A 72,089-nucleotide genomic window follows, 5' to 3' on the forward strand; every position below is an offset into this window, starting at 1 on the left:
GTATACCAACATTCAGTTGGTATTGGCCCTGATTAAATTTACAGGAATTTAATCAGGTACATTTGTGTAATCTGGTATAGAGACAAAGACTTGCATACAAATCTGCAATATAAAACAAAGTCTGTTCGCTGACCTGTAAGGAGTGGTCCCGTAGTCGGAACAAACTGGTGGGAGAGAGAGAGAGAGAGAGAGAGAGAGAGAGAGAGAGAGAGAGACCTTTAAAGAAGAAAGTCAGCTATTGTTTATTGCCACGACCCACTTATGAGCCTCATTCCTTGGCAGCTGCAGGTTCTCCCTGTGACACTACTATACATATTCTCCGTGTGCATTTGTGTGTGTGCTTATACTGCATGTTTGTGTGTTCTCATATTAACATTTTAATGATAGAAAGTGTTTTCCTCTTCTGACCTAAATCCATATGATTATTCTTCATGCATCAAAGTCCTTTTGGGGTCCCTTTCATATCACCCATCTTATGTGCTGGAGCTGCAAATTGTTGCTATGCACCCACTCAGGTACTATAGTATTATTATCTCATTTTAGATAATGGCCTTCACCCACCTCCCACTCCCATATGAAAGGTGTTAATGTTTGTGATTTCACTGAGCAGTCAAGTGTTTCCTCGTTCTGATGCTTGCTCTAGATTCTACATCAAGGGATCCTTTTGCCACTGAAGAGTATGCGTGAACGTGTGTGTGCGTCTGTGTTTGTGTGAATTTGAGGGAGGGTAGGCGGGAGGTGGGGTGGGGGATGCACCCTGGATGACTGAACAGCTATGGTTGCAGCAGCCTGAGCCAATCAGCCGGCGAGCACCATGCCTCCTGATTCTTAATTGGCTGGCTTTCCCGGTAAGCGCAGCTGATCCTCAGAGCCAGCTGGTTTTATCAGAGAATGAGTCGGGGCCACAGTGGGAGAGGAGAGGCAGAGATACAGAGGCAAGATTCAGAGTGTGTGTGTAGCAGCCAGTAATTATCCTCCAGTGTCTGAGCCAATCAAGAGCCACAGACCATTTAGATTCTCAGTCTATTCCCAGGATAAGAGGTAGACAGTGTGTTTATTGAATCAGAGTAAGAGAGAGAAGGAAGGGAAGTGTTTTCTTTGGAACGGCACGGCTCCTCTTTTCTCATATTCACCGAAACGTGCTGGGTGAAAACAGATGGACAAGATGAACCACAGCTCAGCTGAGGCAGAGGCTGAAAACATAGAACCACTGCGTTACCTCAGGTAGGCACCTGCCACTTTCTGTAGCATCTCTCACTCATGGTCTCACCTCTATTCTGCTCTATTGATTTTCTGATTCTTCATCTCTGTTTTGAACTGTTCTTTTTTTTCTGTTCTGTGCTTCGATTCTGTTTATTTTACAGTCACACAGATTCACGGGACTGTTGTTAAACCGATGCACAGTGGGAGAAAGAGATAAATAGTGGTGGGTAGAATTAGAGAGGAGAGACAACATCCAGATCTTCTCGTAAGACTCAGGAGAAGTCGTCGCATGAGCAGTGTTTGAAACAAGAGCAAGCTTTTAAAGGATAATGACATGGGAGGGAATAATGAGAGATCAACTATTTAAGTCACCAATACTGGTGATGATGACGATGAGGAAGGTAATGATAATGATGCCTGCAGAAATATCTTGGTCCATCTCAAGAAACTCTTACTCTACGTTGCCAGTCTTGAGTTTTTTTCATTGCTCTCATTCCACTCCAGTGAAGCCTCAAATTGAATTACATTTATGAGCGACTATTCAATTAGGAGGCCCATATTTAATTTGGCATCATCAGGCTACATATTACCAACCAAGCCAAGCTCCTGATGATTCAGTCTCATTGTGGATCAGATGAATAAGCAGTTAGTTTTTGATGTGTGTCCCCTGTAGCACCACAAGTTTTTACTTTCAGAGAAAGAAAAAGAAAGAGATTTTTGAATTTGACAAACACATATGTATACATATGTATATGTATACTGACACACAGGTAAATAGTTTTTCTGACCTTTGATACAGATACATAAACGAACAAACTATGCATGCACATATTGATTACTCTGTTGGGTTCCTCTTTAGATTCTAAACAGCCTTTAGTCACCACCTTGATAAAAGTTAGACACTCAAATGCAGCTCAGATAAAGACATGTTGGCCAGACGTAGACTGCACAGATTAAAAAAGACAAAACCTAATAATAGAAAACAATCCGTGGATAGGTAGCCAACTTAAGGCAGGGTCGAGTCTCATCTGTGGATGTGGTGTAGCCCAATGACCAACACTGTGATGACAAAAATTGTTTTATGTATGGTAATACATGAGTAAGTATGGTATATTAGAAACAAATAACACTTTGCATAAATTGCTAAAATCCAAATGTAAATTTGGGCACCACGGTTAACGGGCAACTCCACCGATTTTACTCATCAAAGACTGTTTACAAGTTTGATAAACTGCCTCAAGTGATGTCAGTTAAGTCAGCGCCAGGTCTGAAGACTAAAAGTTTGAAAATGAAAAAAGTTTGTGGGTATATTGTGAGATAGAAAACAGTTTACCAGACCTCTGCAGCCTGCTCTTCATCTCGAGGCCAATTAGCCACCACTAGCATAACACACCTGAATGTCCGACCAAACTGTTAGCAGTAGAGTTTCATTGTTGCTAATGTAGGCACTAGGCATCAGGCACCAGAGACGAAGAAGAGGAACAGAACATATGATATGTCTGGTTCTGCTGCATTGGTTTTTATCCATTAAAAAAAAACTGTCCATCATGAGTCCAATAATGTTACAGGCATGTAATGATAAATCGCTGGAGCACTCTTTTAACTACAGTAACACTTTGTGTATCTCCCATATAGATAGAATATTAATGGTATGATAAGCTATGAAAAGTCACACATGCACACGCACAGACGGTCGTACATACCAAACCCCTTTAAATACAAGGAATGGTGTTAATTCTGTAGTGTGATGACAAGATTAGAGTGTGAATGTGGTTTCTGGCTGTTTTTGTCTGCGTAAACTACTGTAAAATGGGGTGTGCTGTCACTCAGTGGGAAACATCACTGTTCTCATTCCTCCTTCAGCACATTCCAAATAGGATGATGCACTTAATATAGCCAAGACAGATGGCTTTCCTTTTCTGCGGATCATTTATAAATGCAAATTACTCTGTGAGCTGATTGATTTTACAGAATGTGTGGACATGCAGCACCTAAAGACATCTAATGTAACCCTGCTTTAAAATTCCTCTCCAGACATGTTTTCAACTATTTTAAAATACTCTGCTATGATTGATATTTTGTTTAACATAGTTTTTCCACAAAAAAGTGAAAAAATATATTAAAAAAACTGGGGCTGGAAGGACATTTATGCTTACATTCTAGGTTGACAGGTGAAACAGCAGAAAACATCGTAGAGAGTTTGAGCCTCAGTCAGACCCAGACTCAGGAGTTTGTTGAGGAGCGAGGAGTTTGTTGTGCGACAGTCAGCAGCTAGAGGATGTATCCTAACAGTAAGCGTAGCTTGTGATTGTAATTGGCTGACACAGTGGTTCCGCTAATGCAAACTCTCACTCTCTGTACTGACAAGGTTTCGGGTTTATTTTGCCCTCCCCCCGTCACTGCAAGTTGGTTCCTCAGGTTATCTGACGTATGAATTCCTGATTGTTTGAGTCTTTTTTAATGAGACTAATGAGTCATTGCTTCACTGTAGTTCCAAGGTGGAAATAAATAGTCATAGTGTTGACGGCTTATTTAGCTCATGATATGTCATGTATTATATAAAAAAAACATAATATGGATATGTTAACAAGGTTAAAAACTTGATTTTCATCGGAGGGGGTTTTTAAACTCCTGACGCCAGTCTGTCTCACATTCTCTATGTTATTGCCATGTCAGTCAGTGCACGTGCCTATATTAAATCGATTCATTAATGTATGTAATAACACTCTGCGCTGCCTGCATTTAAATTCTTCTCTATGTGTGTCGCAATCAGAGCCACTGAGGCTGGCAGATTAACCATCACCCGAGAGGCTTCATCCCAGTCCGAACACTCTCAGATCTTTGCAGCTTCATTGGGGCAGGCTGGCTGACAGTCAGTTAAGGCAGTCAATTAAAGCCCCGCTATAATACTGCAGGGGTAACTAATTATAGAGCTACTATCATCACCAGGGTCTATTTTGTATGTATGAGCTTGTCCTGTGATCCTGCGATAATTCATTCTAAAATGATATATAGATATATATCCATGGTTGTTGCCAATCAAATGAATAGCTGACAAGCAGCTGTCATGGCAACCTGTTTAAGTGCAGGCTTAGTGACGTTTTTGTGAACAAAGAAGAAATTAGGATCTAATTACTGTCTGGCACTATAAGCTTTACAATTTATGTAAAAAACAGGTGATAATATTAGCCCCGAGAAACCCTTGTGACAAAGCTGTTCAAGGATCTGATATAATTATATAGAAATTGTAAGTAATGTATTTGCCAGAGGCGAGAAGAAACCTATTAAGTTATGCATGAAAATCTAAATATGAGACGATCCTGCTGTTTTAGTGTGATAATGGTTGTGACTGCAGAAAGATCAAAATTAATTCAAAGCACAACGCATTTTGTGCAGCACTGTTTTTCCAGATTTCCAGATTCGACACACTACATACACACGATGAAACATGAAAAAGTGTCAGTAATTTAATCAAACTTAATTCAGACATTGAATAAAAATGAATTTCCCCACAATGCATGCGCTTTGGCAGCAAGTAGGAGCCTTAAAATAACGTGCAGTTGTTGCAGAGGCACTTGGTGAGATGCCTGAGGAGGTAGATAACCTGTAATGTTGGCAGTGGTTCTGAGCTGGTGATGACTTGGTCTTGGATTAGACACAGTCGCTGGTTGCTGTTTGTGCAGTTTTGGAAAGTGTGTGTGATTTATTCAGACAAATAAAGTGGCTCTACCTCTGTTTCCAAAAGGTCGATGCTCCCTGTTGTCTATGTCTCACCACCACAAGCTGTTTGATTGTTTCTGTTCTTTACTGTCAAATAACAGCAAATAATGTCCTCGCAGCAGGGAAGACCTGAAAATATCTGACTACAAAAGCCTGAATATTTTCCGAGCCAATCTGAATTTAGAAACTGTTCTGAGTAGCATTTTTTTTCTTTCAGGAGTGACTCAACAAACATCTGCCAACACAATATGCCACGGTTCTTTAATTCAAAGCATTACACTGTGTATATCTATGAAGCTCTTTTGAATGTAATTAGACACTTTTCTCCCTGTGGATCTTTCTGATGTTCTTTTTCACTTACTCCTCCTCGCCTCATTCTGACAGTGATGAATGTTCTAGCTCTTTGGTCCACCTTTCCCCTTTTGCCCACCTCACCTGGGATCTGGGGCCAATCACGCAGAGATTTTCATCTGCCTTTCCATTTGCTGGCCTGGCTGTCTGTCAACTCGCTGCCCGTGTGTCAAACTGTCTGACTTTACCTGCTTCGCCTTCATGTCTCTTTTACCTTGGCAACAATGCATATTGGGCTTATTGTAATTCCTTTGGCTTACCTCCCTCCTTTCAGATCCCTGCCACCAATTCCCATGTTGGCAACTCCGTTTGCCTGTGTGGCAGCACAGGCATTTATTTATAGGCCAAATATAATGATTGGGGCAGAGGGGTGGAGATGTAGAGAGCAAGAGTGAAGGGGAGAGATGATTTGCTTCTAGCGCAGTGTTTGGCCATAATTTCCCTCCTCCATTAAAATCAGATTAGCTGCAAGAGTTCTCCATTGCTGTGTTTGAGAGAGGAGCATGTGGAGGAGAGTGGGGTGGAAGGGAAGCAGGATGAGGACTGATGCAAGGTTTCAAGACAGTTATGGGATCTACAATAACGCTGCTATTTCTAATCTTTGCCTTGTAAGTAGCATTGAACGGCAGTAAAGTGTGAGCTAACATAATCAAAGATGTAGCCAGACAGCTCTAAGTGCATTCACACAAAAATGATTCAGTTACTTTGAGTACCTAGCTTGAGGTCGGAGTGAGATAAGGGTATTTTTATGGTTTACAACCACCGCGATTCAGCCACACTATCAGCTCCGTGAGGCTAAACGCTAATATCAACATGTTGACACGCTCCCAGTGGCAATGCTAACATGCTGGTGTTAAGTAGGTACAGTATAAACTTTGACATGTTCACCACCTTATTTTAGCACGTTAACATGCTGATATTTGCTAATTAACACTAAAGCCTAGCCACTTGAGCCAGATCGCTACTGTGGCCATTCAGTTGTAGCTGACATATTTTAGTCTGCACCAAATGCCGTCCCTAGAGCCACAAACCTAGTGTGGCTAAAAAACCAAGTAAGAGTTTTTTTTTTTAATTTCTGTGAGTCAAAGAAAAGACAGCTAAATTTTCCTCTTCTGTGATGAGATCGGGATGCACAGCAACCTACAGGCTTATGGGAAATGATCATTTGAAAGCAAATGTCGGAACTTTTTCATCCTGATGAATTCACAAATTCTGTTTTACCTGAGGACTGACAGCTCTTGTTTTCATGCCTCACCACCCCAAAGCACAAAACTCTGCTGATTCAGGTTTAAATTAGTCTCTAGGCAGCAGCCTTTGTGAAAGAAGAACACAAGAGAGCCATCCGAGGAAGGCTGAGCCAAGCCGCTGTCCTCCTCATTATGTCCATTGTGAATCATTTAAGTGATTTCAGTGTAGGGGGCACATAAGAGAAAACAACATTCTCCCCAGGGGGCCCCGGTTTGTTTTATAGAACACATACAATGACAGACAAAAAAAAAAAAAACACTTCTTAATCTTGCTTTAGCACAAGTTGTTTTGAGGAGAGATGAGAGGAGGGTGAAAAGGCCAAATACTTACTGAAGATTGAAATGACAGAGTACGTTTGGCTTGTTTATCTTCACTTAGGGTTTACTCTGACAAGCCATATACAATAATTTGTCCTTCAAACGGCAGTGTTTGTACATGGATTGTGTTGGTATGTGTGAGAGAGAGCGAGAGAGTGAGAGACATAGCAAAAAAAGAGAGGGAGGGGCCGCCTGTGATTCCTTCTTTGCAGAGGCAATTACAAATCATTTGTGCTTTAAATTGGCAAGATGTAATAGGGTCAGTTATCTAAGTGCTTTCATGTTACCTGCACAGACCTTCACAATATGTGTGTGTGCGTGTGTGTGTGCTGTCATAATGGGGGATGCGCATAAAGGGACATGGCAGAGCACTTTGGTGTGTGTGTTTCTTGCCTCCTTCACAGCTCTAACAACTGTTAGTTTTACATTGGCCTAAATAATGATGACAGAACTAGAGAACAGACTGTGCACATTTTAATGGTTAGTTTCTCCTGCTGTCACACTCATTACTAAATAAGGGGCAGCTCAGTATGTCTCATCCTTGAAAAACTGAAACTGAAAAAAATCCCTGCCCTGATTATCACTCATCTTTATGTTATTTCTCCCACCATTGGTGCCTCTCTACTTTCCTCATCTCCCCCCGTCTACAACACTGGACTCTCTCATGACGACACTACTCCCATTTTAAGAACACACAAAAATGGACGTGGTTACAGTGGAAGGATGCTCTGCAGAATTCACGGTCGTTTGAAGCGTGTTTCAAAAGAAACAATGCTCATGCATTATTCTTCTTTTACTATCATGATAAAGCACATACAGTAATTGAGATTGAAGCCTGGAACCTGGAGGAAAAATGTGACTGTGTATCTAAATGAAGCTTGTGAGAGTTTGTGATTATGTGTTAATGTGAGTAGTGTTGATTTGATGGGAGCTAGTGTCTCTTTGGTGGCAGCTGAATGCTTTCAAGTGCATCATCTGTAGAGAGCGTTTCATTTAAATGCCTTCAGCCCCCTCACTGCTAAATTCTCTTCAAATACTCACACTGACATACAGCGATGTGAAAGCAGCTGTCTGGAAGCCATGAAAACATATTTATTGATGAAAAAAATCTATGGTGTGGTTTAGGGCTATAATATGATTTTGAAGTTACAATTGTAAGTTTTTGCTACATAGCAGTGGCTTGCTGTCAGGGCAACGCAAGCAGTGCTTGCCCAGTTGAAGCTAAAAGTAGACATCAATTAGAAGGATACCGACCTTAAATCTGATCTGATAACAGTGTGCTGTCCCATAAAGGATCTTATTCCTGTTTGCATGGAGATGATTCCTCTGCAGGCTGCAGCTCTTGCAGTTACGTTATATCGCTGTACCTTCTGGTCAAGTGTGAAGGGGGTTACATACAGGGCAAATCAAATTTAATATCAATTTAATACTACAAATGATGATAATAACAAGTTAACACATTGATAGGAAAACAAGACAAATATCATCTTGACATTGCCAAAAGCATAAGCTGATTGCTTTGATGGTCATCGATCACCGAGAACATCGTCTATTGGGGCAACCCTACATATGAGCATATATTATGTGGAGTGGTGGCAATTATTCATGAATCCGTACTACTATAATCCTGTTTTTATTTCTCTTTATGTGCAGTAGTGGCAATTATTTGTGAGATCATGTCTGACTGTCATGACTGTCATTTTCTTGGGCATGATTGTCCCACTGATAAGGGCTGGAGTTTGTCAAGAGGAGAGGACAGCAGCCTTTCTTGGAGATTTCTGCATGTGCATTGAGGATAATCTGGGGGATAATCTGGGGTCATCCATCAGTGTGCGTGTCAAGCTGTCAAGTTTTGATATTGTGGCATTATATACATGCAGAAGTATGTGGAAACTGAACTTACGTATTAAGTGTCAAGAGGCAGAAGAAGCAAGTACTCGGGCAAATTACACTGATTTACACTGTCTATTAGAAAGGCTGTGAGATCAGCATCACACTTTCTCCAGTGGTGGAAAGCATCACCAATGTTAACCCTTGTTGCTATCACCTCTTCTACTGAAGTTAGCATGCTAACCAGCTAGCCCAGGCCTGTCTCGACACTTTCACTGTAGCCTTTAGTCTGCCCTGAAGACATGGCACTGCTCAGTATCTTAACTTCTTGTCTTGCAACAATCGTCACCGTCCGCTCCGGAAAGACACTACGTTTGGCGGCATAGACAACTTACAATTAGCCTTTTTTAATAATGTTTTTGTGTGTTTCAGCCTGAGCTGAACAAGTGGCAAACCTACTGCTCACCCTAGCCTAACATGTGCTCTCTTTGATGTGTTAAGGTGTACACCAAATGATGTTATTATGCTCAACATCTATTTTATTTTTCAGTCTTTTTTTGATAGCAAAAACAGTGTTAACACAAGCATATTTTTAGTTTCAAAATCAAGCATTCTTGCTGTGCAGTGCAGGGATTTGAGTTAGCTGACACTCTTATATGTATGATGGTGTGACCCGTCCACTGTACTTACACTTGGCAGGTGGTTTGGCCTCTACTGTCAGATCACTTTTCCTTTCCAAATGTATAAAAGTACTCAAAACTTGCAGTAGTGACAAGGCCTTTCATTTGACTCAGTGAGACAGAGCACCAAGCTATTATTAGAGACACCCCATTATTTCATTTGGCAGGTCCAAACTGTGCTTCAATTAACTTCTGTTAATTAAACTGTTCTGCTTTAATGTAATCTATTCATATGATATTTTAGTAATTTTGTTTTTTTTCACCCGACTTTCATCTGAAAAGAAGATGAACAGTAAAAATCTCATCTAAAATGTTTGTTAGAAAGATCCACCTCATGTTCCAGAGCTACGTTCTGGCTCTGTTTCTGATGTTGTGATGTTCTTGATGTTGTTTGCTCCCAAGATATCAGCAATGAAATTAATGTGGAAAATAACGAACAATCGAAATCATGGCCATGGCAAAAAAAATTTGATCCATGTTAAAAGAGTTTTTCATGAAAAAGCCTTCTGGATGTCAGATGTTCCCTTAGACATGCAGTATTATTAGTACTAATGACTTTTTTCATAACCCAGATGAATCCATCATCAATTTTGAAATGGTGGTACATACATAGTTAACATTTAATTACAGATTCAGAGAGACTACCTAGAAAGAGAACTGAATCACCAAGTCATAGCATGTGTGAGATGAACATTTGCTTACTTGTTTATATGCTTACTTACTATTTGTAAGGCTTTAATGTGTGTAGACAGGATGCATTGTCATCTTTTGCATCTTTTTTGGATATTGTGTCGACCATGCTACATTTGGAAAGCTGACAGGAATGAGAGAGGAAAAGAAAGGAAGAAGGATTGTAGGGATGTGTATCACTTTGTGGATGTGTGTAGATGATGTTGGTGGTAGGTAGTAGAGGATGTGAGTAGGTATTATCGCCCCCACACTTCTGTTTCTGTTACAAATAATAGGGTTTGGATTTCAACAAGGACGCCTGAGCTGGCTCCACTGTTATTTCTCCAAACTCTCCAAATGTTCAGACCTTATCACAGTCCAAAATATAGGCTCATGTCCAGGTTGAGTGTATGAGTCCTGATTGAAAAAAAACAACAACCTACCGGATGTAGTAGATGATTGCTGTAATTTAAGCAAACATACACGGTTTATTGTGCTGCTCAAGAGAAAATAATCTTTGTACCCCACCTCTGAAAAAGTCATTAGTGCCCTATATCCAGCATGAGCTCTGGTCTTGTTTTACATTATTGATTTCAAGTGTGGTATGATGCAAGGAATTGATTATTATAATTTCCTCCTGGCTTTGTTCTCAAACCCTGGCTGAGCTGTGTACACATGTGCACAAGCATTTACTTTTGAGTGGCATTGGCACACAGGGACGATCTATCAAGTCTTGTTTGGAGCATACTGACAGAGTAATCAGTCGTAAAGATTTATGTGGCATAAAGCTTCATTTATTCTGAGATTCGCGCTGTGGTGCTCATCACCAGAAAGTGACAGAGGAAGACAGTTTAAATCATCTGATATTTCCTCAGTGACAATGTCCTCGTATTGTGTCCTCCAAATATGCCATAAGTAGACTGTATATTCAGAGTTATAGAGGATTTTATTGCTATTCCTTGCCACAAATCCATCACCACATACCGCCATGACTAGTTCTTTCATATTTTTCCAGTCCATTTTACCTGCCAGCCACTAACTCACCTGCCATCCAGCATCTGTCATTCCCAGTCACACCAGCTGTTTCTCTCAGCGTGCCCCACCAGCTCCAGTCCAGTTGTCCCTCTAGTTTATATATCTGCCTGGCTGTGGACCCTCAATGGACCACTGACCTGAAAGGAAAGGGTTTCATGACCGTCACTAAGCTTCTTTTTGGTCACCATGCTGGTTTGTCTGTTTGTAACGTAGAGGAAGGTAAACAGTGAAGAAGCACGTAATGCAACGGCTCTGTAAACGCAGTGAAAGTCTCTCCAAGAAATGGAAAAATGAGCCAAATCTTATTTCTTAATGCCTTCACTTCGACTTAGTCATGACCATTGTGACTACTTTTAAATGTATAAAGAACAATTATGAGAGAAACAAATGGCTTGTAGCGAATCAACGCCCCTCCAAAATATGACATATGCAAGATAGGGAATTTGAAAGGGTAATTTCACAAAAACCTGAGAGCGAGAGCAGGAACCTGAGAGCAGAAGACTTTTGAGGGAGAGCATTACAAAATCTAAATGAAATGAAAATGAAAAAATAATGCACTCAAACTGAAAGACCATGCTCTTGAATAAAGATAGGAAAGAAACTCCATACTGGTCTGGAACTTCACTAGATCTGGGCCTGGTGCTAAGCCTAACTTGGCTACATCATGTGACCCTACCTTGTAAGTTGAAGCATCCATCATCTATGAAGTCATCCAGACTGTCGGTTTGCCTGTTTTCTACCTGCCTTTTTTTTGTTTTTTTTAGCCTTGTCTGCCCTGTTAGATTTCTGCCTGCCACTTTATTCCCTTTTAGACTTGGTTGAACTTTGACTGCTGACTTGTTGCTGACCTTAAGCTGCCTCCTTGTTTCTGTAAACTTTTCAAACTCCAGCAACTGAGTCTGTGAGTCTGACTATTGGGTCCAAGTCCTGTTTTACTAATCTTGTTTTTTACATCTGTCTTACACATCTCAGTATCTGCTATGGAGTTTAGAGGAGTAATGGTGGAAAAGGGCCCTACTTTCCTGCCCCACAACCTCCTGGGAGATCCTTTCAGGACATACAAGGGTGCCCCTGGGATCCCCTCTCCTCCTCCAGATGCCTGGACCAACCCCAGACTCTTGAATTATATCAACTCCTCTTCTCTCATCTGAGCAACACCTTGAGATAATTAAAAAAGATAAATATGAAAACACTCAGTATCTCCAGTGGAGTCTGATTACCATTTCTTCAGCAGGATTCTTTAGTTATTCAGATATTTCTATTTCAATTTACTTATTTTTTCTCAAAAGGCAGATCCTGTATCTACTTTCCACTTTTAATTTCTTTTCCCAGCAGCGTTTTTTCTCCTGAACCCTGTGGGTGACTTGCTGACAGGGGTCTGTTCTGAGGAATGTGACCAGAAAGAGAAGTGTTCTCATGGTGACAGAATGGGAGCGATGCCCACTAGCAACTGGCCTTATGTCGTCTCCACTGGAAAATCAATGTAGGGAGACAAAGATATAGATAGACCAACACAGACAGACGAGAGGAGAGGAGGAATCATTCAGATGGTGGGGAAATAAAAAACAGTGGGTGAGGATCAGTAAATAGGATTGAAAGGTGGGTGGTGTCTTTCCTGCCAGCTATAACTGGTTGTCACTCACATTACATTTGTGCCAGTTGCCATAGAAACCAACCCCGGCTACACCCCAGTGAGAGATGTTGCCTGGCTTACTAAGACGTACAGAGGTGATCTTTTTTATAGACCTTTGCAGAGACGAGGTGCTCAAGTTAAATCTGGAGGTATACTCAGTATTTTCTCTGTTCTGCAGTTACTGTAATATGTGATTGAAAATGAAATTGAATTGGCACAGAGGGATGAGGTCACACGGGAAACTGATGGTGAAAGCACGGAGTCAACTTGTTACGTGAATTCTAAATCGATGTGGTTTTTATTCAGTAAATGCTTTTGTGTCCCTGTGAGTTTAAGAAAGGAACAATCTGCGTTTGTCCTCAGGTATTATGTCACAAACTGTGTATGTCTTCATGTGTGTGTATGTGAGCATTTCAGCGTCTGAGTGTGTGCCACTGCTTGCAGCCAGGAAGGCTTTCCCAATTTTCTGTAATTGGGTTCACTGTCTCGCTCTGCTGAGTCCTGATTGTGGGTCTGTTTTGTTTCCCATCGGAGGAACACTGTCACTGAATTCTGATTATGTAAATGACTTTTCTTGTCTTTATGGCTCTGGATATAGCTCTGTTGTTTACCGTATCCTCCCTGTTCACTGACAGATTATATAATCAGAAATTAAAGTTGGCTTTTGAAAGTCAAGGTAATACTCCCAATGTAGCACAGTAATGTACACATTTAATTAGCCTGATGCTAGTTTTACAGGTTTGTTGATGAGGTACATGTACACTCCTAGGAAACAGTATATCATTGTAAAACAGATACTTTCTGGTTATCATTCAGAAGAGCTGTAAAACACCCCATAGCACGTGTTCACACACAAATAATTAACACTAGATTTATTTTGTTTATTAGGCAATTAATAACATAGAAGATATACTGAGCATTTTGTGTTCATTCTTGCCTAGGAACACCTCTCAGCCCAAGCTCAGATCATTTTTTTTAGTACTTGTCAGTAGATGTGCAGGGTAATTCATGCCTTCCAGATGTGATGGACAGTTAGACTCCCCGGAGGCCTGTAAGTCAGCGGGTTAATTGTGCTGCTGAAAGAAGCATGCGGTGAGAAAGACAGCAACCTGGAGAGGCAGACAGACAGAGGAATCAACAGACAATCAACTAAATGTTTACTCAAGGAGAGTCGATCAAGACACTGGAGAGAAGAAGAGGGTATGGAGAGAAAATGAGAGAAACACACACACACTGAAAAATGGACAGGAGCTGTTGGTTAGCCTTTTATGTTTTTTTATGAGATGCCTCTGTATATTGGTTTTTATTAGCTCACGTCTATCTGCGTCTACCTTGTCTTGCCCCTAAAGACAAAAATCTAGTTTCTATGCTTGCATTATCTGATAATTGTTGTAGTGATCACAAGTCAGTCAGTCATGTGGGAGGCACATGAGCTTCTGCAGTTTTTAATTATCTCTGTCAATTATGTCTGTTTATTTATCAGCAGGCGTATATGCAGCACGTACTGAACCAATTTGCACCAAACTTTGTGGGAAGAACCATAGACTTTATATAAAAATGGAAGTAAACTCCAGGTCTGAAAAGCAAAGCCAATGTGAAGTGCCTTAAATCTGCATTCTTACTAATGACCATCAAACTCAACTCTTTGTGATTTCATAGAAGTCTACAGGAGAATGACCCAACTTCTCACTTGCTTTATTACCTCAGTAAATGTTTTTCTAATGAGTTCATGGTCTCAATCGCTAGTTTTAAGTCTTCTTCAATACAACATGATGTTCATTTAGTAAATTATGGTCCCACTTTATGTTTTCCATTCATGAAAGTTAGTGGTAACTTTATATTTGCCCAAAAATGTCTTGTTCAGCGTTTGGTTGTTTAATTTTTCCAGTAAGTACATTACGTTTTCAGCCTGTTTTTTACTAGCCAAGATTAACATTCATTTTAATATCACAGTTATGATGAATTACGGACGCGCCTTGCTAACCAACGTAACTAGCTAGCATTAGCTGATACCTTAGTATTTGCTATGTTCGGTCAAAACTATTTAAACCTATTCAACCAATGTTAAGCTAACAACGTTTGTTTTGTGTTTCTGCCAAGTGTGAACCAGTTAGAGTACACTGCGTCCAAATTAATAAAATGTCCATGAGTTTGTTGAGATAATTCAAGTTAACATAACATTTTGCTGCATATGTTGTATCTTTAAAGTTAAACAGATGGAAGTGTTTACTCTTCCATCTGTTTAACTTAAAAGATTTATTGACAGTACACGTAAATATAACATTTAAATTTCCTCATCTAAATGTGAAATAACTACAGCCCTTTTTTTGAGCACATGGAAAACCCTGAACAGATCTTTCCAATCTGTTACTTTGAAATGATGTTGTTGATGCTGTTGTCGGCGCAGAAGACTCATTTAAGATGACTCACACAGACACACACACACACACACACACACACACACACACACACAGAATCTCTGTTTAGAAATTTCTATTCTACTTCATTCACAAAATGATCACATCACATAAAAGTTATGTGTTTTCTGCTACAATGCACACTGTAGAGAATAACATACTCTACATACCTTTATTACATGTATTATTATTACTAAAGGAGGAAGAGAAAGAACTGAATATCTGACACACCAAGCAGGGAGAGCAGGAGAGTGGGAGGGAGAGACAGAAATCATCCGTAACTGCTACAGAAACTAGCAGATCTCAGTAGCATGGAAACAACATAAACAGCAGCAACTGGAAATGAGACGATACAGTTATGGCAGCACAGCAATAAAAGCCCTGTTAAAAAATAAAGAGTTTGTGTCCACTGAAATGGTAGAGGGCTTTTTATTTGAAATGATTACAGCAAGTGTTGAGTTTGTATTAACATGTAATGCAATAACTTTCAGACGGCAAATTGAAACAAGTGAAAATGAGGCTCTGTACTAAAAACTACAGCTAGTACCAATTCTACATATCAAACTGAGAGAATTATAGATAAAGACCTGACTGTAGAAAGTCTGTTTCATTCTGGAGTTAAAGGAGATAAAGGTGGAACTATTGTGGATGCTAGATGGAGGCTGTGTGAGAGACAAAATGAGAAAGCTAGCCTGTCGAGGCGCCCTGCGTGGTACAGGTTCGGGGGGGGGGGGGGGGGGGCAGGATAGAAAGCTTTGACAGATCTGTAATGATCTGTCAAAGCTTTCTATCCTGCATTCAAACTCACTTCACACTGAGTGATGAGCTATGTGGAGGTGAGAAAGGGCTGAACTTCTCTCTTTAGCTTGACAACTATTGCTGTCCTTTTTCATGTGAACAACCTAGTGCAACACTTTGAATCCAGCAGAGACTGTGTGAAAATGGGCGCCGTTGTATCCATATTTAATCAATATTATTGTGTCTCCTTCCTCTCTGTGATGGCTGGCTTGGAAAACAGAGTGCCTTTCTTTGTATTCAATGTGAACATTGGGAACAACTATAAACGCTTTTAGTTTCCGATGTAGTCAAACAACATTTTGCTCAAACGTTTTCTGATCAGGCATAACCTTTACTCTGTCCCACAAAGGGCTGTTCCACAGTGCTTGCGCTGGCTTCCACGAACACATGTGGCCTTCCTGTTCACTGCACCCACTTACAAATTGGAGGGCAAATCCTGAAGGACGAGAGCAAGTTTTGCATGAGTGTGTACCTATCAAATGTTGCAGACAGTTCGCATACACCCGCGGAGGAGGTTGTGTGTACACTGCATAGACCATGATTTAGAGCTGTACAGCCTCTAGTAGCTTGATGAGAGCAAAGTCAGCATCACTGCTATGACACCAACTCAACACCAGAGTGAGACTTTGTGTAAGATGAAGCACTCTAGAGAAATGGCCATACTATCCGAATCAATGTGAAAACCCTAAATGCCAAAAGCAGGACATGTGCCGTTCCCTCAAAAGCAACAGGGTAAACAGGGGAAATCTGAAAATACTACTATACTACTGACCTGCAATCACCAAACCACTCATACCTAGCAGCTTCTTCTGCTGATTGCACTGTACCATTTAGTAAAATCATACATTTATCTGTACCACTGCAGTGTGAAGACACGAAACCTGGGTAGAGGCGAAGTTCCTGTTGTCCAGTTCCAGATCTGCATCACCCAAACTGAGCACTGATCTACGCCTCTTAATGACCACTGCATGTATAGATATAGTGAGTTTGTATTTAGTCACCATCTGTCCTCCTACCTACAATTCAAATTTAGAATTAAAGTATCAAGCTGTGAATTACTTCACTTTTAGGAACATCCATATTACGACCATATCACACCATAGTAAGGTGTTCCATCTTAATACTATATTGTAATAAAGACAAAACAGAAGAGGAATTAAATAATGAATATAAATGAATATAGAAGAAACTGATTATGACCTAGAGCAGAGTTAGTAAAGGGGAAGGTTTTGAAGTGCTAACAGTTAAAAGTTCCTCTGTTGATTAAATTTCCCCCCACAGCACACTCAAGGTCAAAGTAATGAGATTAGCCAGCGCTGAGGAGATTTAATATTGGCCATCCATTTAGTTATGCAAAATAAGAATAAGAATATGAATAATTTAATAAGAATATTAAAAAACTTGGGTTTTTTGGTCAGTAACTATGGACTTTTCCTTGACCAGTAGTGACCAGACATAAGTTTTTGTTTGTGAGGCTGTGATATGTCTTGCCTGTTTAAGTCCCATAATGCAGTTGAGTGATGAGTTGCATGCCAGTTTAAGCAGCAGTGCATCAGCGGTCGTACTGATGAGTGGTGGATCTCCTAATTTGTGCAAGTCTTTGTAGGTCGTTTTTTTTTTATGCTGTAGTGGCATGAATGAAAACCTGAGGTTAAAGTCTAATGGTCAACCATCAGTCCAATATCTGCCAGTTGGCTATATTGATATAAACCAGTGGAATAAAACTGAGCTGATGAAGGTGTTTGTGTAGGCGGCAGTGACAGAAGCAGGCATTGCGTGATGGTTCCTCCCCCACATCACACCTCTGCAGTGTGCGGAAGAGACATCTGTACCTTCTTCTCCCCCTGCTGTTGCTGCTCTTTCACCTCCTAATCATCTTAGAGGGAGGTGAGGAAGATTGACTAAACGCACACATAGGCACACTCACATGAGCATCATGTGTATGTCCCAGGACTGAGACACACACACAGACAAACACACACACACACACACACTCTCACACACATGCACACAGAAAACCACCAATTCCTACACTACACCCTGCTAGGTTCCCCAGGCTGCACAGCTTGTGTGACATTCTGTTCCTAATGTATGGGAAATGCCACATGTGCATACATTACAGCCGAGCCTGTCAGTGCAAAAGCCACTGGTAGCCTGAGGTCACAGCTGCAGACATGGACCTTTAACAGACAAACTTGACACCAAGGGTGAGTCTGGAGCCGGGAGAAGGTTTGAGCGGCAGCTGGAGTTTAATATGCATTTCTGAAGTTGTGAGGCTGTTCCATGCGTTTGCGTGAATAACACAATGGCTAATTGCTTCTGTGAAACGCCACTTGACTGACAGAAGAGTTTCGTGTTTGTGCGATTGGCTCAGATCACTTGCATCCCCTCTGAAGCTGCAGTTAGTCTCTCTTTTGTCCAGGTTTATTGTCATGCCTGGCTGCTCAGCTTATTAGAGATGTGAAAGCACCATTAGTATGAATCATATACTTACACTCATTGATTTGATTGTTATAATTGTGTGCTTTCAGAACAAGCTCTCCACCTGCAGTAAGAGTATTGAAATGTGGGTAACTGAAGAAAGTGAAAATATCATGCTAATGCAATCCAGATGTCCTGTGTTGAGGCCTCTTGTCCCTGGCAGCTGTAACCGGACCTGTGTTCATCCTAATAGGTTATATTAGTGAGTTTATAGTTTATAGCTTCTTTCCAATTGGTATGTTGTTTTTGGGCAAGTGGCCAATTATGGTCTTCTGCTTTTTTCTAAAAAAAAACCAACTATGAATAATACTTTGATCTCTTGGTTTCAAGGTTGCCACCATTAGTGTTGTTTTGTTTTTTCTGCTTTGAGTGTTTTTTTCCTAAACAGGGCAGCGTTTCTTGTTGATTCCGGGTTGATTCTCAAAGCACGCAATTATAACACAGTGGATATGTATTATTGAACAAAGAAAAAAAAAAGATCAACAAATTATTCAATTTTACTTTCACACTGGCAACTCCTCTGTCACTCCTCAGCATTGTTTGCAACTCTCCCATCATGATCATTGGTTTTTATTCAACATGCCCCTTAAGAATGCTCTCCTCATCATCACCGCTATCAGCCTTGGTCTCTTTACACCTCTAATCATACATTTCTCTCAGCCACCTGCTACCCAGGCATCGTAAACACACCCACACATGCGCCCACGCACACACACATATGCATACATCCTGTGCATGGCAGCATAGCCACGAAAGGTCGGCCGAATGCCAGTTTCGATGTGATGGCTTTCTGGTCCCTCTCATGGTTCCCCCTACTGCTGTGCTCATCAATTATACACAGCCTGTGCATTGTGTGTTTGTGTGTATGTGTGTGTGTGTGTGTGTGTTTGTGTGTGTGCAAGTGCACTTGTGTGAAGCTGTAGTTGTGTCAGAAACAAAACCTTGCTTGGTGTAAGGGTTTCTGGCCAAACATGAGGTTGGGAGAAAGAGAGACAGTGGCTGTGTGGGTTTGAGGCTGTGCTTTTCATTAATGTGTGCTCGGCTTTGTATGTGCAACGTGTCTGTTCCTCTCAGTGAAAGAGAATTTACTCAGGAGAGACAGGCACATTCACATACATATGGTGAACACACACACACACACACACACACACACACACACACACACACACTCACAGGATGGTTAGGCAGGATGAAAATGAGCAGTTTATGTGAAGGGAATTCAAAGAAAGTCGAGATTTTTCAGCAGCAGCATCATTTTCTTTTTTTTTGTCCTCCCCTGGTTTTGTCTGTGGATTCTCTCATCTTGTCTTTTATTGGTGATGCTACAAAATAGAGCCATAAAAAATGTGAGCGGGAGAAGGAAATCATTCTTTTGGATCCACAGAAGCCGGGATGAATTGAGCCCCCATGCTCTCCTGCAGGGGCTTTAAAGTCTGCAACGGGGACACTTGCTGAAAAAAAAAGAATGAAATTATGCCGCAAGTTTTATTTTCAGTTTCACCCATTCACCCACGCTGCATCCATGAACCCTGAAGCATTCATCTTCCTCACTGGCCACTTTTTGAAAGGTCTTTTTTTTTTGCACTTCAGTCTGATGACAGATGTGCCTTGTGCAGGGACAGAAGTAAGTAGGGCCCTTGTTTCAGCACATGGACATTATGTAGTACATATTTTACAATATTCCTTAGGTGTGTTTCTTTAGCTTGAGTGTAGAATACAACAGAATAAAACACAATCACCCATCTGTAACCACCGAGAGAGCTGACAGAAGGATACAGGCCTCATGGTGGGCCCTCTGTGAGTCCTTCATTTGACAGCTGAACCTGTCCTGTTGTCTCTCCTCAAGGGAGAAACTGGCAGGGGATAAGATGCAGAGAGGGAAAGATGAAAAGGTTGCAGCATACATGCCCTGCAGGCTCATAACACCTCCACCTCAGCTTTCTATTTTTGCTACACCACAAAACAACATTGCATGTACAGTAGGTGTAAACACCTCATTTGGAAACGGCAGTCGTCAACACCAGATTCAACCTCTGTTTAAAAAGTCAACAAACAATTATCTTGTTGCAAGTAAAGACTCTACAGAAACTGGTGTAGTAAAGGTCACACTAATGATGTCCTCCATGCTCCTGGTTCTGATGGCTGCACTGCTCTCTAACAAGCTTTCCAAGTCTAAATCTCTAGGTATAAAAATGGATCTGCTTTTGCAGTCATACTTTCAAAACTCTCCAACAGCATTCATTTGGAGTTGGGTTTGTGTGCACCTGATGAATGTAAGTTCAGGATCCATTCCCGTGTTTTTGGTCTGCAATAACTCTGAGCAAATATCTGGGTCTTCAGCTGCAAAATGCTTCATTATGTTCACTATCTTCTTGTAGCTTGCAGTGGGTAGTACTTGCAGTACTTTAGCTTTTAGCTTAGCTTTTTAGCTTTTTGCTAAAAACAGCAGCTTGCTGAGAGTGAACCACAACAATAAAGTTGTGAAGCAGAAAACCAAAACAATAGAGCAAAAGAGTTGGATGATAATTTTCTATGGGTTCATCACTACAAGTGACTCCTTTCACATACAAGAGATCCCTTGTTAGGATAAAAAACATTGAATATTAAACAGTGGTGTCATAAATTATTTTTCATAATCATTAATTTTAACATTTTATCCTCATTCTTATTGAAGTAGTAATAAAGTTGGTAGTTACCTATATGAAATGGATGATTAACAGTAACATGGTTATACCCTAAGTACAGTATAACACTAGAGTTTATGATGGCATAACAACATAACCTGCTCAAAAGAGTAATGCATATTTTTAGCATTGCAGTCATATCAAATTGTCAGACTTGCAGTGGGCAGTTTAGAAAAAAGTAGCACAACTGACGCAACAGAATCAGAGATTTTATTACACATATCTTTTTTCCTTGTTAAAACCAGGCGTCTACATTACCTATAATGCAACTTGTTCACCAACTATTTGGTTATAGTTATACTAGTAGCTAGTAGTTTATTAAAACAACATACATAAAAAAATGTATATGCTTATATTTGTTTTCCTTATTAATTTTAAACATGTCTATCTTCACATTCTGGGAAAGTGGTCTCAGACTTTTGGACTCAACTGTATATAACATGAACATATATTGTATTGACAGGCTAGTGGATATGTATGTAACATGTTTACAATATAAGCATACATACATAAACATACATATCTCTATGGGCTAGACATATATATCAATATAGATTTTTTTCCAATTTCTAATAGTTTTTTTTAAATATAATTTTTAACGTCTATGTTTTTATTTTAAATGCATATATATTTCACATATACGCATGTAAATTCAATATATGTACATATATTTGCGTATGGGTATTCTGTGTCCTCCTCTTATTTTCTATATCCGTCCTCCTCCACATTTCTCTTCCTGCTATATTTCCCCCTGACTCTGTTACACTGTGTCCTGTAGCTAACCAGCCGTGACATCTGGAGCCAAATGGGTGTAAAAGCTGCAGACACGAGCCTCATGGGATTATAGACCAGCCTGAAAAACAGTAAACAGAATGTCATTCACTTCAAGTTGGTTTCAGTGGTTCTATCAATTCCCAGTTAACATTAGCCACATAATGATAGACCACTGACACTGATTAAACACTGTCTCATGTTGCCACATTCAAGCATTGCGCTCTTAGTTTGCAACCTGGGAGAAAAGTATTTATTTAGCCATATCCAGCAGAGAAGGCTGGAGCAAGACCGTCCTCTTCATGGCAGGGTTTTATTTGTCTGACTTGTTCCTTTGTATCTCAATCATGCCGGTGGCAGCGGTTCTAATTATGCCGTGCCACTTTCTCACCCTCAGTTCCCCTTGTCTGCTGCCTGTCCACCATCCCCATCTATCCTTCACTTATTTTCATAATGTTTCCATAACAGTTTAGACCTCTCTCATGCAGCTGATTTTCTCATTTTTCACTTTTGTTGCAATCTCACATAACGATAAAGGAGATTTTTCCTAATAATATCAGTCTTTACTGTGACATTCAAGACGCAGTGTTCCACCATTGCTGTGACTGCTTTAAGCAGTTGAGGTTATAAAAATGCCATTTTTCTGCTAACAGTCAAGAGTACCTCTGGGTTGATCGTCGGCCAGGACAGCCAGTACTCATGATGATTGATGTATGTTTGAAGTCTCATGCCTCCAAACCATGATGCCAGCAGCTCCACAACTCCAGCTGTCACAACAGCCATGGCTCTGTGTGTTTGCTATTTTACCATGCTAACATCTTTTAGCATTTGGTAAAATTTATGGTACTGCGTGTCTTGCTTATGTCTCCTAAAACATGTGATTCAGGGAATGTTAACTGACAGGTTTCTTTGTGTGAACCAAGCATTCATGCTCAGTGGTTAAAATGAAACAGACATGGACCATTCAATTGCAACTTGCACTGAGAAAAATTATGTTTTAAATAGAGACAGTGCAGAACATGTAGAGAAAAAGAGAAAGGTGCTGGGGTTACATTTCTGGTAGCTGCAACAAACACAGTTGGCAATTTTTGTGGGTGGAAAGCCACTGAGGGATTGTATCCTTGCCACTGTGCTTGGATGTGTTACAGCATGAACACTCCCTGTGAAGCATATCGCTATCAAGTGAAAAGGAGGGCTTTGTGAACACATATCATGTATTTTATGTATTAAGTTCACCATAACGACTTTTAAGTCGTTATGGATAACTTACAGGTAGCATACAGTGAGCTGAAAGACACTGAAATACTCTGTAGATCTGAGGGGAAACACAGAGTCAACCAGAGAGACATTTATCTTCAGTTTCACTTAACATGTAATCATTTGATCTGTTGTTAATATAAACATATTGATTAGAGAAGGTTTCAAACTAGGAACTATTGCAAAATTGAAGGAAATAGGTCAGAGGCCCTGTTCAGACCTGGAACTACAACCCATCTTAGATAATAGAGCATGACCAGACGGGAACAACATGAATGCATCCAATAAGCGCTGACAATCTAAAACACATCTGGCAGTGGTCTGGGCGTATGTCCACATTGTTGTGGGAAGTTCACTTGGAAGTACAACTACTGATCTGAATGGACTTTGGCCTATTTTAGGCCAGCTACTGTATGCACATGTTAATTTCCTTGGATATAAAAGAGCATACTGAACTCTTTTCTTGTGCAGTCATATGATAATGGCAACTTTGTTGCTATGGCACCACTGCTGTGCATAAAGGCCACATGACTGAGAAGAATGAGGTCACCTTTTTCCTGTATAAACTGAACCATCACCATCTGGTCTCACAGAAACTTTATGGAATTAATACTAATTTTTATATTGAGTAGAAAAGAAATCTCTAGATTTTAACTTGTGAATTTTGAATTGCTGATGATGGGTGTGAATGCGAATGCGGAGTTTAAACAGGGTCAGAGAGATAGAGAATCACATATATCTAGGGTTAGGATCTCTCTCCAGAGACAAGCTGCTCCTCCTAAAGCACAGGACGACTGATACATTGTTATTATTAAACTTCAGGTCACTTAGTAACACAGATAGGTCATTGTCTGCTGTGTTCTGACCAGTGCCTTTGAAATTGTGTTAGCCGCTGTGCTCTGCCTCCAGAACCTGGAGGACAAGACCCGACAACAGTGGAAACGAATTGGATGTGACAACACACGCCTCATAAATTGTGCTGCTGATATCCCCTGGCCCCAAACAGAGGGAGCTAAGTTTAAAGCCAAGGCAGAGGTTATACATGGATGTTCTGGATCCTGGGTGAAAGGATTTAAGGCCATCATGGGGGCATAGGATGATGTAACCTATGGGCATGTGGGTGTGTCTGCACTTGTATGTCATATGCACTCAATTTGTGCTTCACTGAATTTGTGATTGCTGTGTGTGTGTGTGTGTGTGTGTGTGTGTGTGTGTGGGGGGGGGGGGGGGGGGGGGGGGGGGTGCTCCTCCATCTAGATAATGGTCCTTCTCTTTTTGCAATCACATGACATCTAAAAATGTGGGATGAGGGATAAGTAGACGCACGCACACAGGAAATATAATATTTGAAACACCAACACCTGTGGCTTTGGGTAAAGATGATCCATGTTCATCTTCTGTGTGTCCACAGGTGCATGGCTGCATGGGGACAAAATGAGTTATGAGAGCAAAATGCAGGAGCCACTGATTGAGATTATCTAAAGAATGTCTGTCTCCTTGTTCCGGATATGAGGAACATGAACAGACAGCTAAACTGATTAAGCCTGATCTGAAAGAATGATGCGGGTGGAGACAGTTGTATGGATGTGATTGTGTCTCTCTCTGCCTCTCATGCACACACTACATATAGCCAGTCTAAATTATTTCCTCAAGCAGTCTTGAAACAAAGTGAATCATGTCATCCTGATTTGATAAGAATTGAGCAGCATGAAGGGGCTCATACTGGGCAGTTAGAATGGGACCATATGGAGGCACAGGGCCAGCTCCTATCTGCCAGCTGAGGCTGTTTATGAGACACTCCCACTGCTGTGGCACCTGATCCTCCTGCCCGTCTTCAAATTATGCAGACATAATTTGTATCTTTATGCTTCCAGCAAATCTACAAATGTGGCTTTTGAATGAAGTCAGATGCCCTGAATTCTCGGAATGAATCATACTCATTTGTGTTTTTGGTCAGTATGATGTGATTATACAAATTATTCCAAGATTGTAGTTACTTCAAATAGAAAATGTCAGTGGCTGCATATCTAGCTAGGTGCCTAAAAAAACATCCAAACTGTATCTGCTCAGACTCAGACGGTCTGGACAGAAATGCATGCATAACCCCAGCTACACACTCATACATTCAGAGATAATCTCTGAAGGGCAGTGATTTTTCATTTGAAAAACGAAACTATAAGCAACCTGGATCGGAACCAGCATTTCCTGCTGCCCCCCCCCCCCCCCCCCCCCCCCCCCCTCGACTTTTCCCTGTTGCCTTATCTCTTAGCTGGATGCTGCAGGACCTCCTGGAGGCACACTCCATGAGACTTGACTGATGATGAAAGGTGTCCTAAGATGACACATGTTAAATTAGATACACACACACCTAAAAAAAAACCCACTGGTAATCTGGTTATAATAGCAGGAGATCCATCCCTCAGCAGCATAGTACATGCTCTAGTGCTTAGTAGATGATGCCAAAATTATGACCAAAACCTTTTAGCTGGAACAAGGCTGAGTGTCTATAATGAGATTATCTCCAGGGTAGTGATGAAAGTGAGCTTTGAAAATGAGTAATGATCAGGCTACAGCCTCACCTCTCTGCTTCTATAGTGACGTATAGTTGCATTTACCTTCTGCAGTTTTCATCTAAAGGCATTCCTCAGGTCAAAAATCTGTGTATTAAAAAATCATAAAACACAGCAGATTTAATCATGTGCTCTCAGTCTCTGTTCTCTCTCTCTCTCTGTGTTTCGTTGCTGGCACCCCTCCATCTGCCATCACTGTGGTTCAGTGAGGTGTGAACCTTCATCAGAGAAGAGCTGACAGAGAGAGCAAGAGAGAGAGAGAGAGAGAGAGAGAGAGAGAGAGAGAGAGAGAGAGAGAGAGAAGTTGGTGGAATAGGAGGTTGGGAGCAGAGGAAGATTTAGAAAGGAAAATGGAAAAGGAGGTAAACTGAGGTGAATGAAGTCGAGATCAGTAAGGCTGGGGATCAAAGCACAGAGCAGTGGAGGGAAAGCACTAGTGAGGTGGGTGACTGAAATGAGAGTGGAGAATACTGCAGGGTCTTTTGCTGCACTTTTGTACCTCAGTATGTGCTGCACATCCAGGTCAAATCGCTCGGTCAAGGTATTTCTGCATCTTGGTGTGGAAGCTTCTTTTAATATGTATCGAGGTTAGATGAGAGATCTTGTTATTTTGAACATATTTGCTTTTCTTTTTTGTCACTATCTTTTTCACACGGAACAGCGACTGCTTATATATGAACACAACTGGCTGACGGATAATTGAAGGGAGAAACACAGGAAAACTAATAAAAAACCCCCCATACAATTCATCCACCCTCACAGTCCAACCCACCTTTCATGCAGTGTTGCAGTTCATAGGAACTTGAGTTATTAATACCTCAACAGTCACAGTCTGTCTTTCAGATATATTTTATAATTAGCAGCCGTCTTGATAGCAGCTGTTGCCTCTGCTTAAGAGCATTTATACACACAATGTACATTCTTAAAACAAAAAGACTGTGAAAATATATAAAATTAAATATATGAATTATCTGGGGGTTTCCGTCATAATAAGCATTTTCTTAGCTGCAATCAAGCCAGAAAAAGGACCTTTCATTGATGTCTTGACAGACTGAGGAGTGAATCATCATTCAACAACACAATGTTTGGTTAACAAAGTATATGAACCCCATCACCATCCAATAATAAATTTGCTTACGCCTGGACCCTGTGCATATTATGTGCTGGTAGAATTTAGGTTACATGGGGAGCGTATTGTACATGGATCTTCTTTAAATGACAGTGTGGCCGAGTTGATGATTAGTATCTATGAAGCATTTCATACTGTCCTAGTGGGTGACTGTGTTTGTATAAAGTTAAAGAAATATTTCAGACGCTTTACCTATATCCATTGCAATTTCTGTTGCATTACCAGCAATGCTAGTGTGAGGCCAGTATTGGTCAATCAACCATTTTGGTCCTGGCTTATATATCCCAACAATTATTAGAAGAACTGAGATTAAATTTTGTACATACATTCATTGTCTCCAGTGGATAAATCCTACTGACTTTGGTGATCATCTGACTTTTCATCTAGCATCATCATCAGGTCAAAATTTCAATATTTACTTTTGATATCAATACTTTATGACCAAATACATGCATAACTTTTAACATTCACATCAGCCTCAGCTGTGTTTTGTGTTTACTGCAAATTAGCAAATGCATGCATGCTAATGTGCTAACATAAGATGGTGAACATGGCATAAACATTAAACCTGCTCAAAACCAGTATGTCAGCATTGCCATTGGGAGAATGTTAGCACGTCGAGGCCAGTGAGGTTCTTCATAAGTTTGCATGGCAGTGTGTAATTGTAAATAAAAAATAAAATAATGTAGCGGATAAACTATTTGTGTATATTTATACATTTTTGGATGTGTTCGGCGATAAACATTAGGGTTTCCATAGATTTCATGCTGAGGATGTCATGTTTCATTTTTCACTCTGTCTTTTCATCAAGAACATAGAGCACATCACTGGAGAGATGCCCACTATACACAACAATGACTTGTTACTAGAACAGCAATTGTAAACAAACACAAAACCTTTCATTTAACTGTATTTAGGCTGATTCACCACCTTTTTCTATTAACTGTGATAGACAGCTACAAAATGTAAATTTATGCGGAAATATCACAGTTTCCTTATCAACATGTTATTTGATGTGGCACTTTATTTGTGTTTAAAAGGCCTGAAGTATCATCAACAACTGTTGAAATGAAATGGAGCAGGAGGTGGAAAGATAATGGGAGAGAGGAGGCCAGAGAATAGGACTGTTTTTATCCTTTCTGTCACCTCTACTGCAGGGGTCTGACTAATAATTACCTCCTCCTTAAGAGACCAGAAGAGTTCCCATCATGCACGTGGCCTTTTACTAGTGGGTGCAATAGTTGATTACACAACAGTAAATCAGTTTCAATTGCTGGAGTAATATTACATTTAAATTTGGATTACAATAAACATAAACTGTTTGTGACATAAACTAAAACACTGAACAAAGAAAAATTTAACCTGATGATTGTGCAAGATGAAAAATGAGGCAATTTTTGCAATTTATCCTGAGGGGGCCTTCAATATTGTATATGGCTTGTGGGTTATAGCTTATGAATATATTGCTTGAATAGCTGTGGAGACATTTGTCTCTGTATTAAAATTCCAGGCAACCTATCTCATAGTTGTTGCAGTATTTCAGTCTGGAAAGAAGTGGCCAAGAGATTCATAATTAGGGGATTGCAATGAGTGTGGTAAATACAAAGCTGCAAATCATTTATAAGTGAGAGAATCAGTAGAGACCTTCAGTGTATTAAGATAAATGTTATTAATATGGGTTTTGTTTATGTGCTCTTAATTTTATATGTCAAGAGTCTTTGATATTTTTGTGTAACAAAACAGACACCATCTGTCTTATTGTGCTTCATGACATTGAACGCCCCCTGGCAAGTATAAAATGGGAGGTTGTTGACTATTTTCTTTCACTTTAAGTTATTTTAGTCATGCTCCCTATCTCACCAGCAGATCACACTGAAAGGGTGGGAATTAGGCAAACTGAGAGGGAGGGGGTGGTGAAATAAGGCTATTTCAGTCTTCCACCTTTAGAAAAATGGGGTTTTCATGTCTCTTATATGAGGATGCTTCACAGCTGCAGAATATATACAGTAACATATTGTCTGTGAGCGTTTCATCATCTGACATTATATGATGAATATAGGATGTTTGTGCGCTGCTTTTGCTTTGCTTTTGCTTTCACTGTATCTACAGCAGGACTGTTGCATCAGATTGCATTGGTGTGTTCTGTCCTCTCTTTGTATGTGTGCTCAGACTGTTCCTACCTTTTCTGTTCATACAGCATACACTGCTAAACTGTTTTGCATTGTTTTTTTTAACCACAAACAAGCTAAGCTATAGGATTGTGCAGAAACAATAAGAACTGATGCTAAAGGATTAGTAATGCTAGTGTTTTAATGCTAGTGTGTGATTGCCACACATTATATTCTCTTTCATAATTAGCATTTTAATATTCATACGACTCCCCAGCTTCTCCATCATTATTTAAAGTCTTTTTATTTTTGCTGTACATGCTCCTGCCTTTTACTGCTGCAGTGTCCCTATGTCCCCAAAGAGACCATTAAAGTTTCATTTTGCCTTATCTCATGTGTAAGGTAAACAGACTCATTATGTGGGCTGTGATCACAGTTGAGCAGTGCTACACTGAAGGTGACACATTGCAGAAGCACATAACACCAAGCATGGGGAAATCATCTCTACCTCTGGGGAGAGGCGGCTGGCTGCTGCATCACTGTGGCTACAGGTGCAACAGAAGCTGCTACTCATAAGACCCCTTTTTCTCTACACACTGTACACGTGCACAAGCCCACACATCACTTAAAATCAAGGACTGGGTTATATCTGCATGCCTGCTTTGCTTTAGAGTCAGTTTCATGTTGAAACTTTCAGTTACATTGAATTTTCCAGTGTCCCTCAGTAGCCTTAAAATAATAAATGCTTGGTTAAAAATTACAATAAACACGTTAAGAGATGGTAATTAATTGGAAAGATGTGCAGTATATGGCATGAAACCACTATCTGTCTTTAGTCTGTCTAAAACACTGTGCTGCTCTCTTGTGGCAGAGCCTCCTGGCTAAAACTAGCAGCTGTTGAGCTGCACACCCACAGCACTTTGTTCCGTCAGTAATGTTAAGCCTCAGTACTGAACCCCTGTTCAGCAGCAGTACAGTCACTGTGATGGCTCTCCACCCAAAAACAACACACAAATTTGTGAATATTTATACAAATTGGGTTTCCCTGCTCTGATGAAATAGCCCGTCCTCTTGTAGAATCAGTTCAGCTGAGTGAAAGCTGTAAGAAGCTGTGGTGCAGAGAAACACAGAGCGAACCCTGTGGACTGAGGTGAACTTTCCAAAGATCAACTTGTCACAGTGACTCAGGAAACATCCCTGAGGTGAGCTGTGGGTGACAGCTGCTGTCGCTCCACTGGCACAGGTAAATGCCAGAGGCCCCACTTGGAAACACTGGCTTGCTGACACACAAACACACAGGCACACACACATGTGTCTTAAAAACAACTAAAAGGAGCACAAACAGGCTTTACTACTCACACCCTTACTACAAAGAATAGACAAATGACGCAGAATTGATGCATGTGGGCACTTTTTCTTTTTTCAGATACATACACAGACTATGTCTCTCAAACACACACACACACACACAAATAAACACATTCACACACAAAAGGACACAGTATAGGAGAGGTTTGGATACAGTCCTTCACTGTAATTGTTGAGCATAAAGAGAAAAACAATAGTGATACTTTGTTTTTCTTCCTGGAAAATGGATAAAGCTGTTGTGAGACAGCAGCACAATACATACATATTATTACTGCTTAAACAACTATATCATAAACAACTTATAACTTCCATTACAGTAATAATGATGATGGAGTATTTAAATGTGCTGAAAGTGCAGATCACTGCAGAGTTCTGCAAACCCTATTTAATAGAGAGCTGTTGTGTAGTTCATCTTTATCTCTTATCTGAGTGCACTGTTCATCTGTACGCAACTCTAAATGTGTCATATTATGAATCCATTGTGTGTGGTGGTTATGTCGGTGCCTGGTGTGTTACATGAGCTCTTCCCTTATGTGGATTTTTTGTTCACACATGATTTAATGAGAAAAAGCACAAATGATGTAACCTTAAGAGAAACACACACATACACAGCACACACACACTCACAGAGTGTGACAAAGCCGCACACATGAAGAGCTCTTGATCCCGTATGAGAGGTAAAGATTTGAGGCAGAGTGGAGTGACCCTGTTCAGTCAGTGTTGATTAGAAGCACAATATCGATTTTGTGCATTGATTCTTCTCTCTTCTGCTCTTATTGGTCTGCAATAGTCTGATGAATGATCTTTGATTGACAATAGGCTTAGACACAAACACCTACTTTAATTTGAATGACTCTTATGTCGTAATTCATCAGCTGCCTTCGTCTTTATGCTGTGGAGTTTTCGCAAATCTATCTGAGGGAGTTTGAAATACTGTGAATAAAAAAATGAAAAACAAAAAACAAAAAAACACATGTAGTGTCGTTGCAACTGAAATTGACGGTTTCATCATCCAGGTTTTGAGCTGCAGTACTGAGCAGCTCCACCAGGTGTCTGTAGAGTAATAGGGATGTTACAGAGCCAGATCTCAAATCAAGAGGGCCTGTTCCTGCTCTTAATACTCTGAATAATAATAGGTGACATCACTGTGGCTGTGGCCATGTGACCTTCCCACTGCTGTGGTGTCCTAACTGCATTTGTCACACACACACACACACACACACACACAAACACCATGCTAAAAGCGACAGCAGCAGGCACGAATACAGCAGCATTAGTCACGCTGTCACCACACCGTGAGCAGCCAGAGGAAGCAAAGTGGCAATCAGTTAAGACCAAGACATTGGATAACAGATATAATCACAGAAAACATGTGAACAGCAGGTCGTGTGCACATATACAAACGCACAAACTGGCATATGTATGCTGCTGTAAAGGTCACAGTTCAGTTCATCGCTCACCTGTTCTGTTTGAGTTTCATGACCGCACTTCCCAGAAGCTGTTAGGGTTTGTAAGGAGAAGACCTTGACTTCTAAGACCTGTATGAGTAACTCTTAAAAACCACCTGGCCACACTTGTTGCTTTAGCAGATCTTTGACAACCACTTACGCACTTGTGCATGTAAGCAGACCAATTTAGTTGTGTTGTAACTACATTTTTAGCAGTATACACAGTATGTCAATGCGTTTCTCATAGCATTAATAGATTATGTATAGTTCTGTAACATGTAAAATCTGAAAGTCACCTTGTAAATTACTGCTGTAGTGTTGGCCTGACCATTGCAAGTGTATAGTACAACACTGTTCGAAACCAAGCAGCTGGACAGAGGATTAAGTTTTTGGATTAAAAAAGTATTTTTATTTACCTCTAAAATAAGAATGAACAAAACCAAAGTGGTTATCAACTAAACTGGGCCCTAAATTGAACGACAACAGATTGACTTCAACAAAGCACAAAGCTAATCTCAGCACAGAAGTGAATGACAAACAGTTGTAAAACAAACATTGTCTGTCTAAACCAATTAAACAGATATGTGGTGGACAAAATGCATAATCTACAAATAACTACTAACGAAAACTAGACAGACAGTTCACCAGTGAACTCAACATCAACATCAACTACACAATATGAAATAAAATACACAAAGAAAGAGGCTAGCTTCTCAGACATTTAACACTGCTCATTTCATAAGTCATATCTTTTACATGGCAACCAGACATCTGTGATGTGCAGCTATGGGGATTTTGTTTCAAAAAAGAAAAAAAAATCACAGATTAATACAATTACAATTTAAAAATAGCAGAATTTAGGTGTTGACAATACAACATTAACTAAATGCGCATTCCTCATCTTGAAATCATGTCCCATTCAAGTAAAAGGGGGAGGTGGTCTCAGGTGTTGGGACCAGACTGTATCACCAAATGTTTGTCTGGTCATCACCTTTCATTCAGGCAGAAACACACAATGATTCACACTATAGATACTTTAAATAAGGCACATTTCCGCTGGTGGACTAAATGAATTATGTGCAATGACAGCTTGTTTAACACTGTCTGACATTTGTCGCTGAACGCCTCCGCCTACAGTTATGCTGCTGATATTTTTATGGATGATAATGATTAACAAACACAATACCTCTCTTTCTAACCATATGTTGTTCTGTGTCTGACAGTAAAGGGGAGGCAACAGCTATCGAGACAGAGCTACTGAGAGACTACAGGTTTGGACAACAGCAGCTGATAGAGATCTGGGGACAAGCATGTGCCCTCGCTATCACCAAGGTCTGTACAACTTCTGTCTTTCAGATCTCCTTTGTTGTTGGTCAGTCTGTCTTTATTTGTACTTGACTTTGCAGCCCTACTTTACTGCAACAGTGAAGCAGAGCACAGCATGAGGCAAACTCTTTTCTGGTTTTTATGTAATTCATACTCTCCATCCATCCATCACTGGTGGTCTGATCTGATAACATGCTATCACCATAAATCAAGGTTGAGACAAATAACACCATTCCAGTGTGTTTATATAGCAGTCTGGTTTTATTGTGAAAAGGACCCCTGCTTAAATGTGCTTCTTTGGACCATTAAACCAGTGAAACGATGCACTGAGCAGTGGTTGCTACTCAGTGTGATGAGTATGTGTTTGTGCGTGCATTTTGATGTGTGTTAAACTGTACTCTTTTTGTACAGTAACACCAGCAATTCCAATTTATTTTTCATATAGTTTGTCATATGTTTTCCATGAGTTTTCCAACAGTTTGCTGTTGTGCCTCTGTACTGCAAATGAAACAGCGAAGTTCAACAGTACAAACATTAAGTAATCATTTGAAAATGTCACGCAGCTTTTTTAAATTAGCCTTTTCACCCATCATTTATTTGTAAGGATTAACAAAAATGCAATCAATCCTTCTCTTTGAAAGAGCTTGGAATTTTTTCAGATCCACAAATTAGGAAAAAAAAAAAAAAAAAATTGCAGAACCAAAGGAAGTCATGCAAATATTTCTGATTATGTTCCTTTTCTGCATAAAACAATCCAAAACCAACCCACTGTTACAAGCTCAAGTGAAATCAAATCAAACTCTGGCCTCAATCAAATCTGTTTAATAGCCTACATTGTGTATCACTCAGCAAACTTTTATGTTTATTTTTCTTCAGAAAAGCCGTTGTATAGTCTGTGTCTGCTTCAGTAATCATCACAAAACCAAGAGAGATTCTGTTGTGAGTGTTCAACTTTAAAGGAGGGCAATAAGTCACAGCTGCTGCTACTTACACTTTCCTAATTTGCATTAACTCCCACACAAAATGCCTGATTATCATTTGGAGGAAATGTTCTAACTTTCTGTGACATTTACTTCCAAACATTTGAGCAAACTCACCTCGGGGCAGAACACCTGAGCTCACTCTGTGCTCAGCGTTCCTCAACCACACCGGTCCACAACCACAGCTCCTCTTCTCTGGTGTGGTTGCAGTTTCATTCAGCTGTAATGTGGACTGTGTGTGTGTTTGTGTGTGCATGTGGAGGGCTGATAGGAACACATGTGGTTCCCTTTGACCAGACCACTGGCTTGGTTTAGTGCCACACTGGTTTCCTTAGTGGGCTCTTCAACAGGCTGTAATGAATAGGAGTCTGAGCTACAAGACACATGAAACCTTGTGTTGCTGTCAAGAAGAGGGATGAAGAGGAAAAGAGGGAAAGAGACAAAGACATGGAGAAACATACAGGAGCAGACACACAAATGTGTCACAAAACACATTGTTAAATGTGGTAACAGCAGTTTGATGAGATACCTTTAACGCCTGGCTTCAGAAAAAGGCAGACATAGACCCATAATTGCATTAAACATAGGAACGTTGTTTTATGCAATGCAAATGTTTTAATAACATCATATCCAAGAACAAGGACAAAGAAAATCTAGTTGATTGGTGGCACAATTAATAGAATAAGAGTAGACAGACAGACATAACAGCAACAGTTTAAAGAGTGTGAAATGGAAAACGGGGAACATGAGAAAGAAAAAAGAGAAATAAAACTTGGGACCGGCAGAGTGGCAGCATCACTCAGAAGTAGAGACTTAGTGTTCTCCCCTCAGAGTGTGTGATTAAACCCACCACATCCACTTCCCCTCTATTATCATCAGCCACTGCTGGCCCCATGCCTGGCCCTCCACCACCAGCATAGCCTTACTAGACAAACATGGCCTGGACGCCCTGGATCGCTGCTGCCCACAGCCGCCAGCAGCACGCTACCGCTTACATGACATCACTGCTATTTAAGGGAAATTACAGTAGAAGGAGATGCAGACAGTCTGATTTCACTGATTTCACTGCAGGCCCACTGCTGCTGGCTTCCACATACACCACACAAACAAGCATGTGCTCGGTCGCACACTCACACACACCCACACCTCTGGTTGCCAGACAGGTTTTAGGGTTTTCTGTAAGTTATCCTTCTACTGTTCCAGCAGCCACAGGTCCAGACTGTGTGTGTGTGTGTGTGTGTGTGTGATTGTGTGTGTTTCTGTATCAGTCTGAGGCTTTTCATCACCTGAGTGGAGACAGGGGACGTTTTTGTTACCGCATAGCAATAAATTAGCCTATAGTTTAGACGAGCCCCGGGACTTTAGTTTGGTCTTCTCATACAATATTAAAGGCAGTATTTTTCAGCATATGTGAGTATATTTGTGTTTTTAGGACCTGTATCATGTTTTCTCAGGCTCAGTGTGTGTTTCAGATTGATTGGAGGTGAAGGCACATGTGTCTTTGACATTTATTTCAGGGGCATTCCCTTAGAGACCTTAGTGCAATTAAGACAGCTATATTTTTAGGTGTGTGTGTGAGGGGGGTCCTAGCAGTGCTCCGCTCTAGACCCTGCACTCTTCCGACCTTTCTGCTCATTGGAGCCCCTCCTAAAGGTTCCTCCTAATGTGGACCTCTTATGTAATGTAGTTTTAATTTCTAGAAAACATTTTTTTTTTTCAGTTTTATCAGTGCGCTGTGGGACTTAAATCTCATACTATATTCTGTCAGAAAAACTACAGTAAATTAAAAGAAAATGTCAAAAGTTGTACATGAGAGTAGATGAAACCACCTCCCAAACCTGCTCAACAGATGCAACAAACCATCTGTCTGCACTTATCGAAATCTCCTACACATCAAAAATATCATAAATATCTCAAACACAATTTTATTAGTTTTTAGAATATTTTTTACAAGTTTATATAATGAGGTGAAGCTATCATCACTTTTGGCTAAAAATCCACACGACTTAAATGTGTTTTGGCCATGTTGTCTCCTTTTTTAAGTGAGTAACACATCTAAAAGCACGAAGTATTAGGTCATACTTGCAAGTTGTTTTTAATATGGTGAAAGTAGTCATGCAATTCAGCATTTGGTTGAGGATTGCCCTTGCGGTTCATGTTGTTTCCATTAAAAAACAAACAAAGGAGCACATTCAACACCATAGACAGGAACCCATTAGAAATGGTGTCTGTCTCCTCTTTTGCTAATTGCCTTCACCCACTCACTTATCAGTTTTAAAACCCACTATCTCTAAAAAAAAAAAAAAAAGACTGGTTAGGTGTTTGAGTGTATTAATCTTCTGTGGCAAGTGAGATGAGACATATGCTTCAAAACATATCAGAGCGCTGCCTGAATTGATCCAGCCTGCTCCCTTTATAGCTGCTCACCTTCAGCGGTGTGTGGCTCTAATGGTTTCCCCAGCAGCGTGAAATGGCTCCAGCACTGATATCACTGATCCTCCTCACTGGCCCTCAGCACTTAGAGAAGAGGTTATTAAACCTTCTCGTGTGAACATGTGTATACTGAAACGCACAAAGTGGTGTTTCTGTCCACCAGATGAATTTTGGTCCAACATTCGCTCTCCTTTTAGCTGTGTTTCAATTTCCACTAACAGGAAAACAACTTCTATTTTACTCTTTATTTGAACTTTTTCTGTCTGACACTTGGCGTGGTGGGAGTCTGAAAACCAAACCAATGATCCAAAATAAACCAAAACATGCTCCAGAGATCTGGTAGGAACTGTAATTCTCAGTGGGACAATTTGAACAGACTCCTTTTACATTACTCATAGTTGTTTGATCCCTTGTTAGCATAAAAATATTGACTGGTTCAGCTTTAAGTCTACCACCTTGCTGCTTCTTTAGTCCTTAGTCTAGTAAAACCTACTTTATATGGGTGAGTTCACAGCAGGGGACAGCACTATTTCCCTCTAGGGAGCAGGTCAGCACAGCCTGACATTATACCACACATGTACAGATACATATTCACAGAGAGTGCCACTGTAAATTAACTCAGTGAGATGTGTCATTAAGTGTCTTTGAGATCAGGTTACACAGTGTGAAACTCACTCATTAGATATGAAAATGAAAGTCACTGTCGTCCACTTTTAGTTTCTACCTGCTGTCTCTCTTTTCCTCTCAATCACTTCCTGCTCCTCTTTCCTAATGTTACCATCAGCCCCGTGGTCCTCAGCGACCATAACACTCTCCTCCATCTCACTGAGTCTGTGTGATGATTTCTCATCTGAGCTGTTATGATGGAGATAATGGCCGCTGTCTCTTCTCCTGGATTCATTGCTCTAGTTAATGTGCTCTGAGTCTTGTTATATCCAATTATCCAACGTGGGGAATGGCCTATTTCTCCATATGACCTTTCTCTTGTCGTGAATACATTGGTGGAAGTAGAAGTTAATGGGTTTTATGCACAGTGGAAAAATTTCAGCCTATTTCAGACTCATCAAAGATCAACAACACTGAATGAACCAGCACAAAAAGTTTTCATTTAAATTATGTAACATGTTATTTTACAGCCTGCAGATAACAGGCTAAGTATTTTGTAATTATGGTGCACTTATAATCGTATTAATAATAATAATATATTATAAATGTAAATAATTACAGGGTTCAATGAAGTCATGTAATAAAGGGGCAACAACCTGTTAATTACTACTTTTACAGGAAACGTCTGGAAAAATAATTACAGTGTACAATGATGTTATGGGAAAACACAAAAATGTATATTTTCTATTTTGAGGAGCTCATAAAATCAATACATAGGTATAGGAAAACAAAACATAGCCTATAAGGCAGGATAACTTAAATGTGTAGATTCAAAGGTGTACCACATATTACTCTTTTTCTCAACCCAACTATGTTATTGTGCCCTGTTGTTATTATAATATCTGGTAAGTAAAAAAAAAAAAAAAAAGTTACATAAATATTCAATCATACATTCTCAATAAATGCACCATAGGTTATATTAAAACTTCTTATTTTGTTCTATTAAAACATTATCCTGTACTTATTTTATATGTGCCCCATAATTGCAAAATAGTTACGCTGTTATTTGTGGGCTGTAATCTAAAGTGTTACTGCACTGCAGTCCTAGATTATTTATGACGGTGATAAAACTGGGCTAATTCGTCTTGCGGCCTGTGTGTCTGACACACATTTATTGAGCTCTAATTGACAGGATTTCCAGAAGTCTGTGTGAACTGTCTCCCTCAGTTCTCGTTCTTCTTCTAGTTTAGGGAATTATGCTGTGACCTTTATAATGATGAACAGTCATTCTTGTATAATATAATAATGCTCTCTCAGTTAAAGTAAACAAAAAAACCCTCAAAGCATCAGCTGACCATCCCTAATGTGGCAATGAGTTTTGTGCTTTAAGGAAACCTGTGGAAAATAAAGCCAGACACCTTCAGGGCTTTTAGTAATGATCATGTCTGAGTGTACACACATACACTCTCTCTCTCGCTCTCTCTCTCTCTCTCTCACACACACACACACACACAGACACACACACACACACACACACACACACACACAAACACACACACAGACAGAATTTCTGTTTAGGTGTTGGAGATGGAAGATTAGCCACTCCGGTTGACAGCTCCATAGGCGTATACCTGTCTCGTTTAAGAAGGTGCAGGGTGATTTACAAGGGAATGTGCAGCCAGTAAACCAAGCAGATGCCAACAGCCCACTGCAGCCAGGGCTGTGACGGAAAGTGTGTTATATTTACGGAAGCATCCCATGGCGAGGACACTGGTATTTTTTCCACTGCTGCCAGGGTTATTTTAATGAGATTGGACCTTCTCTAATAGACGGAAGAGACAATGGAGCTGGTGCCATTTCCACCCTTGTCTGGCATGCCTGGCATGCTGCAGTGAGGCGCTCTGAAAATGATGGAGAAGCCGAGCTGCAGATCGGATGTCCGGCCCTGAATGAGAAGCCTGAAGTCCAAGGGATAATGCTGAATACTGATGGCTGTCGATCTTCCTATTGTTTTTGTCTCACTGTCTCACTTGTTTTTGTTCTGTCTGAATAACCCTTTCTATTTTCTGTTCTTTACATCTCCTATGTCCCTATCTCTGACACGTTTCCATTCACTCAACCATGAGCCCATTTCTTACTTTGTCTGTCTCCTTTTGTCTCTCCACCAGGCCTACCCTCTCAGCTCTCTAGCAAAGAAGCAGCCAACAGTGCTGGTGATCTGTGGTCCTGATCAAAATGGCTCCATTGGCCTGGTGTGTGCCCGACACCTGCGCATATTTGTAAGTAAACTACTGTACAAAGTGCATTAGTGTGGCCAATAATAAAGTGGATGAAAGCAACTTTTCAACAGTAAATCCTTATTATATTCAACAACACAACAATGATCCATTGTAAACGCGGTCTGCCACTGACATGATATCACAATCGAAGACACAATCTTAACTTAGTTCAGGACTAACTGGGGATCCCCTATATAGGCCTCCTGTGCTTTAAAGAATTTCATTTCAGCTCCTGTAAATGGCTCAGAGCAGTTATCCTATTACCCTCTCTGCAAGGGCACCCAGACAGCTATGATATCATGCTATTGTTACTCTCATTAAAGCTGTCTGCCACTACGCTCGGCGGCCATGATATGATGTCATGACCATGATGTCTGCCTTTCGGGCCACATACCGACTGACAATTCAAGACAAATTGGTTTTTTTGCAGGCAGGAACCATCCTCTCCAAACACATCACAGATCATGACTGGAGCTGAAAGACTATAATTTTAACACAAGTGCAGTTTATTTAAGTGCCTGGTGCTATAGTCTATGACTTTACTGGAAGGGAAATAATGGATATGTGTTTCTGGGGTCTTTGGTTTAGAAAGGAATGCATCTATACACTTTACCATATGTGTCTGACATGCTAGATTTACAGTGCATTGATAGTTCTGATTAAAACCATGTTAGACAGACTTTGCTTAAGCAGGCTGAAGACTCTCTGTGGAGTCTATCTCTCCCCTCTCGCCCCCATTCTGTCTTTTTCCCTCTCAAGGCCAAGGATGAGGTCAGAGGTCAGCTCTGAGGGAGATATATTTTGTCCTGGCATTCCTGAAATGAATAAGGAGCTTCTGAAGAACTTAACCTGAAATAACTTAAAACAGTTGGATATTGATTCTCTCTTTTTTTTACATGGATCTTTTATGTGTTTTGTCTGCTATTTTATCTCTTTCGCTTTGTTTCTAATGTTTTTACCTTCTGCATGTCCTTTCTTGTGTATTTTTGAAATGCACTATAAATAAAATTTTATTATCATGAAGTGACTGCACACTACTGTAGGCCGATTGGGACCACACTTGTCTGAGTTTGCTCTAACTTCAGAAACTTGAGTACTTACTTTGGACTGTGAGTCTGGTGTAAGAGTGTATGTTTTTCATGGTGCGATGTGATCCCTGTCAGCAAGAAGACATGTACGCATACACGTGAGAGACTAAAATTAACACACACACACACACACACACACACACACACACACACACACACGCATAAATGCGGGCACACACACATGCACACAGCTGCGAGCCCCTGATGCAGAGCTGTGAATGTGATTAGACAGAGCATAGAAATGAATGATCAGCTTCAGGCGAACAGGCCAACTTGATTCTCACGTCACTCCAAGACGCCTGTGTTCACAAAATCAGGTTGTGTCTGAGACTGTCATGCATCTTTGATTATTTCCACTGCTAGAAATAAGGAAAAACATAATGCAGCATACCAGAGGACAGATACTCTCTGATCAAAGCTAATGTTGGATGAGTAAAAAAAAAAAAAAAAAAAAGACAAGCCCCATGCACATCAGTTCTGGTATGTTTTTCACATGACTGTAAAACAAGTGGACATGATGTTATGTTTGGCTCACTACATGTGCTCTATAGACAGTCACTGCATGGAAACTTCACATTTCTGATGCTAGTCACATTATAACTGGCAAAAACCAAATGCCACTATTTGTCATTTACCTTTTTACAGATTTACAGATTTATTACTATACTGAACAGTCTGAAGCACGTATAATGATGTAGAAATGAACATTTTGACACGTGTCTTCAAAGTCTTCTTGTCATCAGTTAAAGGCCTTATTGTGCTGCAGACCCGATCCGTTCACTCCTAATGGGCTGTGTATAAAAAACACAGAATATTACAAGACACCATAAGCCCACAAGGTGAGGAGGTGTAACCCTGTTAGATGTGAGCATGAACTGGAGCCCTCTGCTTGTTTGTATCTCATGGCTCATTTGTTTTCATGCTCTATTACAGTGAACTCAGCAAACTCTTTCTTAGTTTCACATCGTTTGATCGTGTATCTGATGATAAGGTCAAGGACAAACCCAGAGGGACACACACACACACACACAGGCACTCACCGGCACACACGCAGAATGTGTGTATTTGGATCTCTGCTCTGTGGAGATCATGATGGAGATGATGTCAGGTGATCAGTGGCTGTGGCGGTTTGATTGGTTCAGCATCCCCAAGGAGGCAGCGGTCTGCCTCCCTGATGGATCACTTCCTTCGTGGGGCAGCTCACAGCTCAACCACATTTGAAAGAATAGTATCTATTTATTTATTTTTTATGTGATGTCTGTGAAATAGTCATTTGGGTTAAGCAGCTAAAGACTCACATTTTGCAGAATAATGGCCTCTGAGTAATACAGTATTATTATATCTTACAATAGATTGTTTGGTTTGTTGGATATTGAATTGATCAATTGGTACATAAGTAGCATTTTACTGTGGTAGTTGGTTTTAGCTACTTTTTGTAATTTTAGCTAGTTTAATCTCCTTTAATATGTATGATTATTTATTTTTATTTCCTATATTTATAGTTTTTTTTTAAGATCATTATACGTTTTTTATGTAAAATGTTAATATGTAAAGTAACTGTAACTAAATGTAGCTGAGTAAAAATAACTATATTTCCATCCTAAATGTAGTGGAATAGAAGAATCAAGTAGCATAAAATGTAAAAACTTACTCAAAGGTTTACGTAAGTACAGGTCTTGAGTAAATCTACTCTGTTACTTTCTACTACTAAACAATACAACAGCAATATGACTTTTTAGAGCTGATGCAGTTGCTCTGCTGTCAACAATGTTTTCTGTGGATTAGTAAGAGTTAAGGCACATTGTTGTTTTTTTTTAAAATGCTGTGAGCACTACAAACAGAATTCCTTTCACCTTCACGGTATAGGGATGGATTGAATCGATTTCTCAAAGTCTGGGTAAAATCTATTTGCAGGGTTCGACAGCTTTAGGGTTAGGTGAGAAAAAAATCTAATTTGGGTGAATTTACCCTTTAAAGGTAATTATGTAGATACTTATCAATAACTATGCTTTTGAGATGACATGAACTTTTTACATGATCAAACATGTGTGCATGTGCACACTCATGCACGCACGCACGCACGCACTACTGACAGTAGGGGCCAGGTTTTAAGCTTCATCTTTGTGACTGTGTAAAGGTCATAGATCACAGCTGCTTTTCACTTTTCGTAAACTGCAGGACAAATATACACTGATGCATCATCCTCACTCATGCATGTCAACATTGGCTGAAATCACTAACCTTCTCTCCTCCCCTGTGTCCCCTTCCTCCTATTCTCTGTTGCCTCATCTCATGCAGGAATATGAGCCTACCATCTACCACCCGAAACGCTCCTCTCACAGTCTACACCAGGATTTCACAGTCCAGTGTGAGAAGATGGACATCCCTTTCCTCTCCTATCTCCCCACGGAGGTCAGCAGCATTTTCGTAGAATACCACACTTTAGCACATGGACCTTTGTAGTGTTTTTCCATGCTTTTAAATTTGATTGTGATCTTAAAAACTACTTTTCAAGTATGTGCTTTTGGTGAATTTGAAACAGTGCAAGTTGCTTTAATTTAATTGTGGAATCATGTATAGACTATTGGTTCCTTAACTTTTCAGTTTGGGGACCCTGAAAGTGAAGGAATGTCTACTTGTGGTTTGAGCAGTTCATCCAAATCTTATATTGTTAATTTCAGAAATAATTGTAGGCCTGAAGAGGTGAAGCAGGTGAAAGTATTTTATTAGAGAAAAAGTAAAGTTTAGAAAAAAGTTGGAAAAACTGTTCTTTCCTGAGCTGTTAAAGGATAGGATCATATTTCTTTAAGTCTTAAAACAATACTCACACACAAATATATACAATGGCAGTTATTGGTCACTATAATAGGTCCTTCTTTCCATACTGGTTGTGAAAACAGATCCATCCCTTAATGTGATTCCAATGAAAGAAATGGGACAAAACCCAACTTCTCTATCTCTGCAAAAAATATTAGCTACAGCTAATCTGAGGATTTAGCAGTTTAGCTTCAGAGATAAGAAAGAAAGGATTATTTTCCATTTTTGTTCAGTGCCTTCTTTGTGTAACCATCCCTGCACTGCAGCCCAGCAAGAAAAAAAAAAAAAACCAGACAAAATCTCTGCACAGGAAAGACTAACTTTGGAAGACACAGATTTGGTTTGGCTAACTCAGTTGGCTGGTGCTTCACCTGAACATAATAATGCATTTTTGGACAGAATGATTACTTTATTGAGGGTTTTGACCCCACCTCTTACAGCGTAGTTGCTTTTTGAAGGGACCTCTATCGAGTATGCAGATGATATTACATATGGGTATTTGAGTATTGTTTTAAGGTAGACTTGAAAAGTCTGGGGTTCCAAGATGGCGGCACAGAGGTCAGACGCATTGAAACCAGCACCTGAACAATACCTTTTCTTTTATCCTTAGTCTGAACAGCTTAAGAATGAAAACGATTCCAACTGTTCATTTGTATATTAACATAGTTTAATTGGAAATGCCTCCGAAATCGCCCCCAGCTAATACTAGCTCACCTGAGGCTGGCACCAACACGCAACCGCATGGGAAAGACATGGAAAAAGGGTTCGACAGATCCAAAGCTGAACACTTGAGCTGACTAGGTGGAAAAACTTATCAGTGACAAGGGGGGCATGTCAAAGAGATTAAAGATAAGCAGGTTGGCCATACAGATTATAAGAAAAAGAGAGGGGAAGAAATCCACAGTCTAAAAGAAAAGCTGGACAATTAGAGAACAGAAAGAGGAGGTACAACCTAAGACTGGTTGGCTTCCCAGAAGGTGTGGAGGGGAAAAAGCATCATCACATTCTTACAAGAATGGCTCCCAAAACTACTGGGCCTGGAAACCGGTGACCTGATTGAGACTGAATGGGCTCACCATGCACTCCAATGATGACCTGATGAAAGCAGCCTCCCCTGGGCCATTGTGATCCGCTTGCTCCGTTTCACAGACGTTATGAAAATCCTTGATGTGGCTCCTTGAAGCGTGGAAGTGAATTTGCAGCAGTCACAGCCTCCTTTTGACCAGGAGAGCTAATTTAAACCGCCAAAGCCAATCAGGCACCATGTAAGGTAAACTTAGGCTCAGAGGTGTTTTATTTTCCTTAGCTTTCAATCCACCCAACCTTTAAATTGTTCATTTGACTGTAATAAGTCACAGACTGTACCACTGGCCATGTATTTGAGGCCACAGCAGTCAGAAAGGTGAGGGACTCTTTGAATTTTTTTATTCCTTTAGACTGCAAATCTGTATATACACCAGTTTACACTGAGCCCTTACTGGTTCAAACCATGTAACATTTACAGGGGGGATATTGGTGTACGAAGCCTCATAATTCTCACCCACTGTGCCTGGTACTGCTTAATGTTTGCATTATCTTTCTTTACTGTTCTATAAGTTATCCATTATATAGCAGGTTAAGGCTGGTTCCTTATGACTAAATCTCAGTAATTTCAATCTTTACATAAGAGAGCATGAATGATCGATTTAAAGGCCCAGACCTGAGTCTATAAAACCAGCGTTTTATGTTTTTTCTTCTCTAGGATTTCTCAGGGGAATTGCATAAGTGTTCCATAACAGAGGGGTTTATGTTATAATTAATCAGTCCTTAGTTGGGGTTACTTGGTTTCACTTGCCTGGGTAGCATATGTTGTTACTGCGTAGGACGTGGACAAGTAATACAGGCCAGCTCTTGTTATCTTGTTATCATGGGATGGGTGGTCAGCAACCCACTAATCTGTGACAAACCCAGGCTCCCATTCACTCCTTTATAGCTTTTTTGTTGTAAGCTACTACTAATATTAACCGTATGTGCGCAGCTGTAACATACATTTCTGAGTTGGACCACTAATAGGCTTAACCAGCCGTCCAAACGCAGCAAAGGTGTGTACTTCCTTAGAGGGCATGAAATTGATGTGACTTATCTCCAGGAATCTTACTTAACTGACGTAGAGTATTCACCCCCTTTAACGAGGGGGTGACCAACTGATCATTATGCTTAATATCTATAGACCAAATCAAGATAAGCCTAAAATCATAATTCACATAATTGGCGGCGACTTCAACCTGGTACTAGATCCTAGATGGACAGATCCTCCTCAACCCCTAAACCTTTAACCTCAGTTGCTAAAGCTCTCAAAAAAGAACTGTCAGGTCTAAACCTACTCGATGTATGGCGGGAGGGACATGCTGATCTCAACATGAATAAAGCTTCTACTCGCATGTGCACAAAACTACTCTTGGATCAACACATTCTATATCCACGCAACAAAAACTCATCTTGTCTCATCCTGTGAATATTTAGCCAAAACACACTCAGATCATGCTTCTCTCTTGCTCCAAATTGCTATGAAGAGCTCTTATGCATACCCCGGGGGATGTAGGTTTCTCTGCCATTTGGCCAGTGATGACAGCTTTATCAAATTAATTAACGAATAATTAGATCAATTTTTAACAACAATATTAAAACTCTGGAAATGCAATATTCCCAGTCACAACCACATGCAATATTAAATGAGTTAATTGCAAAAAAAGTGGACTATAACACCATTACCTCAAGAGAATGCAATGGTTGACACAGCGTTATTGTGAACAGGGGCACAGAGCAGGGGAATTATTAGCATGGCAAAAGGGAAGGGAGGATGCCACTAGGTACATTCCCACCATTAAGCAGACTGACAGGGTGAGCTGGCTCACAACCAATGAACAACCTTGAACTGTGTGAATCATACAGGCCAATATCACTTTCATCACATGAATATAAAATATTAACTAAAATATAGCCACTTAGCTTGAGAAAGTAATTCCTTCATTCATCAGTACAGACCAGACTGGAATAATACAGAACCGGTCTTTATTGGACAATATAAGGAGATTCCTCAATATATTGCACTGTGCCAAGTCCATAATAGATCCAGTCATAGCCATCTCATTAGATGCGGAGAAGGTGTTCTACTGGCTAGAGGGGCATTATCTCTTTTCAGAGTTATGCCGAATGAAATATACTAAGAATGATCCATATACAATACCTTAACCCTACAGCTAGAATACGCAGGTGGTGAAACACTGACATTTCACCACCTCTCTTGCTGTTGCGTGGGACCCAGCAGGGTTGCCCCCTCTCCCCCTTACTTTTTGCACTGACAACTGAGCCCTTAACATTGCAATAATACTTCTGTGTCTGGGGTCAAAGTGGGGGATATCAACCATGTTATTTCTCTGTATGCAGATGATATGATTCTGTTTCTTACCAACATAGAGTTATCCATAACTGCCCTCACAGACAGCTTAACAAAGTTTCACGTGATTTCCGGATATTAGGTTAATGTATAGAAAACCGTGGCTATGCCCCTCAACTCCCAATCGAAATGACCCCAAAGACTAATTTCCCCTTCTGGTGGAACAACCACTTCATAACATATCCGGATTTAAGGTTCCTAACCAACTAGAGAATTTCTTTTCACGAAATCATGACTTACTGCTTGGAGAAGGATTTGGATAGATCGATAAAGTTGCCAATTTCACTAATTGTGCAGGCAAACTGTATCAAGATGAACATTCTCTCCCAATACTTATATGTGAGAAATTATTCAAGAAACTGCATAAGATATCTGCTTTCATCTGGAGAAGGAAGGTTTCCTGGATCAAAATCAAAATGCTTTACAATACCCCCCAACATGGATGACTGAAGCTTCCTGATTTCCAGTTATATCACTGGGCTGCTTAGTCCAGGGCTATTTTGACTTGGCAGACAGAGCCAGCTAATTCCCCTGCCTGGAAACAAATAGAACAGTGCCACACATGAGATGTGCCTCTGGCCGGCATTCATTTTCCCAGTCATACCACGCTCTGAAGAATAGCACTGATAATACCGTTATTAAACACACATCATAGTGTGGCTGCTCTTCACAGTAATTCTCCCTTTCATTTCAACTCTGCTTTACCAAACACACTTACAACAAAAAATATAGCACCAACAGGTGATTAAGAAATTTGGGGACCTTTATGATACAAAACACTTTGTCCTTTGAACAGTTAGGTAGCGCCTTCCCCCTCCACACTACCCATTTCTTTAAATATCTACAGGTACGGCACTTCATAAGTGCATCTCAGGGGGAGATAATGTCACTACGTTAAAACGTCTCCCGATTAATGAAATCTTAAAAGATATGAAACACCCCTGAGGCACTTAACAAATAACAGAATTTTGGCTCTCACAGAACCCAAATCCCTAAACACTAAGACCAAATGGGAGCAAGATCTGGAGTGTACTTTTGATGATGGGGACTGTGAATCACTATGTGAGAAGGCACAAACCTCATATAACAGCCGTCATAAGCTCTTGCATTTTAATATTATTCACAGAACTTCTTTCACAACAGAAAGACTTCATAGGATAAATCAATCAATCTCACTATTGAATTTGTATTGACCTCACTAAATGCCCCCCCTCTCTCTGGCCCCTAAGTTTTTTTTACCTTTGTGTTGGCTCCTGTCTGGTGGTGGGTTGGGGCCCTAAGGGATTACTTTTACATTTTTTATTATTTTCTTTTTTTTTTTTTTATTATTTATTCTTTGATGTTTAACCCCTGTTTTTTCCTTTTGGACTGCTCCGTATTTTGGAATATTCAACAAATAAATTGTTTAAAGAAAAAGATTGACTTGAATCTTTTATCATCTTGTGGCCCCTCATATTTATCTTGTGACCCAATGGAAGGGTCGCCACCCCCCAGGTTGGGAACCATTGATTTAGAGAAATTAAACTGCTCATTTATGCATACTGATGTGTATTGTGTTCAGGTGCAGCTCATAAACGATGCCTACAACCTAGTGATTGATGCCATGCTGGGTCCAGAGGCAGACTGTGCCAACATTAAGGAACCTTATTCTGGTATTCTCGTAACCCTGAAGCAAGTCAAGATCCCCATTGCCAGTGTGGATGTGCCCTCAGGTAGGTGTTCATATATGAACAGTAGATATCAGGCTGGAGGCTGAGACACACATGGAGGATAAATCCTATGCTACAGTCAGCTCAGTGTGAGCTCATCATACTCCAAATACACTACCTGCTGAGTGTGAGCACAGCAGGCAGAAAAATATCACAATACTCCACCTCTTCTTATCTTCCTTAGGTTGGGATGTAGAAGAACCGAGTCAGGACGGGATAAACCCAGAAGTTCTCATCTCACTTACAGCACCAAAGAAGTGCGCCGTGAGTTTCTCAGGGAAGCATTTCTTGGCTGGACGCTTCCTGCCCTATGACATCCAGAAAAAATACGAGCTTAACCTCCCAGACTACCCTGGCACAGACTGTCTCATAGAATTGTAACACATAGGAAACACAAGAGCCAGTGTGGCCACTCCTCATTTTGAAAAACATACATTTAATCAGTTCTGTTGTATTTTATAGATTGTTGATGTGATTTAATGTTAACATCTCAGTTGTGTAGAACAGGCAACACCATGGCCAAACGTGTTGTTCAGCTACAGTAGAAGGATTATATTTAGAAACTGTGGTTTGAGTCATGTCTTTTTAGGGAATGGCATGAGGACTTTTTGTGTCAGTCTACTTGTAAAAGCTGTAGCATTACACTGTTTTCTGATTATTTTGCAAAAGACAGAAATTTCTCTTTCCAGAGTCAGAAAAGAAAGATGAATTTTCTATGATGCGGACCACTGGAATTTTATTTTAAACAATTTTTTAAAGTGTTCATGCTCTGATGCTTTTATGTTATTATGTTTAACTTTCTACTGAAGTGTGCTGCTAAGATGATGAGTTGGTGTATTTTTATGATTTGGTGACAAAAAGTCAAGACAGTTCTTGTTGTCCTATAATAAAAAGTTACATTTGAAGAATGGTGTTTTGTTTTCTTTTTCTTAAAACAGCAATGATTAATATACTCAGATGACTTTAAAGTTGCCAGCTATTTATAGCAGAACGACTAACCATCTCTAATAGAGCAGTTATGTTATTAAGCCATGTTTTTAGCTCGTTCCACTGCTAACATGTGGCCACAAAACTCAGTTTTTAAAGCTGAGATAAGTTGAAATCTAGAAAATCCAGAATTTAAAATACGACTGCCCTCCTGCAGCTCTCCCCTCAGAGATATATACACCCCCTTCACACACGCAGTTAGCAGGGGCTAAACCAGGCAAATATATAAGCAACATTCAACATAGCCACTATTCACCTGCCTTCAAGGTAAGTCTACCATCTCTCTCTCTCAGGGGCTTCACTGACATTGACACTTATCCATCTGAGAGGATGTGCACACGCATCTGCATTTGTAGAGCAGCCTATAGGAACACACTCTTTCCGAATAGACCTGTGATTGGCCAAAGTCTCATCTCACAGGCCAGGTTTTCTGAAGTCTGAAAACAGAAGACATGTAGTTGCAGACATATAGTTTGCTCTCAGACCACTTGAATTACAATTTGCTTAAAGAAGATTATGGAACTTTCTCCACTGACCCCCAAAATTACTGCCTACCTCAGCTTTAATAAACTCAGACACACAGAGATATCTCTTGTACATGCTTTTAGATCATACCATGCATACATCACTACCAGGGCATGCGACTGACAAGTAACAGTATTTCTTTGAATGATTTATTGATATTTAAAACTGGAGTACAGATGACCCTTGTATTGAAGTTGTAGGAACTCCACATCTTATTCAAGGACCCAACACCAGCCCAGAACACAGCTTGTGCTGTTAAATGACAGTCACCAATCACAGGCCACCAAGCTGTGTTATATGCACATCACATGCAATTTAGAGTTGTGCTTTTTAGATGAGCACACACTGTTACTTCTGTTTATTGGTTCCCAACTGGATTTGATTTGGTAATGAAAGCAATAAACAGATGTGATCAGACTATAATCAGCTGTAAAGACGGGTCTCTCATTATTGAGTTAAGCGCTGCAGGCTCCAATGAGAATGACTAAGAGAGGCTGCTGTGCTGTTTATGAATGAGGTAATGTGTATTTATATGATGCACGGGAGCTTCTTCTGAATACTAATGCACTAATGCCCAAGTGTGTGTGCACATGTGTGAGTGGGTGTTGCAAAGTCAGTGAAAAGGAATGTCAATCCTTTCGCTTGGTGTTATTAAATCTTTCAGAGGCCAACTGACGAGGGTTGTAGAAATATGTCTGAGTGCTCAGTGGTCCTGTCTTTCATGCCTGTCCAATCTCTGTCAAGAAACAACGACTTGTCACCACCCCATCGTTTGTGCTTCTCTTGAGAGCGGTTGAGTAATGAGCTTTGGAGTCGCCTGTGGCCTGTAGAATTGAACAATCATAACTAACACTGGCAGTTGTTGTAACATCCAGTAAGAGATAGTCTTACATGAAGAAGAAATGTGGTCAAAGGATTTAGTGAAAGCAACAGTGAGGCAGGAAGATTAATCTAGTTCTTACATTGTACAATATACAAAAGCTGAAATTTTTTCTCAGTGTCTCAGTATCAACTAAAAGTATTCCAGTGAGAAATACTGATTTTAAAAACAATTTCAAATTCAGGTTATTTACTTTCCATGTTTCTATAGGTGCCTGGTTATGTGGGCATTAAGTTATGTTGGTTATAATTAATTATTAATTAATTGAAATGAGATGTATTTAGCTTATTGAGAACACAGCGGATGTTATGGTCTTCCTATCCAAAAGATTAATTGCATGATTATGTATCGTCTTAAGTGGCTTGAACATTGTAGAAACTGCTTGTGACCTTTAATTGTGACGGAGGCAGAAGAACAGATTCTTTACGTACTCCTAAGTACCAATATAATGATGTAAAAATGCTCCATTACATGTTAAAATGCAAACACCACATTCTAAATCTTGCTATGGTAAGTATTATCGGCAAAATGTACTTAAAATATCAAAAATAAATGTAATCATTTGGCAGGACAGTGTCTCCAGTGACATAGATATTATCATATATAACATTATTAGATTGTTAATTCTGATGCATCAATGTATAAGCATACATTGCTATAGTTTACTGAGTGCCAGGTTGAATTCTTCCTGGGCTTTCTACCTTTTCCCAGTTTGCAACTGGGTTCTCACTGTTTTCACCACTTGATCTTTAGGCTCCAGGACCACTCGTGCATTCTCCTGCTTGTATCCCAAGCTGATGGATCACAGCGGCAGCTGTAGCGTGTTCCTACCGAAGACATCCACGTCAAACAGGCATCTCTGCAGCCCCAGCCAATTCCTGATGTAAGAGTTTGCCAACCTGTCAGTCTGAACAGTATGAATTAATAACACCAAACCTTGTACTTGCTAGGGGGCTGGCTCTGATTGATTCTGGCCAGGCCATCTGAAAGCTGTTTCTTGAGTGCATTCCTCATCTGTCTGTCTGAGAGCTCCGACGTAAAGGCTCATCTAAGGCTACAGACAGGTTGTCTGGATAGCAGCAGGATCTCTTTGCTTCCTGTGATGAAGACGGTGCGGTTGCTTGTATGCTAGTGCAGCTTGATCCTCTTCTTTCCACATGTCACAAGCTCATCCTGCTTAGCAGTCTTGCTGTACATACTGCTGTACCGTCTCAGTGGTGGTGGTCTTTGGTCTGATGCCAACTTAATTCCTCCAAGCATCTGTGTGGCCCCACTGAGGATAATCTTAAAAGCTGCCATGAACAAGATGCGGGAGATTGAGAAACCCATGGTGATACCCAGTTTCAGCTGTTGCCAATTTGTGGTGACGTCCTGATAGGTAAAGCACAACTGGAGATCTTCAAAGTTTCTGGCTACTATGTTTCTGATGAAGTCAGGGACTTAGAAAACATCCAGGGCAAAATTGATGAGTTGATGGGGGGCAGACCTGTATGCGCTGGCAAGGTCCAGCCGTATGATATGCAAGTCGCCTTTCTCTCTTTTTGCCCTCTGGATCTGTTCCCATATTCTTGCTGCATGTTCCACGCAACCTGGGAAGCCTGGCACACCTGGCATCTCACCTGGCCAACGACCACATCATGATGTCAGGCCAGAGAGCTGGCTCAGTGATCTCTCTGGGGAACTGAAGCTGCTGCCTGAGGTCAACTCTCATGTTCTACTTCTTGCCAGGTGAGCCTTGCTGTATCCCTCAGGCAGGGGGCGTTGGTGGTCTCTCCAGACTTTGCAAACTGGATGAACTGCTTGGCAGGGGCATAAGGATAAAGTTGGCTAGGGGTCTGTCCACTTCAAGGAGTCACAAATTAAAGCAGAGGGGTTGTGAGATGATACATTAATTAATTAAAGAGGAGAAGAAAAAAGAAAAATAGTTCTGCTACACAAATGTGTATTGATTTTGTGGACTTTTCTCTAATCTTTGTTTTTTGTGAAATATTGGAAAATTGTATTTAAATGAAATCATCGGAGAGGTTTAGAGGGGAATTGTCTCTTTGGTGTAAGTGCTAAAAACAAGTGTGAGGTTCTCAAGCCAAAAAGACTGGAAACACTGGTTTAATCTTTAAGAGTGTGTTTTATTGTATATCATATATTGTATGTAAAATCTGAGAAGTAACCAAATAGCTGTGAGATTAGTGTAATGGAGTAAAAATGACAAAGTTTCTCAATGAAATATAGTGGAGTAGAACTAAAAAGTACCAGCAAATGGAAATACTCAAGTAAAGTACATAAAAATAGTACATGAATACAGTACTTTAAGAAATGTATTCATTTACTTTCCAATGAAATGTGAAAATGTTGTCAGGGATTGACCAATAAAATCCTGGTATAATTTCCATCATTGTCATACCAACATTTATCAAGAGGAAGGCAGGGATTCAATATATGATTTAAGTAAATGTCAGAACACCTTGTAGAGATGCATTCATTTTGAAAAGAAAAAGTTGCTTTTTTATTTTTAATCTAGAGGGATTTGTAAAAGAGTTGAATGTACACACTGTTTTTAATTCCCAAGGATTTTACAAGCGTTGTTACCGAATAGCATCAAGTACAACGAGTACTTTGCACTTCATAAGCATGTCTCATGTCTGCATTCTGAGGAGTTTTTCCTGAATGGCATGCCATATGACGCCACTTCCACTCTTTGGCAGTGCATCGGCCTGCAATCAGTGACTGTTAAAAAGTTACAAAACTGAACCAGAAGTCGAACCAGAGGGGGAAGAGCATCTGGAACTGTCCTGTGTCTGCTGGAGAGACAGAGACAGAGTGAGACAGAGACAGACAGAAAGACTGAAGATGATTAGAAATATCTTCCTTCATTTAAAACAGAGTAAGCAGCCAACAAAGTCTTGAGATCTTGTTGTGAATGACAACAAAATCGTGTTTCAAACTAGTTTCTTATATGTTGAATGGTTAAAAAAAGCAGCAGCAGTTGAAATAGAATTTACATTAAAAACTTCTGTATGCCGTTTTGTTTCTGACACACACAAAAGCGGAGACACAGGTTTAAGGATGAACACACACACCTGCTCTGTGGATATGTAAGATAACTAAACTATAAAATAAGATTACAAAGCAAATAAATATAAAATAAAATATTGTTCCAAATAAGACTGAACTTATGAGACCTTGGTTGGAAAAATAGGAAAATTCTTCGACTGTCAAAATAACAGTTATTCTTCTTATAACTGTTATTTTGACAGCACCCACATACACACTCTCCCTCCCTCTCTCTCTCTCTCTGTGTGTGTGTGTCTCCCTCTCTGCCCCCACCATACCCTCACCTTTTTTTGGAAGATGATATGGGGGACCCAGATGTTACATTTGACTGGCCAATGGTGAGCAGAGAGGGGTTGGATTGGTGTGTACTCCCGATGCCCCTTCTTTTAAAAACGCCTGAGCTCCTGTCTCCAACTCAGCAACTCAACTCGCATGAGGAAGAGCAGTGGCTCTGCTCTGCTCTGCCAGCAGCATCACTCATACCTGGTTACGCTCAGCTGTATCTGACTGTAGCTGTATCAACTTTTTGTTTTTGTTTTATGTAAGTGCTGTAGAGAAACAAAAGTCATCTGTAACTGAAAGTGAGACACCATGTTGGGATTGAATAAGGTGGCACTCCTGCTGTCCTTCCTGGCTTCAGTGGGTCTGGGCCAAGGTAAGTGAAAACTGATCATTTCTATTTTCATATGAGGGTGCCAGAACAGCACAATCACAGGAAACTGCTGTAAAAGAAGAGTTACCAACAAAATGATGTCTGAAACAGAGCCAGTTTTCAGATAAATTTAGTGGTGAGTCGAACAATTTTTTGTTGCGCTCGTCATTTTCAGTAATTACATACTGTAAGAACAGAGGGTCAGTGTATGACTACTTGCACATGTGCACTACAACTGACATAACTGTAGAGTTTTTGAATGTTGACGGCATTTCCCTGAGGATGTCAGGGAAAGCAGAACTGGTGGAGGACTCTGGAGAAATGTCTGCTGGTGAGCTCATATGATAAGGTTGTGTGTGTGTTTTATTTTATCGACCGCCTCAGTTGTTCCTAATCTTTGATGTTAAGTCACCAGCAGGTTTCACCACCAGGCTAATCAACAACATGTGATGATAGAAGAGGAGGTTAACAGGAGGAGGAGGAGGAGGAGGTCATATACAGTGAAAACTGCTTTCTGTCGCCCTGTGGTGTGGTTTAATCAAAGATGAAGCTCTGTTCATGAGAGAAAAAAGTGCTGTCGATGACAAAAGTTTTTCATTTGTTTTCAAGCTGCAGTAGAGTTGCCGCCATTATCAGCAAACAGAAGGCCTGCTTAAGCAGTTTCAACGCAGCTGAAGTGCTGCACTGACGTTTATGATATGACAAAGAGCCAATTTTTACATCTTTCCATTGTAGTTTCTCAGTTTAATTCCATGTCTTTACTGTGGTGGACTGTCAGCTAAATACAGACAGAAGCCTGATGTCCTATCTCTACCAGACTCCAACGTCTTCCCCCAAAATTTTTCATCTTATCATCCTTTAAAAGCTCTTCCTGAATGACACCAGTAGCAGTACTTTTTTCAAAGCTGTCACTTTCTGTCTGCCTTACAGCTGCTCCCCATTAACTTTTTTTTTTTTTTTTAAAGAATAGGACCTGGCAGTTCATAAAAGCAAACGAGTGTGAATACACCTTAATGGTCTATCCTGTTCGACTCAGAGGCCTGAGAGTCGTAAATGTCTTGCACAGGCTTTGCACCATTTACTGATGACTTTATTATAAGATTAGATGAGCGTTTCATGAGGAAAGAAGGTGAATGTATAAATGATGATTCAGATTGACTCTTACTCAAAGAGAACACTGTGCTACAACCATGAGTGAATGCCGACCTTAGAGTGGATTGTAAAATTTTATGTTTTGTGCCTCGCTCCTTTCGCAGTGCATCCACATCTTGCAGTAAGGTGGTACATTTTGTCCTCATTTTACCCTTAAATGCCTTGCCAGCAGTCCCTAAAGATATAAACCCAGTCACCTTGGAAACAAGAAGCAAAAATCACAAACCAAGTGACCCACTTCCCCACCTGCTTGGTTCATGCTGGAATATATGAGAAAATGGAATAAAAAGAGGGATAAAGAGCACAGGTAAAATGACTTTACCGTCCTCTTTTCCCCCCGTCAAATTGGCCAGCTTGTCACTTTTTCATTTTTCCTTCTTGACGCCCCACTCAGCACCCCTCACTGCATTCACTCCACCACTGTTGTAATGAGTGTAAGAACCCATCTGGTCATTTGTCTTCTTGTGTTTGCCTTTTGTTTCTAATCTTGATCTCCCTCAGGTATTTCTCCATAAATACTTTCCCCACCTTTTCCCCTTCTGTCTCTCCCTCACTCCGTCAAGCTCCTTCCTTCGCCTTTCTCCACCTATTTCTCTCTGCCCCACTCCATCAAACGCTCTCTCCTCGCCTTGCTCTTTGTCACTCTCTCCACACACCTTAGAGCGCACAGATTTATGAGCTGTTTTTCTATTTGAAGGCAGCAGCTGTTGCTGAATGCACACTGTTACTCAAAAGGGAACACTTTGGCATTACTACCTCCTGCCATGCCATGGCTTTTTAATGTTACTGTAATCAGGCCTGTTCAGAATCTTCCAATCCTCTCTTGTCTTGTTGCATAATTTTCAGGAAAAGCTAGGTGGTGTATGTGAGCAGCTGGAGGACCACTGTGAAGGAGACAGAGGGGCTAGTTCTCCAGGTGCTGACCACTGTCTGCTCCAAACACAGAGCTGTCTGGCCAGCTGACTTTAATGAATAAGACAGGGTTTACAATGGATCAAAGCGAAAGGCATAAATTCCCATTAATGACAACCTCCAATCCTTTCTTTTCTTTTCTCCTCTCTGTGTATTTATGTGTACATGCCTATGTGGATGTGGAAAGATATTATTTATTGCAGGACCAATCAGCTGCTTTCAATTGAGCTATTTCCAGCTCCTGGCTCTGTACCTGTGCACAGGTGCATTATTTCAAGCGAGGACTTTCGGATATTTCTAATGCCGATATTCAACGGTGTCCAATTGTGCTTTTAATAGTACAGAGGAGAAAATATCAGAGAACACAAAGCCTTTGTTATACCTTTGTAAACCCCTAAATCACAAGGTTGATTTGCACCATTAGTTAATGTCAGGGACAAAATTGCTGATTTTAATGAGCTGCAGATGTTTTGGGAATCAGACTTGGATTTTTGGGAATAAGGAGCGTCGGTGTAAAGACAGAGATGGACGCAGAGAGAAAGAGCAGACTCCTCTGGAACCACAAACACCTCAGCTAAGAAGCTAGCCAAACACATAAACAGCTTCCATATGACATGGCAAACAGATAATCACATACACAGGCTCACACATACAAATACACACAAATACACACACTCCCATCCATGATTCCTCTTTTTAGGCTAAGTTTAAACAGGACTAGACTTCAGCACACACACATACACACACACACACACACACTTGATCTTGTTCTTAAATAGATGGAACTGTTAATATTGTACAACCTTGGTCTCTTAGTGGTCTGAATTTTGGCCAGTATGTTACATAACATGGGGAGAGGGTTGGTGTTTTCACGCCTTCCCGTTCTTGTACAAATCTGGAATATTATAAACAGGATCCAGACCTTCTATTTAAGCCCTGTCTCTCTGCCAACTTACATCTGGCACAACCATACCTCTCTGAGATGACTGAAGCCATTCTGGGTGCAACTTCATAAAGTTTCCTCTCTCTTCCTCTCTTTGGCAGCTTTTTTATTAGATTTTGGCAAAGGAAGAAAACTCCCAGTCATACACTGAAGGAAAGAGAGGATGTCCTTTGCAAAGGCCCTGTTGATTATTAATAGAAGGATTGCCTTCGTGTATCCTGGCTATAAGTACAGCAGCTGTATTTCAGAAATTACCGCTGTGACGTAAATTCTTAAATCCAAAGGTAGTCCTCTAAAATAAGACTTGCAGTTGTCACATCAAACTTGGGTTGGGTAAAAATGACAATGACTGCAATGTGGGATGAAAGGTAATCCGGAAACTATGTTTCAGGCATGTAATTTACATAGACTGGAATTCAGGTGCTTGCCCTGTGGCTATATGTGGAACTAGAGGCCAACCAGCCCGCAGATGCAAGTCTTCCCAAATATACAGGTACCACTATAATGTATCTTGTTACCTGGTTGTCCATGGTTTATGAGGGTCACAACGAGGCTGACTGAGATATATAATCCCAGTCACGTGGCAGAGTTCAAAAGTGTCAAAAGTGAGACTGAAAGAGAACTGAAACAGCATATGGTCACATTTAAGTGAAAAAGCCCTACAGTGACTGTAAGGGATTAACATGGGAGCAAAGTAGGAAGTCACATGAAGCTATTGTAGAAAGTCCATGTAAGGGGTCAACAAAACATTGGACTGTTTCCCATTTCAAACTGACAATCAAAGTTTGCTTTTTAAAGCCTGACCACACTCATTCCCTAACTGACATAATTTGCCTTTTCTTTCCAAAATATTTATAAATCTCCAATGGAAAATAGATCTGTTTTTATGATGGCACAACAATATGGTTAAAATTTGGCTAGGTTTAGGTATAAAAATGACTTGGTTAGGTTTTAAGAAAAATCATGGTTTGGGTTACAAAAAGGACTTGGTTGAGGTTAGGACATCTTTGTTGTTACTGTTACTATAAGAAACACATAATTAAGATTAGGGAAAGATCAGGGTCATTCTTAAAAAAAAAACCAAAACTATTCACTTATGATTGGAAATAGGAAATGAACATGGGACTCCCTGTTAAATTCACTCTATACCATCAGCTGATTTAGTCTTTTGCTCTTGTGATGAAAATTGTATCAAGATGCATAGTGGAGGAAACATCGGAGAGACTCCGTCAGACGTGTAAGCCTCAGACCCAGACTCAGTAGTTTACTGGGGAGTGAGGAGTTTGTAGTGCACCAAAATCAGAGACTAGAAGATATCAAAATTGTAAGCGTATTTATTTATCTTGGTTGTTAGCTTGTAACTGGCAGTGGCTGACACAGTGTTAGTGGCTGTGCTAATACAAACTCTTGTTCTCTGTACAGACAAAGTTCGGTGACCGCTGAAAGAACAGAGTGTATCGAGATGGTTGGTGTTAGAGGAATCACACGTTAGAGCCTCAGTCAGACTCAGACTAGCAGACATATCAGAATGGTTAGCGTAGTTAACATCTTTTATCTGTTTATGTTGTTTGTTAGCTTGCAACTTGCAGTGGCTGACACAGTGGCTGTGCTAATGAAACTTTTGCTCTCTGTACTAACAAGGTTTACAAGCAAGTTGACGGGATTGGTTACATAGTTATATGATGTATGAAACCCTGGCTGCCTGAAGCCAATTTTTATGAGACTTCTTGTCAAATCAGGAAGCAATTCCATGCATTGTTCTACAGGATGTGGACAAATCATGTATTTTATTGTCCAGTTGGAGGACTTCTTGTGTCTATTACATTAGTTGTGAAAAGCCAAAATTGTGAGCAAAGCAAAAATCCACAGGGAACATGTGAACAAGGACAAACAAGACATATTGCACCAGTGGGGCACTTAGGGGTGGATTTTTAGCACTCAACAGGAAATCTTAAGTTCTAACCTTACTCCCGCTGGTTTGAAAAACATGTGCTTGCTTTCTCAATAAGGTAAATTCACTCACATACCAGCCACATGAAGCATTGTCCCAATAAAACCTCCCGGCTTTTAAAATTTATAAAGTGTTAACATGCCACTCAAAAGCATAATAAGCTCTGTGTGCTGTGGGAGTCTGGCCAGTTCATACCTGCTGCATCCAAGGTCACAACCCCGACATTCACCCTCTGCTGTAGCTAATCTGGGTTTCCTCTTTTTTAACTTTCTAAAACCATTAGTCACCCTATAAAACTCTAAGAAAGGTTTGCTATTTCATTTCCATTATCAAACATCTTGAAATGATAATCAGGAGCCAGATTGTTCTGCTGTGAATTCCCTTTGTTTTAGTGTGAGGGAGGAAGAAATATTACGTAACAGGAGCAGAAAAAGTGCTTTATGATTACTTAGAAAATACATGGCTGCACTTCAGAGTAGAGAATGTGATTGATTTACCACAAGTTTGGAACTCAGTGTTAATAAAGTGAAACAATTAAAGCTTGTTTGTGTCCCCATGCTGTGTACTTTCTAAAAGAGAAGTTCTTTTTAAGTTCTACATGATGCACAGCCCATGCACTATGCACAGACAAGTCCAGGCTGTAAATTACTGTAATGAAGTCACTGAATCAGTGTCACATTAACAGAAGTGATTTGTTCAGTAGTAGGAAATGTTCTCTATCAATTACATTTAAAATTAAATTTGTGCAGACAGAATTCAGGAGACAAAGAACGGATGGTGGAAAAACTATTTAATTTGATTTACTAAAACTGTAAATGGAGCCACATCTGCCCAGCAGATCAGTGTGAAAGCGTTTGCTTCTGCTATTCTACGGGATCAGGAAGACGAAGCTGATATGGAAACCTACCAATGGTTTTAAAGGCAGGGACATAAAAATTTAAATCACTATGAAAGTCAGCTGACTGTCTTCATTATACCCCAAAACTTATGTAATATATTTTTGTACAGTAGATCTTTTTTCTATTGAGCTACTATACTTCTTTTGCTAAATCTATCTGATATTAATGGATGAAAAGAAATGTGCTGGCACGACAATAAAGACCTGAAGTCAGCCGTAAAACCAGCAGGGACTGGGATCAATACTGGCCTCTGCGCTGGGAGTCTCTGCTCATAAACTCAGCAGCGTCTCTGCTAAGTGCTTGCACATATCACACACACACACACACACACACACACACACACACACACACACACACACATTGTGGCTACATAAGCTACTTTTGATTTGTGTCATGGGCCATGACTTGACTTTTATTTTTTCCTCACACAGCCCAAGTCAAACTCAGATGAAATGTCAAGCAAAAAAACTGACATTTAAAAAAAAACATAAAAAATTAGCACTGTAGGAAAATGAATCAAAACACTTCAAAGCATAAGGGAGAACACGTCATGGTGCATGTTTAATAAATCAAAAAGCTGAATTTACAGTAAATGTCAAGCTGAAACTTTTTCTCTTTCTAATAAGCCAGCATTGGCTTTCATCTTAAAGTCACTGTTGTGTTGTTGTGTTTGCAGCACATTCATGAAAAATGATGATGATGAAAGAATGACTCAGTCTTGCATGCTGTGTGTGTATGTGCGTATGTGCACAGTATGGGGATCAAAATTACTTCGTTTTAGGGTCAGGGTTAGAGTTAGGTGTGTGTGTGTGTGTGTGTGCTTTGTGAGATGTGATGGAGCATGTTAAAGTAAAGTTTTCTGGCCTGGCCGCTGCGTAACAGATGACTCTGCATCACTGATTTGTCTCAGCTGGCGCTTGATTAGCATAGTCAGCAGCGGCTGCTTATTGATGGATCAAGAGGGAGAAGGGGGGACGGGAGGAGGACAAGCAGAGGGGCAGACAACAAGCTGAAGGATGAATAGACATATGACAAATACCATTGGGGAGATGATGGATGGAGAGGATGTTCCCAAGCTTTAATGAAGAGGAAGGGTGGGTGCTGCTGAAGCCGGAGGAGCAGCAGTGAGACAAATCTGGAAAAGGAGCAGATGGAGGAGGAAGAGTGAGAGGAGAAACACGGGGAGGGGGATGAGGAGATGTAAACTGATGAAAGAAAGAAGAAAAGAAGCCATGTGCTACTGTTTTTGTAGCCTGAGAAGTCTAGTTATCGTTTTAGCACAAAACAAGCACAGAAGGCCTGTGACTAAAATGCACAGTGAAAAAAATGGAGAGAATAAAAATGGCAGAGGAAAGGCATGAAGAGACTAGAAGAGACTTCTAGCTGTGAAGAAAGAGCAAAACATGCTCAGACTGCATCACTATATGCATATGTGTGTGTGTGTTTGTGTGTGGTTGTGTGATGAATACAAATATTGGGTTTATCAGCTGTTCAGCACACACACACCCACACACACACCCACACACACACACACACACACGGACGGCCGGTGGATTCCATTAATTTAGCAAGGTGTAGCTAATAAACAGAGTGTATAATCATGTACGAAACAGTGGAGTTAGGCTTCTGAGAGCATAAGTGGAGAAATGCATGAGGATATCAAGGCTTTAAACATATTCAAGAAATAATTTGCTCTTTGTGCCACATCCAGATGTTTTTCTTCCTGTTTGCAGGATCTGTGAGGACCAGGAGCCAGTCAGACAGGAGCAGGAGAGCAGCCCTCAACACATTCACTGACTCACAGACAACAGGTACTGACTCAAACAACTCAGTTCTTTTAAGTGTCCTGAATCACTAGAATCAGTTGTTGTTCAGTTGTTTAGTACTTGACTGGAGCTTTGACTGCCTGGTCCCACTCACTGAGTGGAAACACAGATGAACGGTGTATGTACTTTAAGATTTCTGGCTGGAAGTGCTGTTGCTTTGACAAACACACCAAACTCTTTTGGATTTCTTATATTTATATCCTATATTTTAAAAGTTTGAACACAGGCTTTTAATGACTAAATATCTGTAACTTATTTACAGTACTTAATTAGTATAATCTTTCAGTTTTTACCATTTTTGCTATATATTCTGTTGTACTGGATATGTTTCTGCTGTAATTTTCCCTCTGGATTAATAAAGTACCTACAGTACCTAGACTTGAACACGCCCCATTCCTCCTGTGAATGAAATAACTAGAATCGCTCACTCAGTGAGAAATGAACAGATCTTTTCAGAAAATGATGCAGTTCAATTTGTTTTCACCCAAAGGATTTGTTTGTTTGAAGGAATGCTTTGTGAATGGCACTACACTAATATTTACTGCTGATTCAGAGGTTTTCAGACTGTGAGGGCAGTGACAGAGACCTGAGGCAAAGATACCGCATGAGGTGAAAGGTGTTCAACAAACAATGTGAAGGCAGTTATTGTCGTTTGACCTGCTGGGTAGGCCCGCTCATCAACACAGTTACACTTGCAGCACCAGCAGTGGCTGTGACACACAACTCATGGAGGCAGTTAAGATACTTTAAAACCCGACTGCCCCAATTTGTGTCAACAATCACACTCCTCCTTAGAGTCACAGCTCAATAAAATCCAAACACACAGATATGATAAACATCATTTTAGATTCCGTGTGACTTATACTTTCCTAGGATATCATTTATTGTATTACATGGCCAAATAGCACTGACACTGAAACATCTACATCAGCTGGGAAGATACCTTCTGCGTGTCCTATGTGACGTGATGCAACAGCCACAGACAAAGGAAATTAGAATAAAGTGTCTTGTAACTGTGTGGTTGAAAAGCAGAAGGTTTTGATGAAGCACCAGTATTAGTCTGTATCCTGAATTCCGCCTGCAGCACATGTCCTTTCCATCACCTCCTGCATTTCACTGAAGGACCTCTTTATTCATGAAATGAAATGAATGAAAAATACTACCTCTGTATGTTGCAAATACATGCCTTTTATTTTTAATTACTCATATTTCTTCTGAGGAAATACTCAGGTTTCAGAACATGCAACAGACAAAAAACTAGACAATATGCCTCATCACTCAAGCCAGGAGGTTTGGAAAGAACCTGGACACTGCAGAGCTCCCTAGGGTGTATGAAGTCACAGCCAAATGGCAGTAGCAGACCTCCTCTTAAAGTTTGTAACCCATCCCCGCTGTTTTCCTCCTGATCGCTTTTTCTTGGTTCTGACCCATGTCTCCCCTCCATGTAAGACCAGCTCCAAAATCCCTCCTTCATTATCCATGGATCCTGTGTTGAATTGTTTTCTTTCTTTCTGAATTTTTTTTGCATTTCCATCCCTGTCTACCCTCTATGTGCCTCCAGGCGTGACAGAGTGGACGTCTTGGTTCAACATTGACCATCCTGGGGGGAATGGAGACTATGAGCGCCTGGAGGCGATACGTTTCTATTACAGAGAGAGAGTTTGTGCGCGGCCCACGGCCATGGAGGCTCGCACTACAGATTGGGTGGCGGCGGCAGACACTGGGGAAATTGTCCACTCCAGTCTGGAGAAGGGCTTCTGGTGCATCAACAAGGAACAGCCTCTCGGACGTGTCTGCTCCAACTACCATGTCCGCTTTCAGTGTCCCCCAGGTAGCTGTGATGAGAGCAGCTCAGGGCTGTACAAGCTGTCACTTCACAGATATGAACATGCAGGCAAACAAATGCATGAATACACATTTCAAAAGCTTGTGCGTGTTGGCTACAAGGACTCAACAGTGATAAACCCTTAGCTGTTCACAGTCTGTCATGTTAATTAACTTGCTTGTTTATTTCCTGTTCCTGATTCTGCTTGACAATGGCAGCACATAATACCAACTTTTCTCATGATGTCACACTCTATTTTTCAATTGATATTTTTAGTGCAGAGCTACTGGTCTGACTGGAGTGAGTGGGGTCCTTGTTCAACCACGGCTTGTGATGATGTAGGCATCCAGGTCCGCCGGAGGAAATGTATCAGCATGCAGCCCATGCCCCTCCTGTTGGTACCAGCGTGCCAAGGGCACCATACAGAGAGGAGGGAATGCTCCAACCCTCCATGTACAGGTGAAAAAAATTTAACAGCACTAACTAATGACAGTGTTGTAAGTTATGCAACCCAGTGGAATCACATATGAAACAACAAGCAGTTGGGTGTCATTGTAATTAAGGTGACCCTCCTTCAAACAAGGGACATATCTTCAAACTGAAATGATTACAGTGAGTCGCCACAGTCACTGACTGAAAAGCTTTTAGCAGTGGAGCTCTCCTCAGTAATGACTGAGAACACCCATTGTTTACTCAGCCATGACTTCTTCATTAAAAGCTCACTAAAAGACTGCAAAAGCAGCAGAAGCAGGTCACCACAGTAAAGGTGACAACTCTGTTTCAAATAGTTAGCTTCTGAGTGATTAACCTTATAAACTGAGCTTGTGTAGGCCTAGATTTGTATTCACCCTTTAAAACCGAGTGTGTCGTCGACGACACATTTGTGCAGGCGCATTTTGGATTACCGTAACTGTCATGGGCCGGTGTTTCTCTGCGGGCTGCGGACAGACGGCGGACATTTTGAGGCTCAGGTGTTAAAGGGTTAACCTGAATGTAACAGCTTGAACTAACATAAGACTAAATGAAATACTGAACTGAAGACCATCAGAATCAGCACTGAATGTAAAGCCGGCAGCGGGTTCACTTACTGATGTGCAAACCATAGTGCAGTTAAATGGTGATGTGATCGCATCTTTGAATTGTGCAAAATGAAGCAATTTAAAGAAGCAAGTGATTCATAAATACCACCTCTAATGCTGAACTCCTCACAAGTCACATACAGGTCAGTGATCTGTATGTGACCCTAACCTCTGACCTCCCTTGCTAAAATATCATATTTCTTTATACAGTTATATGCACCAATTTCATTACACTGCTGCATAAATAATATCCTTTCGAATGAAATTCACTTTCCTGTATAAAATTCAGAGATTTCCTGTACACATTTGTCAGCTGAGCTTGTTCTATTGAAAATCTTCAATCTTGGTATTGATTCTGACGAAATGCATATATGCCATTTTTCTGCTCTTTCAGGCAGAGAGCAAAACTTCTTCTGCTCGAAAGAACTTTGTAACCATTAGTTCAAGTGTTCTTGATTGAGCTACTTGTAATCAACAGCCTTTCAATTGCAGCTATTTAATCATCATAGCTATTTTTGTGTTCTTATGTATAATTTAGCCATTTAATAATTAGTTTATTGTCGTGTACTGTCTGGTGCATGGGGAGTCCATGCATCAGAGACTTAACAATACTAATTAGACCACCCTTTATAAAGTTTGAATGATTTAATTAATAAAGTGTTTGATCACAAAGTTGATAGAAACTACTAATTTGTATTATGTGTTTAATTTCCATTCCTGGCCTGTGTGATCAGCCAAGTGGAGTCCGTGGGGTCGGTGGGGGACGTGCTCAGTGACCTGTGGTGGAGGTCGCAGGATCAGGAGGAGGACCTGTGTGAGGACCTCGGTGACAGTGCAGTGTAGTGGACGCCCTGTTGAAATACAGAAATGTGGGAAGAGTCCATGCCCAGGTATGAAAGTGTATTATGCAAATGTCTTTCTTTATACTGGTGTCTTTATCAGTCTGTGCTCACATCTCTTTCTCTTTCTCTCAACAGCCAAATGTCAGCGTGTGTGCACTGATGGTCATCCCAGTGAGGACTGCAGCCGCTGTGTGTGTGATGGCCATGTGCTGCATGGAGAAGTCCACAGTTTGACTGGTGTCCCTGTGGCAGGAGCGCAGGTGGCACTAGCCAGCCAGCCCAGTGTCATCCGTGCCCGTACAGATGCCAAAGGTCAGTTCAGACTCACAGGAGTCTGCTCCTCCAGCTCGACCTTGATCACCATCAGGAAGGAGAAGTTTGCCCCGATCACTGTCTCCACCTCCAGTAACACCACAGGGTTGTCCTGGGCACGGGCCATCCTCAAATCAGCTGGTGAGAGCCGATGAGTCAAAGTACAGTTATCAGATATTGTTAACTTATTCTTGGAAGAGCTATTATTATAAGAAATTGAATCCTGATTCTCATTATTATCATTCAACAGAGCCAGTAAACCATATTTATATTAGACTGTAGAAGAGAGGACATTGACAAAACTACAATATAAACAGTCTGGCCTATTGTAAGACTTTACACAGTCTGGAGCACTTACTTATTTGGTTGCATGGAAACCAAAAAAAAGCCCTCTGCTATTTTTGAAATCATTTTTCAGAGGGACATAATCCAATGTGAGAATAAAGTGTAATGTTTCATGAGGTCTCAATACTCTGCAGCACCATTAGCAGTCAGAGTGAGGTCCTGAGGGTTTGCTCCTCTCTGCTCTCCACAGAAAAGCCATACATTGTGAAGCACCCAGAGGACAAAGTGCGTTATGAGGGAGGACGGGTGCTGTTTTGCTGCAAGGCAACGGGATCACCAATACCTGACAAATACTACTGGTGAGATGAATACCAGAGTTGGCACATTATTAATCACAGTATAACATGCAGAAATCGCTACAAACTGAGAGGTTACTTTTCCATATGGTGGAATGTATATGTGGAGACTCCCAAAAATCTAATCTCCCTTATTCAGTTAGTTATAGAAGTAGATTTCTTTTATTATTAAGACAGTTTCTTGAAGCTCCTGAACAAAACAGCTGTCATTTAACTGCTAAATACTTTACTATGTTCACCAGTGAGTAACTGACTCCCATCTAATGTTTAGGTTTAACAAAGCCTTTTCACTGGAAGAGCTGCTTGCCGTGTCTGGAAATTACACTAATGAGAGCAGTGAGAGTGAACCAAAACAGTGAATTTGCCTGCTGTAAAACCAAAGCAATGATTTGAAAGATGCCATATTTACATTATATTGCTTTGTAAAGCTGGGGGGAAGTGTGGATTCAGCACAACCAGCAACCCCTTTCACATTACATAATCCATTGGTTTTTATAAATTACTGATTAGTGCAGCTCAAAACTATTAGAATAAATCGCATACATGTATTTCTAAATAAAACTGGTTATATCAAGACTTTTACATTTATACACCCACAATACATTTAATTATACTGTACATCTCTATAAACGTTTAGAAAAATTTTAAAAGAAAAATCTTTCACAAATTCTCTTTATTTCTTCAACTCTGTCACTATTTTTCAAGGTACCACAACGGAACTCTGCTGGACAGGAAGGTGTACAAGTATGAAGAGGACCTTGTACTGCGGGACCTAAAGATGGAGCAGGCAGGACAGTATTACTGCAAAACCAGCAGCCCTGCAGGCAGCATCAAGTCCTCTCCAGCCTTACTCACTGTGATTGGTATGTATAAACTAGCGATTGAAACTGAGAAAATATGTGAACACAATTACGGTTCTTTAGAAGCTTCCACCATCACATAAACCCAGTCGCACAGTTAAAGATGCAATGTGGAGGACAGGATGCACTACACTAATCTGCTGGTATGAACTGCACAGGATACTCATGATAAAATCTAATTTCTCAGATTCAGAAAGATACAAAACTCTCTTCTATTAAATGACATAGTGATGTAATATAAACAGTAATTCATCATCATCATCAGTCATGAGAGGAAATAATTTACTACGATGACAACAAGCAGCACAGAGGGATTTCAGTTTAGGATGGCAGCTACCCCAGTGCATTTGACAATGATGTATTTAGTCCAAGTTATAGACAGATTCAAGTAAAACCACTGACAAAAAGCAAACAACCGCAACTCATTTCACTGAATAAAGAACAGCTGCCTTGGAAATTAAATACACACTTTAAGAGAAACGTCAGCGCGGAGCTCTAGCTAAGTCATCCATGAACCATGTCTGTGCATTAAGAGGATTCAAACAAAACCACAGTGTCCTACAACTGAGGGGGAGAGAGAAGTCAGTTAACAGACTGTTAACTGCCATTGGAAAAAAAATTACATGTGAAGAAAATCTGAGACTAAAAATATCTCACACAATCTGGCTGCACTTGGAGGACTATTATTTAAAAAAAAATAATGTTTAGACTGGTTGAAGCTATGGCTTTCTAAACAGGGATTCTTTATTGTGTGAGATGGCTCAGGACACCGTAAAACCTCAAACCCAGTTTCTCTAGAACACCCAGCGTTGAGGTGAAATCCAAGACGATCAGAAAAAACTGCTTCTTTTCTCTCAGAGTCAGACAAGTATGCATTTCCACATCCATGTGGAAGAGTTACACACTGCTTATATCCTCCAGGTGCTTGTTAGCTAAGACACTGATTAACAAATAGGGTTTTCATTGAAGAGCGCTAAAGCAATCTATCCCAGGCTGCAGACAAATTCCTGTACTCCAAGAGTCATTATGGCAGGAGACACTGTTTGTGTGCAGGACAACACCTGTGTCTCAGAGCAGGATTACTAGCATGCTTTACTCCCTCACCCTGATACACTTTCTTTTCACATTTTACATTAAGCAGAAGTTTAATTTGATTTCCAATAAAACGTGTTAACCACAGTTCATTTAGGTGAATAAGAGTCATATAATTTTTTATCGCAGGAAACTCAGAGTTTTTGGTAAAGCCATCAGAAGTACAATAATGATATTTCATAGGCATCACACTGCTCCATGTGTCTGCAATTATCGACTTACTTGGGAGATGCCGAGCTTAACAGGGATACTTGACTATAAACTCAACCATGATATCATGCACATGAACTATTCTGCCAATGTCTGGGTGAACAATCATTCTTTCTTTCCAGCTCTAATCTGGATGGTTGGTAAATAAATGTTCTCTTCAACTTCATGTCTAATTACCCTTCCATGCACATTTCCCCATCCAACTTGGCCACTCATAGGTACTTTTGGGCCATGCAGACACTGTGTGTGTGTACAAATACATTATGTGTTTAAATGCTCCATTTGCAAATTCCAATTTATTCACCATACACCCCTATTCCCCTCATGAGCAGAGCATCTTAGAGATTATAGAACTTAAACAGTTATACGTTCAACATGGCAAGCCTGTTTTATTTATAAACCACATCAAATGACAAATTTATCTTTTATTTGTCGTATTGACACCAGCTTAATGTAATTTATCCTTAATTTACAGCAAAAGGAACACCAGCATGCAATTCGACACCTGATATGCACCTTGTCAGACTGCCGATGGACTGTGTTCAACCCGGGACTAACTCCAAGTTCTACAATGCTGGCCGCTGCCCTCACAACAAATGTGCTGGCTCCCTAGACTTTGATACACGCTGCAGAGATGGAACTGGATTCTGTTGTGGGGTTGAAAATATGGAAAGTCGAATCATTGACTGTGGAATCTACAGCCTTCCTATCCGGGCTGTGACACAGTGCAGCTGTCAGAAGTGTGTGCAGCCAACTGTACTAGTTCGTGGCAGAGTGGTCACGGCTGACAATAATGAGCCTCTGCGTTTTGGGCACATCTACATCGGTAAAGAGAGGGTGGGCACCACTGGTTACCAAGGAGGCTTCACATTACAAATTGCTCCTGATACACAGAGATTAGTGGTAAATTTTGTTGACCCCAATCAGAAGTTTCTTGACACTCCTAAGGTGTTCATCTTCGACAAGAAAGGTGGATCCATCTATCATGACGTGAAGGTAATGAGAAAGCAGACACCAATTGATATCAATGCAGGAGAGACCAACTCTATTAACCTAGGAGAAATTAAAGGGGAGGACCCAATAGGTCAGCTGGTTATTCCTCCCAATTCCTTCCATAAGGAAAATGGAGAAATCTATGAAGGGACTGTAAAAGCCAGTGTCACATTCATTGACCCTAGAAACATCACCACGGCTGCTGCGACACCTGGTGATCTCAACTTTGTGGATGATGAGGGTGACATGCTTCCTTTGAGAACCTATGGTATGTTTTCTGTAGACTTCAGAGATGAGACCAATAAGGAAGTACTTGGAGCTGGAGCAGTTCAAGTCCTTCTTGACACACAACATGTGAAAATGCAAGAGCATATTCCCAAAATGAAACTGTGGTCTTTAAACCCAGACACAGGAGTGTGGGAGGAGGAGAGCGACTTTTCGTATACCACAACTACCGGAGGTCATGGGCGGAGTAAACGAGAGGAGCGCACATTCCTCATAGGCAACATGGAGATCAGAGAACGTAGACTCTTTAACTTAGATGTGCCTGAAAACAGACGCTGCTATGTCAAAGTCCGGGCCTACATGAGTGATAAGTTCCTTCCAAATGAACAGCTAGAAGGTGTTGTGATCAGCTTGATAAACTTGGAGCCCAAGCCCGGATATTCTTCTAATCCTAGGGCATGGGGCCGCTTCGACAGTGTCATAACTGGACCCAATGGAGCTTGTTTACCAGCTTTCTGTGACATGCAGAGGCCTGATGCTTACACAGCTTATGTCACTGCAATGATGGGTGGGGAAGAACTTGAAGCGGCTCCTTCCTCCCCAAAGATGAATCCAAACATCATTGGAGTGTCTCAGCCATATCTGGATAAAATAGACTACCAACGTTCAGACCATGAGGATCCAGCTTTGAAGAAAACAGCCTTCAGAATCAACTTGGCAAAGCCAAACCAAAACAATCTTGATGAGACCAATGGGCCAATATATCCGTATCAGAATTTAATAGCTTGTGAAAATGCCCCTGTTGATGCAAATCATTTCAGATTCTTCAGAGTGGAAAAGGACAAGTATGAATACAATGTTGTTCCCTTTGAGGAAAATGATTTGACGACCTGGACAGGAGATTACCTCTCCTGGTGGCCTAATCCCCAGGAGTTCAGAGCATGCTTCATCAAGGTTAAGATCCATGGACAGAAGGAAGTGATGATCAGGTCAAGGAATCTGGGAGGGACACACCGAGAAACAAAAGGTAAACTTTATGGCATTAGAGACATTCGCAGTACCCGGGACATGCGCGAGGCCAACACCTCAGCAGCTTGTGTGGAGTTCAAATGCAGCGGCATGTTGTTTGATCAAGCTGAAGTGGACAGATCCCTCATATCAGTCCTTCCACAGGGGAACTGTCGCAAGATTGGCACCAACAGCCTCCTACAAGAGTATCTCATCAAACATCCACCAGTTGCTCAAAACAACGAGTCCCATGCATTCACTATGCTAGCTCCTGTTGATCCTTTGGGACACAACTATGGCATCTACACTGTCACAGACCAGAATCCCAGAGTGGCCAAGGAGATCGCCATTGGGCGCTGCTTTGATGGCACCTCAGATGGTTTCTCCAGGGAGATGAAGTCAGACTCTGGGGTGGCATTGACCTTCAGCTGTCCTGAGAGGAAAATTAACAGGGAAAGCCTTTTCCAGCGCCTGCAGACAAATCCGGGTCAGACACTCTCTCAGATGGCAAGGGACATGAGGGAGTTGGACGGTCTACAGGTGCGGAGATCATCCACCCAGGTGGTGGCCTATCCTTCAGAGCAGCAGGGCAGGACCCAGAGTCGCAGAGTCAGCTCTACAACCAGGAGGAGAATGTCCATGCGCACACAGCAGCGCCAATAGAGGTGCCAAGAGGTAGGTTTAAGATAAGATTTTGTGATGCATATTTATTCTGACTGTGGTATCAGAATGATGTATATGTTCTTTTCTTTTCATTTATAGGTATTCAATTGAGACTGATATGACAGCATCAAGTCAAAGAAGCAAAAGTTGTTCGTCTGTTCTTGAGTATG

General features: G+C 40.6%; 2 protein-coding genes across 3 annotated transcripts in view; both read left to right on the plus strand.

The window, feature by feature from the left end:
* The first annotated feature begins 889 nt into the window (after nt 1–889).
* Nucleotides 890–49,299, plus strand: yjefn3 (YjeF N-terminal domain containing 3). Its single transcript, XM_071487470.1, has 6 exons — nt 890–1,224; nt 32,941–33,049; nt 39,231–39,341; nt 42,728–42,841; nt 48,244–48,394; nt 48,576–49,299. The coding sequence occupies exons 1-6, from the start codon at nt 1,157–1,159 to the stop codon at nt 48,770–48,772; spliced, it is 750 nt and encodes a 249-aa protein (XP_071343571.1). The 5' UTR covers nt 890–1,156; the 3' UTR covers nt 48,773–49,299.
* Nucleotides 49,300–54,271: 4,972 nt separating this feature from the next.
* The window catches only part of cilp2 (cartilage intermediate layer protein 2), a 21,374-nt gene continuing 3,556 nt past the window's right edge, over nt 54,272–72,089 (plus strand). Inside the window, exons 1-10 of one of the 2 annotated variants that reach the window (XM_071487471.1) lie at nt 54,272–54,489; nt 62,077–62,154; nt 63,731–64,000; nt 64,271–64,453; nt 65,808–65,963; nt 66,051–66,368; nt 66,763–66,871; nt 67,574–67,731; nt 69,506–71,931; nt 72,019–72,089. The exon at nt 72,019–72,089 is cut by the window's right edge and continues 3,556 nt beyond it. In XM_071487471.1, coding sequence (XP_071343572.1) covers nt 54,426–54,489; nt 62,077–62,154; nt 63,731–64,000; nt 64,271–64,453; nt 65,808–65,963; nt 66,051–66,368; nt 66,763–66,871; nt 67,574–67,731; nt 69,506–71,919 — 3,750 coding nt within the window. In that variant the 5' untranslated portion in view covers nt 54,272–54,425 and the 3' untranslated portion in view covers nt 71,920–71,931; nt 72,019–72,089. Of the gene's footprint in view, nt 54,490–61,313; nt 61,438–62,076; nt 62,155–63,730; nt 64,001–64,270; nt 64,454–65,807; nt 65,964–66,050; nt 66,369–66,762; nt 66,872–67,573; nt 67,732–69,505; nt 71,932–72,018 lie in introns of those variants that run through there. The other variant, XM_071487472.1, reaches the window with a different exon arrangement.

Source organism: Trachinotus anak, unplaced genomic scaffold, assembly GCF_046630095.1.
Source record: "Trachinotus anak isolate AG129_WGS33_773 ecotype Australia unplaced genomic scaffold, CSIRO_AGI_Tana_v1 ptg000010l, whole genome shotgun sequence".
In the NCBI taxonomy this organism is placed as follows: Eukaryota; Metazoa; Chordata; class Actinopteri; order Carangiformes; family Carangidae; genus Trachinotus; species Trachinotus anak.

Bases quoted from the DNA above. Each gene is read 5' to 3' on its own strand.
- yjefn3 (XM_071487470.1), top strand. From the start codon at position 1,157: ATGGACAAGATGAACCACAGCTCAGCTGAGGCAGAGGCTGAAAACATA. The intron at 1,225-32,940 runs GTAGGCACCTGC...TGTGTCTGACAG, and splicing joins GAACCACTGCGTTACCTCAG to TAAAGGGGAGGCAACAGCTA. The intron at 39,342-42,727 runs GTAAGTAAACTA...CATCTCATGCAG, and splicing joins CCCGACACCTGCGCATATTT to GAATATGAGCCTACCATCTA.